The 61,009-nt window shown below is 38.4% G+C and overlaps 21 non-coding genes across 21 annotated transcripts; 4 read left to right on the top strand and 17 right to left on the bottom strand.

The window, feature by feature from the left end:
- Positions 1-17,845: 17,845 nt before the first annotated feature.
- TRNAV-CAC (transfer RNA valine (anticodon CAC)) lies at positions 17,846-17,918 on the bottom strand. The gene has a single exon. It is a non-coding gene; the product is annotated as a tRNA-Val (tRNA).
- Positions 17,919-18,393: 475 nt separating this feature from the next.
- On the bottom strand, positions 18,394-18,466 carry TRNAV-AAC (transfer RNA valine (anticodon AAC)). The gene has a single exon. It is a non-coding gene; the product is annotated as a tRNA-Val (tRNA).
- A 65-nt stretch (positions 18,467-18,531) lies between these two features.
- TRNAV-AAC (transfer RNA valine (anticodon AAC)) lies at positions 18,532-18,604 on the bottom strand. The gene has a single exon. It is a non-coding gene; the product is annotated as a tRNA-Val (tRNA).
- Positions 18,605-18,669: 65 nt separating this feature from the next.
- Positions 18,670-18,742, bottom strand: TRNAV-CAC (transfer RNA valine (anticodon CAC)). Its single transcript has one exon. It is a non-coding gene; the product is annotated as a tRNA-Val (tRNA).
- Positions 18,743-19,745: 1,003 nt separating this feature from the next.
- On the bottom strand, positions 19,746-19,818 carry TRNAV-CAC (transfer RNA valine (anticodon CAC)). Its single transcript has one exon. It is a non-coding gene; the product is annotated as a tRNA-Val (tRNA).
- A 475-nt stretch (positions 19,819-20,293) lies between these two features.
- On the bottom strand, positions 20,294-20,366 carry TRNAV-AAC (transfer RNA valine (anticodon AAC)). The gene has a single exon. It is a non-coding gene; the product is annotated as a tRNA-Val (tRNA).
- A 65-nt stretch (positions 20,367-20,431) lies between these two features.
- Positions 20,432-20,504, bottom strand: TRNAV-AAC (transfer RNA valine (anticodon AAC)). Its single transcript has one exon. It is a non-coding gene; the product is annotated as a tRNA-Val (tRNA).
- A 65-nt stretch (positions 20,505-20,569) lies between these two features.
- TRNAV-CAC (transfer RNA valine (anticodon CAC)) lies at positions 20,570-20,642 on the bottom strand. The gene has a single exon. It is a non-coding gene; the product is annotated as a tRNA-Val (tRNA).
- Positions 20,643-21,783: 1,141 nt separating this feature from the next.
- On the bottom strand, positions 21,784-21,856 carry TRNAV-AAC (transfer RNA valine (anticodon AAC)). Its single transcript has one exon. It is a non-coding gene; the product is annotated as a tRNA-Val (tRNA).
- Positions 21,857-22,193: 337 nt separating this feature from the next.
- TRNAV-AAC (transfer RNA valine (anticodon AAC)) lies at positions 22,194-22,266 on the bottom strand. The gene has a single exon. It is a non-coding gene; the product is annotated as a tRNA-Val (tRNA).
- A 65-nt stretch (positions 22,267-22,331) lies between these two features.
- TRNAV-AAC (transfer RNA valine (anticodon AAC)) lies at positions 22,332-22,404 on the bottom strand. Its single transcript has one exon. It is a non-coding gene; the product is annotated as a tRNA-Val (tRNA).
- Positions 22,405-22,469: 65 nt separating this feature from the next.
- TRNAV-CAC (transfer RNA valine (anticodon CAC)) lies at positions 22,470-22,542 on the bottom strand. The gene has a single exon. It is a non-coding gene; the product is annotated as a tRNA-Val (tRNA).
- Positions 22,543-22,745: 203 nt separating this feature from the next.
- On the bottom strand, positions 22,746-22,818 carry TRNAV-AAC (transfer RNA valine (anticodon AAC)). The gene has a single exon. It is a non-coding gene; the product is annotated as a tRNA-Val (tRNA).
- Positions 22,819-37,565: 14,747 nt separating this feature from the next.
- TRNAV-CAC (transfer RNA valine (anticodon CAC)) lies at positions 37,566-37,638 on the bottom strand. The gene has a single exon. It is a non-coding gene; the product is annotated as a tRNA-Val (tRNA).
- Positions 37,639-37,703: 65 nt separating this feature from the next.
- Positions 37,704-37,776, bottom strand: TRNAV-AAC (transfer RNA valine (anticodon AAC)). Its single transcript has one exon. It is a non-coding gene; the product is annotated as a tRNA-Val (tRNA).
- A 63-nt stretch (positions 37,777-37,839) lies between these two features.
- TRNAV-CAC (transfer RNA valine (anticodon CAC)) lies at positions 37,840-37,912 on the bottom strand. Its single transcript has one exon. It is a non-coding gene; the product is annotated as a tRNA-Val (tRNA).
- A 751-nt stretch (positions 37,913-38,663) lies between these two features.
- TRNAV-CAC (transfer RNA valine (anticodon CAC)) lies at positions 38,664-38,736 on the bottom strand. The gene has a single exon. It is a non-coding gene; the product is annotated as a tRNA-Val (tRNA).
- A 6,369-nt stretch (positions 38,737-45,105) lies between these two features.
- Positions 45,106-45,178, top strand: TRNAV-CAC (transfer RNA valine (anticodon CAC)). The gene has a single exon. It is a non-coding gene; the product is annotated as a tRNA-Val (tRNA).
- Positions 45,179-46,067: 889 nt separating this feature from the next.
- Positions 46,068-46,140, top strand: TRNAV-CAC (transfer RNA valine (anticodon CAC)). Its single transcript has one exon. It is a non-coding gene; the product is annotated as a tRNA-Val (tRNA).
- Positions 46,141-46,203: 63 nt separating this feature from the next.
- On the top strand, positions 46,204-46,276 carry TRNAV-AAC (transfer RNA valine (anticodon AAC)). The gene has a single exon. It is a non-coding gene; the product is annotated as a tRNA-Val (tRNA).
- A 341-nt stretch (positions 46,277-46,617) lies between these two features.
- TRNAV-AAC (transfer RNA valine (anticodon AAC)) lies at positions 46,618-46,690 on the top strand. The gene has a single exon. It is a non-coding gene; the product is annotated as a tRNA-Val (tRNA).
- The last annotated feature ends 14,319 nt before the right edge of the window (positions 46,691-61,009 follow it).

Here is a 61,009-nt window from a genome sequence, read left to right as displayed (position 1 = left end):
TTCAAAGTTTCACTCTTTCTGTTCAAAGTTTCACTCTTTCTGTTTAATGTTTCAGTCTTTATGTTCAAAGTTTCACTCTTTATGTTCAAAGTTCCAGTCTTTATGTTCAAAGTTTCACTCTTCATGTTCAAAGTTTCACTATTTATGTTTTAAGTTTCACCATTTATGTTTAAAGTTTTACTATTTATGTTCAAAGTTTTACTATTTATGTTCAATTTTTCCATGTTTCTGTTCAGACATTTCTGATTTCTGCTGAAACGGTTTTTAATTACTGTTCAAACTTTTGTTATTTCTGCTGATACGTTTTTTATTTCTTTTCAAACTTTTCTTGTTCTTACTGAAACGTTTCAAACTTTTCTTATTTTGTTTCAAGTTTATTTATTCTTTTCCCCCCAAGCTTTTCATGTTGGGGGGAGGGCCGCCACACGCGTTTCCCCCCCCCTCGGCGCGTGTTTTATTAGGCGGCCCCCTTCCCGGTTATTGTCTATTGAACCTACGCCTGTTCATCTGGTTTTGCATTGGAGTTTTTCTGTTCCAAAGTGGTTAAATTTATAAAAATATTAAACACATTACTTACAATCGTACTTTTGTCACTTCATGAACGTTCAACTGCTTTTTAGTTCCTTTGAATGTGATTTGAACCACACTTTAGTAGTTTAACAAAACTTTGATCCCCTTCCTTAGTCGTATTAGTTCGCTTTGAATCGAATGCTTTCATTTCACATCAGTTTCATCTGAATTTTAGTAGATTAACAGCACTTTCGACCTCTTTTTCGTCATTAAACTTCATTATATGTTTTATAATAGGCATATATTAACAATATCGGATATATTTAAGTCGAATAACGAAAGGTTTACTAAACATTTAGCGAAACTTAAACGAATTTTTAGTGTTTTGCCGATACTTTAAAATGAATTATAGACACTTCATGTCACTTTCAACCACTTTTTTAGTTTCCTGTGAAGAAAAATTAATCGCAATTCTGTCATTTGAAAACGTTTTCTGTTACGTAAATACCTATAAACTTATTAGAAACCAAACTGCAATAATATCAAAGCATAAATTAATGTTAATGGGGAGATGGTGTTTCATTGATTTTCTGTTATTTAGTCTAAATTTCGAAATCATCCGTTTTACACTACGTTATCTTTCACCTTGAAAATTCGTTTTCCATATAAACTTTTGCAGTTGGATTAGGAATTTATCTAGAGTTCTAAATCTCACAAAACTAGAGTAATTTAAAATCACGAATTAATGTATTCCGATTAAGGGTAAGACGTTTATATTCTAGGAATTCATACATTACTAGGTAATAAGGTATTCATCACATTTATATCACGTGGGAATTTTGGATATGGAACTTTCAAATTCGATTTCAAAACCATAGAAATTAGTAAAGCGATGTAGAATTTCGGAAAAAGTAATTTTAATCGCCGAAATAATAAAAATTAGAACAGAAACATGAAAAGCTTGGGGGAAAAGAATAAATAAACTTGAAACAAAATAAGAAAAGTTTGAAACGTTTCAGTAAGAACAAGAAAAGTTTGAAAAGAAATAAAAAACGTATCAGCAGAAATAACAAAAGTTTGAACAGTAATTAAAAACCGTTTCAGCAGAAATCAGAAATGTCTGAACAGAAACATGGAAAAATTGAACATAAATAGTAAAACTTTGAACATAAATAGTAAAACTTTAAACATAAATGGTGAAACTTAAAACATAAATAGTGAAACTTTGAACATAAAGAGTGAAACTTTGAACATAAAGACTGGAACTTTGAACATAAAGAGTGAAACTTTGAACATAAAGACTGAAACTTTAAGCAGAAAGAGTGAAACTTTGAACAGAAAGAGTGAAACTTTGAACAGAAGGAGTGAAACTTTGAACAGAAGGAGTGAAACTTTGAACATAAATAGTGGAACTTTAAACATAAATATTGAAACTTAAAACATAAATGGTGAAACGTTTAACATAAATGGTGAACTTAAAACATAAATAGTGAAACATTGAACAGAAATAGTGAAACTTTGAACATAAAGACTGAAACTTTAAACAGAAAGAGTGAAACTTTGAACAGAAAAAAAGAAACTTTGAACATAAAGAGTGAAACTTTGAACATAATGAGTAAAACTTTGAACAGAAATAGTGAAACTTTGAACATAAAGAGTGAAACTTTGAACATATGGAGTGAAACTTTGAACATAAAGAGTGAAACTTTGAACATAAAGAGTGAAACTTTTAACAGAAAGAGTGAAACTTTGAACAGAATGAGTGAAACTTTGAACAGAAAGAGTGAAACTTTGAACAGAAATAGTAAAACTTTGAACAAAAATAGTGAAACTTTGAAAAGAAATAAGAAAATTTTGAACAGTCATTAACAAAAGTTCGAACAGAAATAACAAGGGTTTGAACACTAAAAACAAAAAAAAACAAAGAATTGAACAGAAAAAACAAAGGTTTTTTTTAAATTATTTGAACAGCAATTCGAAATTTTTGAATAGTAAAAGGAAAAGTTAAGAATAATATGAAATATTTAGCACATGACGGGCAAATTTATCAGATGAAGGAATCATTAACTAGATAATTTGAAAATATAGTATATGAAGGAAAAATTAAGCAAAGGAACGAAAAATTTAAAAGTTTTAAAACAGAAATAAGAAAAGTTTGAACAGAAATAACAAAGGTTTGAACAGAAATAACCAAGGTTTGAACAGGAATAACAAAGGTTTGAACAGAAATAAGAAAGGTTTGAACAGAAATAACAAAGGTTTGAACAGGAATAACAAAGGTTTGAACAGGAATAACAAAGGTTTGAGTGAAAATAACAAAGTTTTGAATAAATATAACAGAGGTTTGAATAAAAATAACAAACGTTTGAATATAAATAGCAAACGTTTGAACAGTAATAGGAAAGGTGTGAACAGTAATAGGAAACGTATGAACAGTAATAGAAAAGGTATGAACAGTAATAGGAAAGGTGTGAACAGTAATAGCAAAGTTATGAACAGTATTTGGAATGGTATGAACAGTAATAGGAGAGGTATGAACAGTAATAGGAAAGGTGTGAACAGTAATAGGAAACGTGTGAACAGTAATAGGAAACGTATGAAAAGTAATAGGAAAGGTGTGAACAGTAATAGGAAAGGTATGAACAGTAATAGGAAGGGTGTGAACAGTAATAGGAAAGGTGTAACTGTAATTGGAAAGGTGTGAACAGTAATAGGAAAGGTGTGAACAGTAATTGGAAAGGTATGAACAGTAATTGGAAAGGTATGAACAGTAATAGGAAAGGAATGAACAGTAATAGGAAAGGTGTGAACAGAAATAGTGAAACGCTGAACAGAAATATTGAAACTCTGAACAAAAATAGTGAAACTCTGAACAGAAATAGTGAAACACTGAACAGAAATAGTGAAACACCGAACAGAAATAGTGAAACACCGAACAGAAATAGTGAACCGCCGAACAGAAATAGTGAAACACCGAACAGAAATAGTGAAACACTGAACAGAAATAGTGAAACGCCGAACAGAAATAGTGAAACACCGAACAGAAATAGTAAAACACCGAACAGAAATAGTGAAACATCGAACAGAAATAGTGAAACTCTGAACAGAAATAGTGAAACCCTGAACAGAAATTGAAAAACTCTGAACAGAAATAGTGAAACTCTGAACATAAATAGTGAAACTCTGAACAGAAATAGTGAAAATCCGAACAGAAATAGTGAAACACCGAACAGAAATAGTGAAACGCCGAACAGAAATAGTGAAACGCCGAACAGAAATAGTGAAACACCGAACAGAAATAGTGATACACCGAACAGAAATAGTGAAACACCGAACAGAAATAGTGAAACACCGAACAGAAATAGTGAAACACCGAACAGAAATAGTGAAACACCGAACAGAAATAGTGAAACACCGAACAGAAATAGTGATACACCGAACAGAAATAGTGAAACACCGAACAGAAATAGTGAAACACCGAACAGAAATAGTGAAACACCGAACAGAAATAGTGAAACACCGAACAGAAATAGTGAAACACCGAACAGAAATAGTGAAACACCGAACAGAAATAGTGAAACACCGAACAGAAATAGTGAAACACCGAACAAAAATAGTGAAACACCGAACAGAAATAGTGAAACACCGAACAGAAGTAGTGAAACACTGAACAGAAATAGTGAAACACTGAACAGAAATAGTGAAACACTGAACAGAAATAGTGAAACACCGAACAGAAATAGTGAAACACCGAACAAAAATAGTGAAACACCGAACAGAAATAGTGAAACACCGAACAGAAATAGTGAAACACCGAACAGAAATAGTGAAACACTGAACAGAAATAGTGAAACACTGAACAGAAATAGTGAAACTCTGAACATAAATAGTAAAACTTTGAACATAAATAGTAAAACTTTAAACATAAATGGTGAAACTTAAAACATAAATAGTGAAACTTTCAACATAAAGAGTGAAACTTTGAACATAAAGACTGGAACTTTGACCATAAGGAGTGAAACTTTGAACATAAAGACTGAAACTTTAAACAGAAAGAGTGAAACTTTGAACAGAAAGAGTGAAACTTTGAACAGAAGGAGTGAAACTTTGAACATAAATAGTGGAACTTTAAACATAAATATTGAAACTTAAAACATAAATGGTGAAACGTTTAACATAAATGGTGAACTTAAAACATAAATAGTGAAACATTGAACAGAAATAGTGAAACTTTGAACATAAAGACTGAAACTTTAAACAGAAAGAGTGAAACTTTGAACAGAAAAAAAGAAACTTTGAACATAAAGAGTGAAACTTTGAACATAATGAGTAAAACTTTGAACAGAAATAGTGAAACTTTGAACATAAAGAGTGAAACTTTGAACATATGGAGTGAAACTTTGAACATAAAGAGTGAAACTTTGAACATAAAGAGTGAAACTTTTAACAGAAAGAGTGAAACTTTGAACAGAATGAGTGAAACTTTGAACAGAAAGAGTGAAACTTTGAACAGAAATAGTAAAACTTTGAACAAAAATAGTGAAACTTTGAAAAGAAATAAGAAAATTTTGAACAGTCATTAACAAAAGTTCGAACAGAAATAACAAGGGTTTGAACACTAAAAACAAAAAAAAACAAAGAATTGAACAGAAAAAACAAAGGTTTTTTTTAAATTATTTGAACAGCAATTCGAAATTTTTGAATAGTAAAAGGAAAAGTTAAGAATAATATGAAATATTTAGCACATGACGGGCAAATTTATCAGATGAAGGAATCATTAACTAGATAATTTGAAAATATAGTATATGAAGGAAAAATTAAGCAAAGGAACGAAAAATTTAAAAGTTTTAAAACAGAAATAAGAAAAGTTTGAACAGAAATAACAAAGGTTTGAACAGAAATAACCAAGGTTTGAACAGGAATAACAAAGGTTTGAACAGAAATAAGAAAGGTTTGAACAGAAATAACAAAGGTTTGAACAGGAATAACAAGGGTTTGAACAGGAATAACAAAGGTTTGAGTGAAAATAACAAAGTTTTGAATAAATATAACAGAGGTTTGAATAAAAATAACAAACGTTTGAATATAAATAACAAACGTTTGAACAGTAATAGGAAAGGTGTGAACAGTAATAGGAAACGTATGAACAGTAATAGAAAAGGTATGAACAGTAATAGGAAAGGTGTGAACAGTAATAGCAAAGTTATGAACAGTATTTGGAATGGTATGAACAGTAATAGGAGAGGTATGAACAGTAATAGGAAAGGTGTGAACAGTAATAGGAAACGTGTGAACAGTAATAGGAAACGTATGAAAAGTAATAGGAAAGGTGTGAACAGTAATAGGAAAGGTATGAACAGTAATAGGAAGGGTGTGAACAGTAATAGGAAAGGTGTAACTGTAATTGGAAAGGTGTGAACAGTAATAGGAAAGGTGTGAACAGTAATTGGAAAGGTATGAACAGTAATTGGAAAGGTATGAACAGTAATAGGAAAGGAATGAACAGTAATAGGAAAGGTGTGAACAGAAATAGTGAAACGCTGAACAGAAATATTGAAACTCTGAACAAAAATAGTGAAACTCTGAACAGAAATAGTGAAACACTGAACAGAAATAGTGAAACACCGAACAGAAATAGTGAAACACCGAACAGAAATAGTGAACCGCCGAACAGAAATAGTGAAACACCGAACAGAAATAGTGAAACACTGAACAGAAATAGTGAAACGCCGAACAGAAATAGTGAAACACCGAACAGAAATAGTAAAACACCGAACAGAAATAGTGAAACATCGAACAGAAATAGTGAAACTCTGAACAGAAATAGTGAAACCCTGAACAGAAATTGAAAAACTCTGAACAGAAATAGTGAAACTCTGAACATAAATAGTGAAACTCTGAACAGAAATAGTGAAAATCCGAACAGAAATAGTGAAACACCGAACAGAAATAGTGAAACGCCGAACAGAAATAGTGAAACGCCGAACAGAAATAGTGAAACACCGAACAGAAATAGTGATACACCGAACAGAAATAGTGAAACACCGAACAGAAATAGTGAAACACCGAACAGAAATAGTGAAACACCGAACAGAAATAGTGAAACACCGAACAGAAATAGTGAAACACCGAACAGAAATAGTGATACACCGAACAGAAATAGTGAAACACCGAACAGAAATAGTGAAACACCGAACAGAAATAGTGAAACACCGAACAGAAATAGTGAAACACCGAACAGAAATAGTGAAACACCGAACAGAAATAGTGAAACACCGAACAGAAATAGTGAAACACCGAACAGAAATAGTGAAACACCGAACAAAAATAGTGAAACACCGAACAGAAATAGTGAAACACCGAACAGAAGTAGTGAAACACTGAACAGAAATAGTGAAACACTGAACAGAAATAGTGAAACACTGAACAGAAATAGTGAAACACCGAACAGAAATAGTGAATCACCGAACAAAAATAGTGAAACACCGAACAGAAATAGTGAAACACCGAACAGAAATAGTGAAACACCGAACAGAAATAGTGAAACACTGAACAGAAATAGTGAAACACTGAACAGAAATAGTGAAACTCTGAACATAAATAGTAAAACTTTGAACATAAATAGTAAAACTTTAAACATAAATGGTGAAACTTAAAACATAAATAGTGAAACTTTCAACATAAAGAGTGAAACTTTGAACATAAAGACTGGAACTTTGACCATAAGGAGTGAAACTTTGAACATAAAGACTGAAACTTTAAACAGAAAGAGTGAAACTTTGAACAGAAAGAGTGAAACTTTGAACAGAAGGAGTGAAACTTTGAACATAAATAGTGGAACTTTAAACATAAATATTGAAACTTAAAACATAAATGGTGAAACGTTTAACATAAATGGTGAACTTAAAACATAAATAGTGAAACATTGAACAGAAATAGTGAAACTTTGAACATAAAGACTGAAACTTTAAACAGAAAGAGTGAAACTTTGAACAGAAAAAAAGAAACTTTGAACATAAAGAGTGAAACTTTGAACATAATGAGTAAAACTTTGAACAGAAATAGTGAAACTTTGAACATAAAGAGTGAAACTTTGAACATAAGGAGTGAAACTTTGAACATAAAGAGTGAAACTTTGAACATAAAGAGTGAAACTTTTAACAGAAAGAGTGAAACTTTTAACATAAATAGTGAAACTTTGAACATAAATAGTGAAACTTTGAACAGAAAGAGTGAAACTTTGAACAGAAAGAGTGAAACTTTGAACAGAAAGAGTGAAACTTTGAACAGAAATAGTAAAACTTTGAACAAAAATAGTGAAACTTTGAAAAGAAATAAGAAAATTTTGAACAGTCATTAACAAAAGTTCGAACAGAAATAACAAGGGTTTGAACACTAAAAACAAAAAAAACAAAGAATTGAACAGAAAAAACAAAGGTTTTTTTTTTAAATTATTTGAACAGCAATTCGAAATTTTTGAATAGTAAAAGGAAAAGTTAAGAATAATAAGAAATATTTAGCACATGACGGGCAAATTTATCAGATGAAGGAATCATTAACTAGATAATTTGAAAATATAGTATATGAAGGAAAAATTTAGCAAAGGAACGAAAAATTTAAAAGTTTTAAAACAGAAATAAGAAAAGTTTGAACAGAAATAACAAAGGTTTGAACAGAAATAACAAAGGTTTGAACAGGAATAACAAAGGTTTGAACAGAAATAAGAAAGGTTTGAACAGAAATAACAAAGGTTTGAACAGGAATATCAAAGGTTTGAACAGGAATAACAAAGGTTTGAGTGACAATAACAAAGTTTTGAATAAATATAACAGAGGTTTGAATAAAAATAACAAATGTTTGAATATAAATAACAAACGTTTGAACAGTAATAGGAAAGGTGTGAACAGTAATAGGAAACGTATGAACAGTAATAGGAAAGGTATGAACAGTAATAGGAAAGGTGTGAACAGTAATAGCAAAGGTATGAACAGTATTTGGAATGGTATGAACAGTAATAGGAGAGGTATGAACAGTAATAGGAAAGGTGTGAACAGTAATAGGAAACGTGTGAACAGTAATAGGAAACGTATGAAAAGTAATAGGAAAGGTGTGAACAGTAATAGGAAAGGTATGAACAGTAATAGGAAGGGTGTGAACAGTAATAGGAAAGGTGTAACTGTAATTGGAAAGGTGTGAACAGTAATAGGAAAGGTGTGAACAGTAATTGGAAAGGTATGAACAGTAATTGGAAAGGTATGAACAGTAATAGGAAAGGAATGAACAGTAATAGGAAAGGTGTGAACAGAAATAGTGAAACGCTGAACAGAAATATTGAAACTCTGAACAAAAATAGTGAAACTCTGAACAGAAATAGTGAAACACTGAACAGAAATAGTGAAACACCGAACAGAAATAGTGAAACACCGAACAGAAATAGTGAACCGCCGAACAGAAATAGTGAAACACCGAACAGAAATAGTGAAACACTGAACAGAAATAGTGAAACGCCGAACAGAAATAGTGAAACACCGAACAGAAATAGTAAAACACCGAACAGAAATAGTGAAACACCGAACAGAAATAGTGAAACTCTGAACAGAAATAGTGAAACCCTGAACAGAAATTGAAAAACTCTGAACAGAAATAGTGAAACTCTGAACATAAATAGTGAAACTCTGAACAGAAATAGTGAAAATCCGAACAGAAATAGTGAAACACCGAACAGAAATAGTGAAACGCCGAACAGAAATAGTGAAACGCCGAACAGAAATAGTGAAACACCGAACAGAAATAGTGATACACCGAACAGAAATAGTGAAACACCGAACAGAAATAGTGAAACACCGAACAGAAATAGTGAAACACTGAACAGAAATAGTGAAACACCGAACAGAAATAGTGAAACACCGAACAGAAATAGTGAAACACCGAACAGAAATAGTGAAACACCGAACAAAAATAGTGAAACACCGAACAGAAATAGTGAAACACCGAACAGAAGTAGTGAAACACCGAACAGAAATAGTGAAACACTGAACAGAAATAGTGAAAAACTGAACAGAAATAGTGAAACACCGAACAGAAATAGTGAAACGCCGAACAGAAATAGTGAAACGCCGAACAGAAATAGTGAAACACCGAACAGAAATAGTGATACACCGAACAGAAATAGTGAAACACCGAACAGAAATAGTGAAACACCGAACAGAAATAGTGAAACACCGAACAGAAATAGTGAAACACCGAACAGAAATAGTGAAACACCGAACAGAAATAGTGAAACACCGAACAGAAATAGTGAAACACCGAACAAAAATAGTGAAACACCGAACAGAAATAGTGAAACACCGAACAGAAGTAGTGAAACACTGAACAGAAATAGTGAAACACTGAACAGAAATAGTGAAAAACTGAACAGAAATAGTGAAACACCGAACAGAAATAGTGAAACACCGAACAAAAATAGTGAAACACCGAACAGAAATAGTGAAACACCAAACAGAAGTAGTGAAACACTGAACAGAAATAGTGTAACACTGAACAGAAATAGTGAAACTCTGAACAGAAATATTGAAACTCTGATCAGAAATAGTGAAACTCTGAACAGAAATAGTAAAACTTTGAACAGAAATAGTGAAACTCTGAACGGAAATAGTGAAACTCTGAACAGAAATAGTGAAACTCTGAACAGAAATAGTGAAACTCTGAACAGAAATAGTGAAACTTCGAACAGAAAGAGTGAAACTTTGAACATAAATAGGGAAACTTTGAACAGAAAGAGTGAAACTTTGAACAGAAAGAGTGAAACTTTGAGCGGAAAGGGTGATACTTTGAACGGAAAGAGTGAAACTTTGAGCGGAAAGGGTGATACTTTGAACGGAAAGAGTGAAACTTTGCACGGAAAGAGTGAAACTTTGCACGGAAATAGTGAAACTTTGAACAGAAAGAGTGAAACTTTAAACAGAAAGAGTGAAACTTTGAACGGAAATAGTGTAGCCTTCAGTAGTATTCTCGTCATCTTTTGTATCATTCTCCATCGCTTTAAATAGTATCTTGGTTATCTTTTCAATTATTTTTAACCACTTTTAATCGTAGTTTGGTGGGTTCACACTTTCAATCACACATTTTCCCATTTCGATACACTTTTGACTAAGTGCTTAGGGATAGAATCTAAGGTCTGTATCTTGCTTTATCTTACAAATATTTTTATCCATAGATTTACCTAATAGAATAGAGAGTATTTGATTTAATTTTATTCCGCTTTATTAAGATATCCGATATTTGTTCATTGTATAAACCTGATAAAGATATTTATGATATGGTGCTATTGGAATAAATGTCTTTAATCAATAGAAAGTAGGCTTATTAGTATCTAATCATTGTTTTAAAGACGGCAACACTAGTATCTGGTGTTCATATCAGGATGGGAACAATAAGTGGGAAAGTATGAACAATAAATGGGAAGGTTTGAACACTAATAGGAAAGTTTGCTCTAATCATGTTGACTTTAGAAGTGAATTAAACGCATGGACTAAAGCGTGGGTAGTTCGAAAGACTACCCGCCATATTTCTGAAATTAGTTCACTTCTGCACTTATCAATTTAACCTTTGCTTGCTCACGCTCGGAGGAAATTTACCAATGATTTTGAAATGAGTTTTATTCTTTTATCAATGTTTAGTATGGCTTGAATTTCATTTTGTTTGTGTTTAGGAGATACAATTGCCATCTTTTCTATTTACTGTTAATCCATACTTTTGGAAGATCAAATATTTGTTAATTTCCTCGACATGAATGTGAAAGAATGGATAAATCGAGGCATATGCTTTTATCATTTAAAAATCATTATTGGTTCTTTTATCAGATCGAAAGTTCTCTTTACTGTTGGCAATGTGAGACAAAGTTTTGGACATAGAGTTTATTTCCCTTATCAGTTCAAATAATAATATATTATGATAAGAGAAATTTCATGTTTTTAATAATGAAAATTAATAAAATGAATATTTTATGGGTGTTATAAGATTTAAGATAGGCTAACCAAAAAATTAGAAACACAAAATATTTAACGTAAGCATCTGCCTACAGAACACAGAATTTAAAAATGTTTATTATTAAACGAGTTAAACTTCTTCACGTATTTCCCCAGCCACGCCATGGTATTTCTCCTACAAATTTTCACGACATTCACAAAGTCAACATGGTGTCAGGGGGTGTCGGGTTTTTCCCCGTCGGGGAAAAGTGTGACGTCGTGTTTGATTCACTGGCACCATAGGAGGATTGTCCGAAAAAAAATAATGTGGTGGACGTCATATCTGATTCATTGACGCCATATTTACTGGTGCCATCTGACACGATGCTGGCACTGACTGACGCCATGTCTGATTCATTGACGCCATATTTCCTGGTGCCAGATCATGTGCCAGATCTGGCACACTGACGCCATTTTCCCCAATTCGGTAGGCGCCATAAGAAGAAAAATGCGGTGGACGCCATGTTTGATTCATTGACGCCATATTTACTGGTGCCATCTGGCACTGTCTGACGCCAGTGAGCCAGAAGCAACACTTCTCTACTACTAAAACACGGAAGAAATTTATCATACCTTTAAAGTTAAAACTACAGATCTCGAAAGATTTGTCTTGGAACTTTACGTTAGAAAACAACTAAACGCTTTGTATATCAAAGAAAAACTTAATGACTTACGTAAGGTTTAAAAATAATATTAAAATTTATCATCTCCCTTACGAAGATAGAAGAAATTACTATAGATTAAATCAAATGCAATTTAAAATGAAAATTGAAAAAATATCCTTATTATTAGAACCCATATTTTTAAAGAAAATAAATATCTTTTTACATTATATCATAGTCTTTATAAATTTATTCCTTCAAAAGCATCCTTTGTTATTAGCTTACAAAACTATAACCTACACAATCAATCAAATATTGACAGGTTAAGAAAAAAATTGAGGAGAGTACGTAAAACCCGGTCCAGGCCTTAACAGTGGCCGGCATCTTGTTTCCCATGCATATTTATGGAATTACAGAAGATGTAAAATATTATTTTCACTATGGTCGGTGGCAAAGCAATTGATTCAAAAAAATATTGATAATGATATACAGATGGTGTACAGAACTAGGCATTATTTCCTATAAGTTCCGAATTGAAAAAGGGGGAGGGGTTGCAAGAGCTGAAGAAACTCACTATCGACCAAAAATCAAAGGTAATCCTTATTTAAGAGTGGAACCTTGCGTTGACAAAGCATCCATTTAACGCCAAGGACGCTAAAATATGCGGTACAGAAATCCACCACCGATTCAAATTTCCCGCCAAGACGTGACGTCATCAACTCCCTCTCAATCCCCCAACCCATTCCTATTTCGAATTTGGTCTATGAGAGTTCCACAAAGTGATTTATGGCCTTTTGGGTGGGCACAGCAGAAATTACACTATTTCAGAAAAAGTTTAAATATTTTATTAAAAAACTCTTAAGGCATGACTCAAGTAAAAATATATTAGCACGGTAGAATGTCATTAAGAAAATGCACTATTATAGGTACCATTTTAGACAAAATTTATATATATAATGTAAGAAAACATCATTGAAAAGTTACACGGTAATATATTCTGACATGTATAATAACATTTAAATGAAAGGCTAGTTGTAAAAAATCCTAGAAAGTTACACTATAATATATCCTGACAATTTTGGACAAAATTTATATACAATTTAAGAAAACATCCTAGAAAGTTACACTGTAATATATTCCGACATGGATAATAACTTTTAAATGAACGGCTAGTTGTGAAACCCCCAAAAGGCCATAAATCACTTTGTGGAACTCTCATAGACCAAATTCGAAATAGGAATGGGTTGGGGGGATGGGGGGGGGTAGTTGATGACGGCACGTCGTGATGATCTTGGCGGGAAATTTGAATCGGTGGTGGATTTCTGTACCGCATATTTTAGCGTCCTTGGCGGTAAATGGATGCTTTGTCAACGCAAGGTTCCACTCTTAAATAAGGTTTACCTTTGATTTTTGGTCTATAGTGAGTTTCTTCAGCTCCCCCCATTACTTAATATATGAATTAAAAGAAAACAGTATTAAAAAGGTGACACATTTATTTTTTAAAAATACAAAAGAGATTACAAAGAGTATTTCTTAATAAAAGAATTAAGTTATTCTTAACGGGCGCGTTTCAACATGTTTGTAAGATGACGTCATTCTTCAAACAATCTCGTCCAAACTCTGAAACCAGAGATAAAGGAATTCCAGTATTCCCAAGATCAATGAAATAAATAGTACAATAAGTAGTTTTTTAGGGGGTTGTACTCCAAGATCTGGCGTATTCTTGTCAACCTTTGTGTACTTGACTCCGTAACAACTCACAACAACAATGGGGATGGGGAGAACGTAGCAAACTCCCGCACCTAATGGTAACGGACCCTTCAGCGTGTCAGAGTGAGTTATTTTTTCAATCATTTTATTATGCCCTTAAGATCTTTGTTGATCTCATTCCCCCTCCCAACCCCTTGGGTGGAGTATATACCGTTAAGAAATGTATCCCAAATTCTTAATCGGTGCTAAATTAAAAGTTTTTTTTGGTGAAACATAGGGTAATTTTGATAAATTTAGCTAAAATCTAACGCAACGTTTCTAACAATTTGAAATGTTTTTCAAATGACCTGTTTCGTGTCGGTAGAATGTATGCTAAAAGACTGATTTCGTTTCGGTGGTCTATTCATTTTCCCATGAATTCCCATGGGGTTTTAGGAATTTTAAATTACCGTTTTTGTGTCGGTCAATTGTAACCCAAATGATCAAAAACGTTTCGATTGTTTTTTACTTCTAACACGAAATGCGTTGTGAATGATGCTTCTTTCAATACCGTTTAACGTTTTCCAAAAATTTTTGATTACGAGGTTGATAATTTTGATAAATATAGTACGTATTAGGTTAATGCTTGGGTCTAATGATATGTTGTATCTCTGCTAACGCTACAAAAACATAACTTGTTGAGACTTGTCCGGATAATGCCCTCGGGGCAACCACCTGGAATCAATTAAATGTTTGGTGGTAGGATGGGCCACCAATTAACAAAGCAATAATCACTCTAAATACAAATTCCATTCATAGCAATACAAATGGTACGACCACCACCCCAAAGCCCTTAAGATACGTCTGAACGTGTTTACTTATATATAAAAAAACAGATGGGGATAAAGGTCTACCCTCGCCCTCCTTGTAATGTCATAAAACCTGGTGGGTGGTCCAATTAGAGAAAGGATAAAATAAATTCCATTGATAACAATACAACTGGTTCGACCATGCCCCCAAAAGCCATTACGACACGTCTGAACGTGTTTACCTATAAGTAAAAAACAGATTGGGATAAATGTTTTTGTTATGAACCATGTTCGACTCCCCTCCTCCCCCCTTAATGTCATAAAACACACACCTGGGTGGCCAAAAGGGGATTTTGTAAACTATAGAGTCATTTCACTTCCGAACTCTGGAGAGAAAGGTTGGTGACAAGGCTAGTAAGAAATCACGTGTTTCCTCCGACGCACCTTACGTAATATGTAATTCTTGTTTTGGTAAAAATGTCCCTTAAAATGTGTGCTAAATAGAAAAACATATGAGACAGTCTAGCCATATTCGTGTATACTTTACTCGGAAATGTTAAGATCGGTAAGTTTTTTAGCATAATAAGTAATATTCCGGTATATTTCATTCATATGACCACATCTCTTTCGGTATGGCCGAAAATGATCATGAAAACCTTAAAAAACTAGGGTATGCCCCCATGCCACGTACTGGTCATCTACACTGCCCTCATTGTGCTGGGACTTTAAAAGACGTGCCTGACTGCGGCCAATTAAATTATTTCTGCACATCACGTGACTGTGCGCACTTCAGACGTTGTGTTTTAGTTCAAACTAAAAACCTTATCCGTATGTCGACCCATAAAGAGCGAAGACATCTTCTTGACGAGCGAAACTTTTGTACACTGTGCGGTGAGTTTAAATACCGGATTAAGGACTTGTAACCGTGTTAGAAATGGACAGATGATTCACCAGAGATTTAAATCAGGTACGACAGTGATTTTCAAGATGAAATAGAATTGAGGAAGCATCATAGTTAATACAAATCAACTTTGGCTTCATAAAAAAGGGTATGTTTCACTTTGCATGATAACAATGTTTGTATTTTAGTTGATATTTATGTGTACTTCAGTATTATTCGTATTAAATTCAGTATTAGTTTTTAATAAGCCACTTGTGCATGGTAAAGTTGGTGTTTTTAGGTAGTTCATGTGTATTTTAGCCATAATTCAACTGTAACTTTTGCATGTATTTCATATAAATCCCTTGTAGTTTAGTATTATTATTCGTATGAAATTCAGTATAAGTTTTTTATAAGCCACTTGTGCAGGGTAAAATTGGTGTTATTTTAGGTAGTATTATATAAATGCCAGTATTTTAATCAATATTCATGTGTATTTTAGTAGTAGTAGTCAGCTATAACCTTAGCATGTATTTTAAATAATTCACGTGTAATTTAGTATTGTTTGTATTAAGTTCAGCATTAGTATATAATAAGGCACTTGTGCATGGTAAAATTGGTGTTTTTTAAGGTAGTATTATATAAATGGCAGTATTTTATTCAATATTCATGTGTATTTTGGTAGTAATCAGCTATAACTTTTGCATGTATTTTATATAAATCACGTGTAATTTAGTATTATTCGTATGAAATTCAGTATTAGTTTCTAATAAGCCACTTGTGCATGGTAAAACTGGTGTTTTTTAAGGTAGTATTATATAAATGCCAGTATTTTATTCAATATTCATGTGTATTTTAGTAGTAGTCAGCTATAACTTTTGCATGTAGTTTCCATAAATCACGTGTAATTTAGTATTGTTTGTATTAAGTTCAGTATTAGTTTCTAATAAGCCACTTGTGCAGGGTAAAATTGGTGTTTTTAGGTAGTATTATATAAATGCCAGTATTTTATACAATATTCATGTGTATTTTAGTAGTAATCAGCTATAACTTTTGCATGTAGTTTATATAAATCCCATGTAGTTTAGTATTATTATTCGTATAGAAAATCGGTATTAGTCTCTAATAAGCAACTTGTGCATGGTAAAATTGGTGTTTTTAAGGTAGTATTATATAAGTGCCAGTATTTTAATCAATATTCATGTGTATTCTAGTAGTATTCGTATGAAAAAACGGTAGTAATATTTCTATGAAAAATCAAATTTTCGTGCTCGTTGAATGTTCTTAACCTAATACAAACTCTGAATCTTCCGCCTATACAACTAGAATAACCTAACATAAGCCAGTGTTTCAGGATCTATCATAGAATAACTTAGCATAAGCCTATGGTTCAAGAACTAGTATAGTATAAACCAACCAGGATCTACCATAGAATAACCTAGAATAAGACTATATTTTTCAGCATTTACCAAGAATAAACCTAGCAAAAGTCTATGTTTCAAGCTCTAATATAGTATAAACCTACTAGGATCTACCATAGAATAACCTAGCATAAGCATATCTTTAATAATCTACCATAGAATAAGCCTAGCATAAGCCTATCTTTTTAGGATCTACCATACCATAAGCCTAGCATAAGCCTACCCCTACAGGTATCAGCCACGTGACGTCATCAAAAATTAGTGCTGACGCCATCAAGAAAACCACCACCAGGTTATTCTAACTATAAATAAAAAGCCGACGGGGATAAATTCCATTCGTTACGCTTTATTATTATGTCCAATCACGATGGTCAAAACATGTAAATACCAGGGCTCGAACCTGGGACCTTCCGCGAGTTAAGCGGACGTGATAACCACTACACCATAGATCGTTGGTTATTCTAAGTTTACGAAGAGATCTACCTTATTATTATGTCTAATTACGATAGTCAAAACATGCTCGAACCTGGGACCTTCCGCGTTTTAGGCGGACGTGATAACCACTACACCATAGATCGTTGGTTATTCTAAGTTTACGAAGAGATCTACCTTATTATTATGTCTAATTACGATAGTCAAAACATGCTCGAACCTTGGACCTTCCGCGTTTTAGGCGGACGTGATAACCACTACACCATAAATACTTGTCTATTCCGAGTTTTCGAAGAGATCTACTTTATTATTATGTCTAATCACTATTGTCAAAACATGTACCTAACTGCGCTCGAAACTGGGTCCTTCCGCGTGTTAGGCGGACGTGATAACCACTACACCATAGATACTTGGCTATTCTGAGTTTTCGAAGAGATCTTCCTTACTATTATGTCAAATCACGATGGTGAAAACATGTATATACCAAGGTTCGAACCTGGGTCCTTCCGCGGGTGAAGCGGACGTGATAACCACTACACCATAGATACGTGGTAATGTAAAGTTTTCGAAGAGATCCAGCTTAATATTATGTCTAATCACGATGGTCAAAATATGTATCTACCAGGGCTCGAACCTGGGACCTTCCGCGTGTTAGGCGGACGTGATAATCACTACACCATTAATACTTGTCTATTCCGAGTTTTCGAAGAGATCCACTTTATTATTATGTCTAATCACGATGGTCAAATCATGTATCTAACTGGGCTCGATCCTGGGACCTTCCGCGAGTTACACGTGACAACCACTACACCTTAGATACTTGGTTATTCTCAGATTTCGAAGAGATCTACCTTATCATTATGTCTAATCACGATGGTCGAAACATGTATCCAATAGGGCTCGAACCTTGGACCTTCCGCGAGTTAGGCGGACGTGATAACCACTACAACATAGATTGTTGGTTATCCTAAGTTTTCGAAGAGATCTACCTTATTATTATGTCCAAACACGATGCCCAAAACATGTATCTACCAGGGCTCGAACCTGGGACCTTCCGCGAGTTAGGCGGACGTGATAACCACTACACCATAGACACTTGGCTATTCTCAGTTTTCGAAGAGATCTACCTTACTATTATGTCTAATCACGATGGTAAAAACATGTATCTACCAGGGCTCGAACCTGGGACCTTCCGCGTGTTAGGCGGACGTGATAACCACTACACCATAGATACTTGGCTATCCTGAGTTTTCGAAGAGATCTTCCTTACTATTATGTTAAATAACGATGGTGAAAACATGTATCTACCAGGGTTCGAACCTGGGTCCTTCCGCGGGTGAAGCGAACGTGATAACCACTACACCATAGATACGTGGTAATATAAAGTTTTCGAAGAGATCCAGCTTAATATTATGTCTAATCACGATGGTCAAAATATGTATCTACCAGGGCTCGAACCTAGGACCTTCCGCGTGTTAGGCGGACATGATAACCACTACACCATTAATACTTGTCTATTCCGAGTTTTCGAAGAGATGTACTTTATTATTATGTCTAATCACGATGGTCAAATCATGTATCTAACTGGGTTCAAACCTTTGATCTTCCGCGTGTTGGGCGGACGTGATAACCACTACACCATAGTTACGTTGCCACACAGATTTTTCCAAGAGATCTACCTTATTACTATGTCCAATCACGATGGTCAAAACATGTATCTACTAGGGCTCGATCCTGGGACCTTCCGCGAGTTACACGTGACAACCACTACACCTTAGATACTTGGTTATTCTCAGTTTTCGAAGAGATCTACCTTATCATTATGTCTAATCACGATGGTCGAAACATGTATCCACCAGGTCTCGAACCTGGGACCTTACGCGAGTTAGGCGGACGTGATAACCACTACACCATAGATCGTTGGTTATTCTAAGTTTACGAAGAGATCTACCTTATTATTATGTCTAATTACGATAGTCAAAACATGCTCGAACCTGGGACCTTCCGCGTTTTAGGCGGACGTGATAACCACTACACCATAGATCGTTGGTTATACTAAGTTTACGAAGAGATCTACCTTATTATTATGTCTAATTACGATAGTCAAAACATGCTCGAACCTGGGAACTTCCGCGTTTTAGGCGGACGTGATAACCACTACACCATAAATACTTGCCTATTCCGAGTTTTCGAAGAGATCTACTTTATTATTATGTCTAATCACTATTGTCAAAACATGTACCTAAGTGCGCTCGAAACTGGGTCCTTCCGCGTGTTAGGTGGACGCGATAACCACTACACCATATATACTTGGCTATTCTGAGTTTTCGAAGAGATCTTCCTTACTATTATGTCAAATCACGATGGTGAAAACATGTATATACCAGGGTTCGAACCTGGGTCCTTCCGCGGGTGAAGCGGACGTGATAACCACTACACCATAGATACGTGGTAATGTAAAGTTTTCGAAGAGACCCAGCTTAATATTATGTCTAATCACGATGGTCAAAATATGTGTCTACCAGGGCTCGAACCTGGGACCTTCCGCGTGTTAGGCGGACGTGATAATCACTACACCATTAATACTTGCCTATTCCGAGTTTTCGAAGAGATCCACTTTATTATTATGTCTAATCACGATGGTCAAATCATGTATCTAACTGGGCTCGATCCTGGGACCTTCCGCGAGTTACACGTGACAACCACTACACCTTAGATACTTGGTTATTCTCAGATTTCGAAGAGATCTACCTTATCATTATGTCTAATCACGATGGTCGAAACATGTATCCAATAGGGCTCGAACCTTGGACCTTCCGCGAGTTAGGCGGACGTGATAACCACTACAACATAGATTGTTGGTTATCCTAAGTTTTCGAAGAGATCTACCTTATTATTATGTCCAAACACGATGCCCAAAACATGTATCTACCAGGGCTCGAACCTGGGACCTTCCGCGAGTTAGGCGGACGTGATAACCACTACACCATAGACACTTGGCTATTCTCAGTTTTCGAAGAGATCTACCTTACTATTATGTCTAATCACGATGGTAAAAACATGTATCTACCAGGGCTCGAACCTGGGACCTTCCGCGTGTTAGGCGGACGTGATAACCACTACACCATAGATACTTGGCTATCCTGAGTTTTCGAAGAGATCTTCCTTACTATTATGTTAAATAACGATGGTGAAAACATGTATCTACCAGGGTTCGAACCTGGGTCCTTCCGCGGGTGAAGCGAACGTGATAACCACTACACCATAGATACGTGGTAATATAAAGTTTTCGAAGAGATCCAGCTTAATATTATGTCTAATCACGATGGTCAAAATATGTATCTACCAGGGCTCGAACCTAGGACCTTCCGCGTGTTAGGCGGACATGATAACCACTACACCATTAATACTTGTCTATTCCGAGTTTTCGAAGAGATCTACTTTATTATTATGTCTAATCACGATGGTCAAATCATGTATCTAACTGGGTTCAAACCTTTGATCTTCCGCGTGTTGGGCGGACGTGATAACCACTACACCATAGTTACGTTGCCACACAGATTTTTCCAAGAGATCTACCTTATTACTATGTCCAATCACGATGGTCAAAACATGTATCTACTAGGGCTCGATCCTGGGACCTTCCGCGAGTTACACGTGACAACCACTACACCTTAGATACTTGGTTATTCTCAGTTTTCGAAGAGATCTACCTTATCATTATGTCTAATCACGATGGTCGAAACATGTATCCACCAGGTCTCGAACCTGGGACCTTACGCGAGTTAGGCGGACGTGATAACCACTACACCATAGATCGTTGGTTATTCTAAGTTTACGAAGAGATCTACCTTATTATTATGTCTAATTACGATAGTCAAAACATGCTCGAACCTGGGACCTTCCGCGTTTTAGGCGGACGTGATAACCACTACACCATAGATCGTTGGTTATTCTAAGTTTACGAAGAGATCTACCTTATTATTATGTCTAATTACGATAGTCAAAACATGCTCGAACCTGGGACCTTCCGCGTTTTAGGCGGACGTGATAACCACTACACCATAAATACTTGCCTATTCCGAGTTTTCGAAGAGATCTACTTTATTATTATGTCTAATCACTATTGTCAAAACATGTACCTAAGTGCGCTCGAAACTGGGTCCTTCCACGTGTTAGGCGGACGCGATAACCACTACACCATATATACTTGGCTATTCTGAGTTTTCGAAGAGATCTTCCTTACTATTATGTCAAATCACGATGGTGAAAACATGTATATACCAGGGTTCGAACCTGGGTCCTTCCGCGGGTGAAGCGGACGTGATAACCACTACACCATAGATTGTTGGTTATCCTAAGTTTTCGAAGAGATCTACCTTATTATTATGTCCAACCACGATGCCCAAAACATGTATCTACCAGGGCTCGAACCTGGGACCTTCCGCGAGTTAGGCGGACGTGATAACCACTACACCATAGACACTTGGCTATTCTCAGTTTTCGAAGAGATCTACCTTACTATTATGTCTAATCACGATGGTAAAAACATGTATCTACCAGGGCTCGATCCTGGGACCTTCCGCGAGTTACACGTGACAACCACTACACCTTAGATACTTGGTTATTCTCAGATTTCGAAGAGATCTACCTTATCATTATGTCTAATCACGATGGTCGAAACATGTATCCAATAGGGCTCGAACCTTGGACCTTCCGCGAGTTAGGCGGACGTGATAACCACTACAACATAGATTGTTGGTTATCCTAAGTTTTCGAAGAGATCTACCTTATTATTATGTCCAAACACGATGCCCAAAACATGTATCTACCAGGGCTCGAACCTGGGACCTTCCGCGAGTTAGGCGGACGTGATAACCACTACACCATAGACACTTGGCTATTCTCAGTTTTCGAAGAGATCTACCTTACTATTATGTCTAATCACGATGGTAAAAACATGTATCTACCAGGGCTCGAACCTGGGACCTTCCGCGTGTTAGGCGGACGTGATAACCACTACACCATAGATACTTGGCTATCCTGAGTTTTCGAAGAGATCTTCCTTACTATTATGTTAAATCACGATGGTGAAAACATGTATCTACCAGGGTTCGAACCTGGGTCCTTCCGCGGGTGAAGCGGACGTGATAACCACTACACCATAGATACGTGGTAATATAAAGTTTTCGAAGAGATCCAGCTTAATATTATGTCTAATCACGATGGTCAAAATATGTATCTACCAGGGCTCGAACCTAGGACCTTCCGCGTGTTAGGCGGACATGATAACCACTACACCATTAATACTTGTCTATTCTGAGTTTTCGAAGAGATCTACTTTATTATTATGTCTAATCACGATGGTCAAAACATGTATCTACCAGGGCTCGAACCTGGGACCTTCCGCGTGTTAGGCGGACGTGATAACCACTACACCATAGATACTTGGCTATCCTGAGTTTTCGAAGAGATCTTCCTTACTATTATGTTAAATCACGATGGTGAAAACATGTATCTACCAGGGTTCGAACCTTTGATCTTCCGCGTGTTGGGCCACTGCCTTCTCTAATACTAGGCCTTGCGATAGGAATAAAAGGGGGGTGGCAGTTAGGATTTCACAAATGGCGCTAGATGTCGCTTTTCTGAGGTTTTAAACTGGCGGCAAATTCAAAACTATGGGAAATTGTTAGCAACGACGAAGTGTAATCTGCAAAGTTCGTCTCGAAAAAGAAAGCAAAAAACCGGTCAATAAACCGGATCATGATGCTGAACGGTTTCCGAGTTCAAAAAATACTAGTTTAAATTTGGTGTATGTTTTGACACGTGTCAATGGCGTCTGCATGGAAATTTCAACCCATCACAGCCCTTAAGTTTTTCCCAAAAACTGCCACTGCCAATGAAATACCTTAAGTTTGATTTGGATTGCCCAATGAGCGAGCTTAGGAGAGGTTGGAGGAGATTTCTTTGGCCGCTGAATTTGACACAGACATTATCTCCAATATTTTAATTATCCACTTCTCTAGTTTAGCAGACGATGTGCCCTGGTCAATGGTCGTGGGTCAGGTTATTTAGTCCAGTTTAAAAAATCCTTATTTCCCAGCCTGGTCCACCATAAGCGAAAGACGTGACGTCATGCGAGACTGCACAGTACGAATTTACTTTTGTCATCGCGAAAATTCGCCTCAGAAAAGAGCCATCTAACGGTTACTAAGCGCAAATTCAAAATGTCACATAAAAATGCTTCTGTTGTACATATCATGGCCTAGTATTAGAGAAGGCAGTGGTTGGGCGGACGTGATAACCACTACACCATAGTTACGTTGCCACACAGATTTTTCCAAGAGATCTACCTTATTACTATGTCCAATCACGATGGTCAAAACATGTATCTACCAGGGCTCGATCCTGGGACCTTCCGCGAGTTACACGTGACAACCACTACACCTTAGATACTTGGTTATTCTCAGTTTTCGAAGAGATCTACCTTATCATTATGTCTAATCACGATGGTCGAAACATGTATCCACCAGGGCTCGAACCTGGGACCTTACGCGAGTTAGGCGGACGTGATAACCACTACACCATAGATCGTTGGTTATTCTAAGTTTACGAAGAGATCTACCTTATTATTAGGTCTAATTACAATAGTCAAAACATGCTCGAAACTGGGTCCTTCCGCGTGTTAGGCGGACGTGATAACCACTACACCATAGATACTTGGCTATTCTGAGTTTTCGAAGAGATCTTCCTTACTATTATGACAAATCACGATGGTGAAAACATGTATCTACCAGGGCTAGAACCTAAGTCCTTCCGCGGGTGAAGCGGACGTGTTAGTAGTAGGGAGTATACAAATAGCCACGGATCTAAGATGGCCGCCACCCCAAGATGGCGGCCAGAACATCATCCACCAGACTCAAACCAAACTGTCCAGACAAGTCTGGACTAGCCCGAGCTCCTGCCTGTTAGTTTCATGACATCATCTTCTTAACTCAGACCAAAACTAAAACTATAGTCAACCTTGACGTCATCCCTGGCTTGCTAACATTAGGTGTTACCCTTTAACCACTCCAGCTTTTCTCTCTGTAAGCCTAAAGTTAATAAAAACACAGATTTTAAGACATCAAATATTTACTTTTTATAAGATGTACAGATATGCGTAATAAATAAATACAAAATATATAGTACAAAATAATCAACAACCAGCAAGGATAAACAAACATGTTTTAACGAGTTCATTTTTCACATTGACCCCGTATCGTTATTTGACTCGGAAGTGCAATCGGCGGAGGGCCGTTTGGGTTTATTTTCCAGCTGTTTTCTGCTTCGCCGCTCAATTTCGTAAAGAGTTAACAAAATGTTGACTATTAACCCGTAAACAAAAAAGAAAATGAGGCATAGCATATTGGGCGGGTTACAAAAGCAAATGATATTTAAATGGCTAGTACGTGATATATATGTAATATAATAGCAAGGAAAGCGATATTGTTGATTGGTTCCTACTTGGCTTATTAGGCGGGGTGTAAGTAAAGAGATAAATTTCATTGGATAGGTTAATTAAGGCGGAGCTAAAAAATAAGCCTATATTATAAGTCTGGAAAAAATATACAAATATGCAAATAAAGATTTTAATAACAGATATTATACAATAACATTAAAACAAAATAACAAAAATATATAAAACTAAAATATTTACATAAAAAAACCCACCACCAATAAAAAATTACTAGACGCCGGTCGACCCAAACCCCCCATTGCCGTGTAACGTAGGGGTCAAACTCTAGAGATAACATAAAAACATGTTACAAGTTGAATTCTAAATTAAAAAACTTGAAAATATTTACCGCCGTTTCCACCGGTCTTAGCAATATAACCGGGGTAACTATCAATTGGGCAACTCTATTGCCCCGCCGGATAGTGTAGGCGGTGTCCCCGACGTTGGCGATGACGACTTTTAGGGGTCCCCGATAGTCGGCGTCTATTATTGTTAAGAATTATTATACTTTTACGCATTATAAAATAACTTATAAACATACCTATCGTCCCCTCGGCAACAAACAGCCCTTGGGCCGTTAAGCTGCTACGGCCAACAATGCGGCCGTAGCTGTCCGCCGGCAGCATAACGCCTAACCCAGTCGACACAATTTTGATACCGTGAGGGTCGATTACGGTATCCACTGGACAATATAAGTCCAGTCCGGCCGACTGGGGAGTGGCACGACGGGGAGTAAGCGCTGCCGGATGGATTTTGATAACAGGCAGGCAGGGCAAACGAGGAGCGGTGGAAAAAGACATCTTAAAGTGGTTGGGACTGGTGTTTCAGAAACAGAAGTTAAACAACTGATAACTTTCATTTTGAAACACGGGGCTTATATACAAAATTAGCGAGGTCAAATCTAATAGTGTCTAGCCAATACTTTCAAGATTCTTAAAATTCAATAAATAGCAAAAAGTTAATTAGATAAATAGGCATAAAATTACAAAATCTCTCCGAGGTCTAAGTTTTTTTTCGTATGCAAAAAAGTTGTCTAGGCGTGTTTTAAATAATTCAAACGAGATCATGTTATATAAAAAAACCCTTTAGCGAAGGTTAAAAAGAAGTTACTTTGATAGATGCCTAAGGGGACAAATATTATTCGTATGCAAAAGCTTGTTTAGGCGTGTTTTGAATAATTAAATTTGAATAATTCTCACGAGATCGCTTTATATAAGAAAAACAATTTATTAGTGAAGGTTAAAACTAATTCCTTTGGGAGGGACGGAAATTGTTTTTTAACATGATTTAAATCTAAATAAATGTATATTAATATTAAACTACAGAGGTTATTTTTTATATAGATAGATATATTAATGTCCTCTTTAATCTTTAGTATCAACTCCGCAATAAAAAAAATGTATTTTAGGTTAAATTAAAAAATAGCGTATCAGACATAATTATATTTTTTTTAATAGAATAAGGTTGTGTTATAAAAAACCATGTTGGGGCCTGTATTCTAAAAAAAATGGCCCTGAGATTTTGGGTATAAAAGCTCGAGCATGGGCATTGCGTTTTCACAATCAAACTAGCAGTCATGAGTCAATTTCCTCAAAGCCAATCTTTATTCGACTCGCCACCATCGTCGCCCGGGGCTCGACCAGGAGCAAGTAGCGGCCACCATAAAATACCTCAGTTCCTAAAACCGGAACCTATAGAAGTGCTGATCGATTCCGACGACGAGACGTTCGTCCAAGACGTGCTCCAGAAACACGTCGTCGGCGTTAACGGTAACGAGGGGTCGTACCGGCTGAGGAGCGACGGCCAGTACTTCGAGACAAAAGTCCCCCCGCGAAAAGGGGATTATTTTGTAGACGTGAGTGGCTACAAATTCAAAGATATAAAAGACTCCCAAGCCGACAAGCTTTGGGAGTGCTCCCACAAACCACTGAAGCGAGTCGTTGACGGCAAGGACGAAGGCGTTGAGGAGTTTGACGGCAAGGACGCCGTCAAACTCCTCAACGCCTTCCACCGGTTGGTGGAGGACATAAAGGCCACGCAGCAGCCGCCCAGCAAAGTAAGTATCTTATTAACAATAAATTTACAAACCAAAATTTTGATCCAATTTTTTTATTTCTGATAGAGATTCAAAAAATGAGTTCGAGCAGCGGCAGCAGCGGGAGTGACTCGGAGGGTAGTGAGGGAGAGGAACACGCAAAGGTAAACCGTTTCTACACAATTGAGCGGCAGATTGACAAAACGAGTCGCAAGTGGCACTGTAAACAAATCGATTTGCGTATAGCTTTTAAAAATTTGGATGACATCCCAACGCGAGATTTTTTTCGAATTTTCGAAAAATTCTCGACGAAGTTATACGCAAATTAGTAACCGAGAACCCCGGGTATAATCGGGTTCGATTTGTTTTAAGCTCCCCCGGATTGACGACCCCCGTTAATATTAAGTTTATAAAAATTGACAAATTTACCAGTAAATGAATTATGCGCACCATCTATAGAGTAACGCAATCTAGTCGGGACTTTGTCTTTAATGGGGAAGATTTTCAGTTTGACATTATTTTTTTAAACCTCGATGCGAATATAGGAGTTTATTATAAGTCCATTAAAAACAGAACTTTGGTTAATTTGGATTATTTCGTTAGACACCATAAATGGCGTGATATTGATTAATAAAATGTAATATTAAGACAAATAAAAAATTGTTTTATTGTGAACAATATCTGTGTACATGTTTTTTTAGATGTAAAGATAAATATAATAAAGCAACATAGTCGTTAAGTTTAAGGTTATTAGCGTAAATAGCGTCTAATATCGTCTGTCTAGCCACGCCCTGGCAGCGGAGTGCTAGGTAAAGACTACAATGCAGACCGCACAGTTGAAAAAATGGATGTTGAATTTGCTGTTTATTGTAAACAACTCGTTTCCCGTATCGTTTTAAATTAACTTTATAGTATCGCGGTGAATTTCCGTAAGTGCAAAACATTTCTACGGTATTGTTATTAACAAAGATGTTCTCCGGCCTCTCCAGCAGCTTCGTTATTGAATATGAAGCAAAATTTGGGTCTTTTAGGATGTGCTGGGAGTTTATATATTGGGAAGCATCCTAAATAGTAGGGTCGCGTTCTTTTGTCGCAAGTTAAAAGAGCGAGGGTCGCGTTCTTTTGTCGCAAGTTAAAAGAGCGTTTATTTGCGAAGTGTTCATAATTTAGTCTCGGGTAACGAGACTTTTTGTAATTCGGCACCGTAGAAAACACCCAAAATTTGCTCCCCCTTTAAATCCGCTACGCGATAGACGGGTGGTGACCTGGGTATGACATCAACAACGCGGAATATTTCGTCAGTAAACGTGCCTCCCGAGCTAGTTTTTCTAAATACTCGACTAGCTATAGAGAGACGCACGTGATCCCCAACTTTAAGCCTCGGTGCGTATCGATTAATTCCGTTTGATTTCCCGTACAGTTTATTCCAAATGATTGATTCGTTATCTATATTAACATGAGTAGGTGCAATTACAGTAGTTGAATGAACCCGTTCATTATAGGCTTGAGTAATTAAAGGTAAATATTTAACGTAATTTTTATTCCCCGTGGCTGTAATAACCCGGGCAATTTGTTCCTTAATTGTTCTAATAAAGCGTTCAGCTAGACTGGCCTTATGCTGACTCCGGGCAAAATGTATTTGCACATTGTGACGTTTCAAGAAGGAAGCAAAGTTGCGCGAACTAAATTCGCCCCCGTAGTCGGTGTATATTTTTAAAGGAATCCTCTCTCGAAATATTTTTTTAAAAGCTTCGATAACCTCGCCAGATGTTTTGTTTCTAAGAGGTACTGTCCATCCGTAGCGGCTTAAGACGTCAATGACGCACAAAACATAGCGAATATTTTTATTAAAACGTTTTAATTTTGGTAGATCCAACAAATCAGCTTGAAAAACGTCATCGATAGTCGAGGCGTACACCTGATTGGTTTTGAATCGGAAACGTCGAAATCGGTGTTTCGTGTAGGCGGGTTGTTTCTCGAGAAAGGCGACTAATTTTGCTTTTGGCACGTGCGGTAAGGCCTTTTGTAATCTCGCTAGCGACCCATAAGCGGCCGGATTAGCCACGTCGTAATAAATTTTTCTAATTTTAGCGTCCATGTCTTAACAAGTATAAATAACGACTAAATAGTTTCCCAATAAACAACTTTATTTAATACACACAAAGGTATTTTATAAAAACAATATCAGTTAAACAAATACGATATATCAGTACATTTATCTTAATAGCCATAAATCAAGGCATTCTTTAAATCGGTAAAACTGTTGACAAAATAAGCGTAAATATCCTCTTGATCCTCGATCCAGCCATGGTCGGTCTCAAATTGATGCAAAATTTTCTCACGATCCAGTTGAGGCAGCGCTTCGTGCAAATTATGTTCGACTCGATCACTGAAATTTGTGTCAAATTCCGAGCAGCTTTGAGAGTGGCATATTTGTTTTCGACACTCAACGTTGGCGCAAGTGGAAGTGACGTCAAACAAAGTGGTAGTGAGCTCGTTTAAAATTAATTCGCGCATGCGACAGACAGCTATCCCTTTAGCCTTGAGAGCCTCGTCAATCAACGGCTTTAAATCGATCAATGTCTGCCATCCTGTTTTGTTCAGGCTGAATCCTTCGCTGGTGCTAAAGTTGAGGAAATAACGACTGCCGCTGCCTCGTTCATAGTATCGAAGATCGATTAGACGTTCATCTTTCGAGTTGACGAAGCATTCCAGCTTGATGCGCTCTTTGACGGGCAACCAAATATGATAGCGAGGTATTTTTCCGTCAAAAAAGGACGTGAGTTCATTTTGAAACCGAAACAAAGCGTACCAGGCGTTAGGTTTTAATATAGTTTTTGTACGCGTATCCGATCTCTGAATTAAAATTTTAGGTTCAATCGATTCGATGACGCAAATGTCGAGCTTTGGTGTGACGGTGTGTACTTGGTGCATATTGGCGCGCGACTGATATTGTATTTATAAAGTTTTAGTCTTTTATACGTTGGGGTGATTATAAATAATTTCTCTATTTTTAGATATAATTAATTGGTTGTTCGGAAATTCGGCCATGGCAATGCACGTGACGTTTTCGGTTAGCGGAGAGCTAAATCTTAACGATAATCGCAAGTTACCAGTCTAGGGCATGGAATTTAGACCTAACGAAGCGAGATGTTCTCTACTCAAATCAAAAACAACGACAAAAAAGCCTTTTTTATATAAATCGTAAGAAATTATATTTCCCCGGTCAAGACCTAATATTTCGAGCCCCTCGAATAAAGAATTGTAACATCTAACGTATTGATCGTCGTCAAAATTAGGCATAAACGGGATATCGGGATAATTTTGTGAATTTAAAGAGAATTGCATGAAATCGAGTTTGAAGTGTTGGAGATCCAGGGGGTTAGAAGTTGCTTCCCCTACAAATTTTTTATTAGTAACGAAAGCCACGACAGTTCGCGAGGGTAATTGCCCCGTAAACAAGCTGTCCCTAATAAAATCTTGCGTTCCGGTGGTTATTAAGAAATTTTTCATTACAATAGAGTTTACTTCGTAGCGAGCGTTTATTCCCGAATTTAACATCTGAGCGTGAGCTAGTTGCAGTTCGGGATTAACCTCAATTTCGCGCGTAAACAAGGTGCATTCCGTTAAATCAATCTTATACTTTTTGCCCGCTTCATTGTGAATAATAGCGAAATCCGTGGAGCTTCAATGAAGTCTAATTCGCACCTCGATATTATCTAGTAAGAATTTGGGCGTTTTGAACATATCCAAAAATAATTCGCCAATTACATCGCACGTCTTTGATTTTGCCACGCGTTTAGCGCGACGACCAATACCATTATCTTCATTGTTAATTTTGGCATCTTCTAAAGCCGTCGCCGGATCGATAATGGTATCCAAATAATATAACATAGAAGTTAACCAGGAATTGGCCGCCGTTTGTCCATAATTTAAAAGTATTTTAAAATAGGCCATATATGGGTACATATTATTAGGTTGCTGGACGGCGACGCCATTAAGAAATAATTCTACTTGACAAAATAGCGAGGCAATTATTAAATTTGTTACCGAGACTTTCTTTTCCGCATCTGGAACGGCCGTGCCGTCCTCGTGTAAAACGCGAAATTTTAATCTCAAAAGAGTTTTAGTCAAATCATGATAATTGTTAGAGGGAGGAATGATAAATTCTACATATTTAGCATTAGTTAGTGGAGCAATTGGATAATGAGCAGTCGTTTTAGTCCCAACAATATTATTATTCACCACTGGCTTTTCAAATACTTCAAAATCGGATAGAACACTTTCGTAGGTCGACATGTTTAGTCTAGAAAATCGCGTTTAGTGCGTCGCTTAACACGTTTGCTCCGGCTTGTTTTAGCAGTCCTCTTTCGTTTTCGGCCCGTCCCGCTTTTAGTGTTGACGAACCGGTCCACGCCTTTATGTAGTAGGGAATTTATAGATTGCTTGACATTTCGTTTAATCGATTCTCGAGGTGATATTCCGGGGTTTTGTGCATCGCTAATTACTCTACTCGTTAACCCAACAGCTTCGGATGCTAAAGTACTAATGGCCGGCCTAATAAAGGGTGTAATTTTGCGCAATAAAGAATTGAAGATACCGCCAACACTAAAACGACCCCCCGATTGGAAAACGTTTGCGTGTAAAGCCGGAGGGGACGATCCTCTTTGGAAATACAGAGTATATCTATTGGGTACCATCGCTAAAGTTCTATTGACGTCGACGCCTAAAAAACAGTTTAATATATACTTTACCCACATTAAACGGGATATTTTCCCCGTAATCGGATTTCAATTCAATTTCAATTTCTTGTATATCGCTGGTTGAAATTGGATAAAAGTCGATATTATTAAATATTTCCTGGTTCTCCTCGTCTAGCAGCGAAAAAGCCGGCATTTTTATGAAACGTAGCAGAGGGGCTTGACCACCACCCCCTTCTTGCTGACGGATAATATTGGTATAAACAAACATGGCATCGACGCCTCTCATGATATCCGCGGGATACTCTGACGTCTCGTTATTGATATACCGATCCAACTGATTACTACTAAAACCTAACAATCTCCCGAGACTTCGTCCGGGTGTTGTTTTGGGAAACATGATAGAAACCGTATCGTTTAATTTTGAAACCGTCACGGTTCCGTCTACATTCTGCGTAAATTTTAGACTTTTTCTATGCGTCGGCGACATGGCTTCGCTCATAGCACTTAAAACATCGCTAATATGATAGTATACCCCGGGAGGAATCTCGCACGCGTAATTGTCAACTCGTTTGCCTTGAGACCCGGGTACATACGGTTGGTCAGCAAAGTCGGGATCTTCTGGAAATCTATCAACATCGTATTCGCTAGTCCAAAAATTATTATTAGCTGTCAGTGTCATTGATCTTAATCGGGGATTTACCAAAGCTACTCCCGAATGACTGTTGAAAAAATTCTCCCTCTTCGGGAATGTTAAATAACTTGGCCATTGGTCCAGCTACCGATACGCGAACACCTGGCTCTATTTCGAGACGAACATAGTATCTATTTTCCGCTTCCGTTTTGAGAATGTACATTTTAAAATACTGGCGAGGCATATATTCTTGAACACCCAATAACTGATTTATAATTTTTAAATGTAAAGAGAAGGGAATTACCGCCCCGGTCGAAGTCAAATCGCAGGTATATTCGCCCGCGGGTATTTTGATTTTTGTGAAATCAGTCTTAGTAAATAAATACATTACCGAGTCATGGACGCGATAACTGACGAATGTGTCATTAGTTGTTTTGAAATGCGTAAAATTACGCTCTAAAGGTTTACTAGATAGAAACGTCCCACCAACGTATTCAGCTTCTAAATTTAATATATCCCGCAGATCCGAGCTGAATAGCATTTCAATTTTTGATGGACAATAGACTCTAAAATAATGCTCCGCTCCTTGTTTAATAACGCTAAATTCGGCCTGATGCAATCTTAAAGGATCTTTTGTCGAGGCGGCTTTGAGCGCTTCGGCGATATCGTAATAAATCTTAAAATCGTCTTGCAAGGTTTGTGTCGATCTAAACTCGCCTGACACATTAAAACCGATATAAAGCCTTGGTTCTTCCCAAGGGGTATAGCGCTTTATGGTTCTATTGACTCGATATTCCAGGTACGCATTGTTTTCGTTTATGGTATATTCTTGTACCGTCATGCTTAAGGGACCAGATTGGTTGCGTCCTGTGTAGTATTTATCGGGGTCAACGTTGAGCAATTTGGCTAATTGAGGAGAAAATTTAATTTCCACCCATTCCGGTGTTTTGAAATCATACATGATAGCATCACCCCAATTATCTATTGCGTGATATGTTACTTGAATTTTTTTAAATACTAATTTTTCTAAAGTACGGGCTACGGCTCGATAAAGCCCTTCGGCGTTTTTTTCTGGCGTTTTACTGGCTCTAAAAGTTTGCGGTAAGATCAATATCTTATAGTTATCATAATCTTCGGGGTTAATTGGTTTTGGCTCTTTGGGAATAATTGGTTCAGGCTTTTTCTTCGGCGGATCAACCGGCTGCGGAAACAAGGGTTTTTCATCAACCGGTAATATGGGTAGCTCAAAAGTAGAGGATGTTGTAGAGTCTGGAGATTTTGAGAGGTCAGGCTTGGATGGGTCGGGTTTCGATAGGTCGGACTTCGGTAAGTCAGGTTTTGAGGGGTCTGGAAATATATATATTTCCTCAACCTCCGTTGGCGAGGGGGTCGGCGTCAGTGGTTCGAAGGTAGAGGGTTTCGGAGCCCCTGGTGCTGGAATTTTAGGGGGGTCCGGAGCTGGAATTTTGGGGTGATCTGGAAGTTTCAGGGGATCTGGCTCCGGCTTTGACTTTGGTAGTTCAGCCTTTGGTTTTGGTAGTTCGGACTTTGTTGTCTCCGGCTTTGACTTTGGTAATTCAGCCTTTGGTTTTGGTAGTTCGGACTTCGTTGTATCCGGCTTTGACTTTGGTAATTCAGCCTTTGGTTTTGGTAGTTCGGACTTCGTTGTCTCCGGCTTTGACTTTGGTAATTCAGCCTTTGGTTTTGGTAGTTCGGACTTCGTTGTCTCCGGCTTTGACTTTGGTAATTCAGCCTTTGGTGGCTCTGTAGTCAGAATCTTTGAGGGATCTGAAGTAGACGGGGTTGGCCTAGTTGTTGTTGTTGTAGTAGTAGATGTTGGGTTAGTTGTTGTGGTAGATGTTGGCTTAGTTGTTGTGGTAGATGTTGGCTTAGTTGTTGTGGTAGATGCTGGATTAATCGTTGTAGTAGGGGCTGAATTAGTTGAGCTTGGAGGTATTAGTTTATCCGAACTTGGAGGTACCGGTTTAGTCGAACTTGGAGGGGTTGGGTTAGTGGATGGCGAAGTGGTCGTTTTAGGTGGGTCAATTTTCGGAAATGCTGGATAGTAGGGTTTTGGTTGATTAGGCTCTGGGAAGTTTTGTTTTGGAATAGTTATTTTGGGTGGAGGGGTTATTTTTGGTGGCTGTGGTTGTACAAGTACTTCGGGTTCAGTCGTAGCAATAGGTATCGGAAGAAAAGGCGTAGTTTGCGGTAAAATAGGTATAGATGGCGGTACAGGCCTATATTCCGGTTGAGGTTTTTTTCTTATCGGCGGAACTTCGTGGCTTGTTTTACGTTTAATGGCTGCCTTGGGAATGTACTTGCAATCAAATTTTTTATTAAGACTATCTCCAACATTATCAATTTCGATTTCCACGTAATTGTTAGTGTAATTTAAACTTATATTTTTAGCATGCTTTGATACAGGATATTTGGATATATAGGGAACATCTTCGTAATTATTCTCCTTAAATTCAAATAATGTGGTCAAAGGGGAATCAGCTGGTATTTTGAACCGTATGATTTCCTCTCCTAAAACTTGCAGGTAAACGGGAAAGTTTGTATCTAACTGTTTTCCCAGGGCCCCGTCTTTATATTTATTCACTAATTTAAAAGATAATTTGCCTTTTAAATACGGATGACTGTTTACATCATCATTTAACAGCTCGACAAAATTTTGAGGCAGTTCGTACTCTTTGGTCTTGGTATAACGATTGACAGGTATCTCTATTTTTTGATATTCAACAGGCTCTCGAACAGCCGCATAGTTGTCACGGTTTGGGTCACTTACGACCCGAATTTCAAACTTGTTAAACTCTTCGCTTATATTCACCCAATGATTTGGAAATATGATTTCTGCCAACCCAACTTCATAATCACTAGTCAAGTTCAAAGGTTGATGCAAATAATTTTTAAAACTTGATTGGGTATTGTTTGGGTATATATCTAGACACGAATTAGACGCTAAAGTTAAAAAAAAGTCGTCATTCATGACTAACGCCTGTTTATCAACTAACCCCAACTTCTTGAACTAACCTTATTTTATACATAAAAAGATCGTCCATAGCTCGGTGGACTGGCCGGGATTTGAACTCACCACCTTTTGGGTATCACATTAGTAAACCCTGCCTTTACCCATTGAGCTATGGACGATCTTAAAAAACGCGCCGTTTATCTTCATCAAAACGTTAAAATTCATAAACTTTTAAAGTCGTTACCCTTGAAAAATCTACGTAGCTAGGTAATTGACCTTACCCCGATTCCAATAAAAAAAAAGACAACGCCCTGACTAGTTCGAGCCGGTTTTCAACTTGTTTGATGCAGTTATTAAATAAGACACGCGGCTTTAATAGTACGTTAAAGGGTGTGGTCGGTAAAAAATAACTTTCTTAAAAGCATTGCCTCGAAACCTCTTTTAATATTAAATTTGCCCTTCGTATCTTAGTATATAAGCGCGGTGTTTCGAAAAGAAAGTTATCACTTGTTTAACTAGACGCTCTACCCTAAAACTTTTTAGTATCAGTACGAAGATGTCTTCTCCCGCCGATCGTGGACTTAAGCAGCTTATGCTGTGTGAAGATCGTGGACTTAAGCAGCTTATGCTGTGTGAAGATCGTGGACTTACGCAGCTTATGCTGTGTGAGAAGAGACCAAATTCGATTTTTCCATCCGTCTCTTTTCGGGCATAGCTTGAGAAGAGACCAAATTCGATTCATGGGCTAGATTTACGTAATGCTTTCGGGGATACGTACGCTCTAGCCAACTTAAAAAGTTGCCACAGCCATCAGAATGCACGAGCAAAGCTTGTTGGTTGTGGTTCATGAATCGAATTTCACTGCGATAGTCATTTGCGTCCATACAACGGACTATCGCAATGTAGGAGAAATCCTGGGGCCCCCAACCAGACCTGAACAAGAAGACCAGGCCACACAGTGGCTCGGATGTAACTTCCTTCGGGAGGTAAAGGGTCAACGAAGAATTTTATAGGACATGGCCCGTACAAGCCCACAAGCCCTGCCACTGCATAAGGTTCTGCGTACCCTGCACCAGTTGGAGCATGTTCTCTTCAGTGAGGCCTTGACTTCAATGTCCTTCTCAAACTTAACAGCTGTTCGCTCGATCAACGTTGATACGATTCGGAGCCGAAATGCCCAAGATCTTCTTGAGTCAATGGAGGCATGTACTTCAAAATGTGTTTTTTCTAACGCTCCGCAACTAACCTGTTTCTCGGTTATTAAAATTCATCCGTCAACGTTCATCCCGCGCCTCACCACTCCAGGCCACCAGAGGGCCTGAAAAAAGCTTGTGGCCGACGCCCCGCTAGAGTGAATGCAACGTTGATGTCGTGAAATTGTTAATAAAACGCGGCGCTAATTACGATTTAAAGAGCGGCTTTCAGTTAAGATTTCGACTAAAATATCAACTTTTGAAAATCAAAATGTCACTTTGAACAAGATGCTTTTTACACTAGAGATAAGAACAATTACCTTCAAAATTACGATTTAAAGAGTGGTTTTCATTAGCGGTAAAAGTGGCGGTAAATATTTTTGGTTTTTAATTTAGAATTCAGTATGTAACACGGTTTTATATGTGGGAACAAGCCACAACTCAAAGAAAAGAAGTATTGTCCTTCTTAATGACAAACAATGGCAATATCTTTGTTTATATTTATATTCTTGTTATTCTCTATTTTATTGTATATATTATTTGGTATTTGTTATTAAAAAATCTTTATTTGTATATTTGTCTTTGTTTCTCAGACATGGGCTTATAGCGGGAAATTCAAACAGGGATCTGGCAAAATAACACAAGTCTGGGTTGATCCATTAAAAGGATCATAAAGGAGGCAAAGCATGCTGGAAGGCAGGGTATGTCAGATAAGATAAAATAGGCTAATCTTGGTTTGGAAGTTTGGTAGATGATGGTCTGTCGGCCATCTTGGATCCGTGGCTATTTGTATAGTCCCTACTACTCGTGATAACCACTACACCATAAATACGTTGTCAAACAGATTTTTCCCAGAGATCTAGCTTATTATTATGTCCAATCACGATGGTCAAAACATGCATCTACCAGGGCTCGAACCTGGGACCTTTCGCGAGTTAAGCGGACGTGATAACCACTACACCATAGATCGTTGGTTATTCTAAGTTTACGAAGAGATCTACCTTAATATTAGGTCTAATTACGATAGTCAAAACATGCTCGAAACTGGGTCCTTCCGCGTGATAGGCGGACGTGATAACCACTACACCATAAATACTTGGCTATTCTGAGTTTTCGAAGAGATCTTCCTTACTATTATGACAAATCACGATGGTGAAAACATGTATCTACCAGGGCTCGAACCTAAGTCCTTCCGCGGGTGAAGCGGACGTGATAACCACTACACCATAAACACTTTGTTATTCTGAGTTTTCGAAGAGATGTACCTTATTATTATGTCTAATCACGATGGTGAAAACATGTATCTACCAGGGCTCGAACCTGGGACCTTCCGCGTGTTAGGCGGACGTGACAACCACTACACCATAGATACGTCAATGTAAAGTTTTCGAAGAGATCTACCTTATCATTATGTCTAATCACGATGGTGAAAACATGTATCTACCAAGGTTCGAACCTGGGTCCTTCCGCGGGTGAAGCGGACGTGATAACCACTACACCATAGATACGTTGTAATATAAAGTTTTCGAAGAGATCCAGCTTAATATTATGTCTAATCACGATGGTCAAAATATGTATCTACCAGGGCTCGAACCTGGGACCTTCCGCGTGTTAGGCGGACGTGATAACCACTTCACCATTAATACTTGTCTGTTCCGAGTTTTCGAAGAGATCTACTTTATTATTATGTCTAATCACGATGGTCAAAACATGCATCTAACTTGGTTCAAACCTGGAATCTTCCGCGTGTTGGGCGGACGTGATAACCACTACACCATAGTTACGTTGCCAAACAGATTTTTCCAAGAGATCTACCTCATAACTATGTCCAATCACGATGGTCAAAACATGTATCTACCAGGGCTCGATCCTGGGACCTTCCGCGAGTTACACGTGACAACCACTACACCTTAGATACTTGGTTATTCTCAGTTTTCGAAGAGATCTACCTTATCATTATGTCTAATCACGATGGTCGAAACATGTATCCACCAGGGCTCGAACCTGGGACCTTACGCGAGTTAGGCGGACGTGATAACCACTACACCATAAATACTTTGTTATTCTGAGTTTTCGAAGAGATCTACCTTCCTATTATGTCTAATCACGATGTTGAAAACATGTATCCACCAGGGCTAGAACCTGGGACCTTACGCGAGTTAGGCGGACGTGATAACCACTACACCATAAATACTTCGTTATTCTGAGTTTTCGAAGAGATTTACCTTACTATTATGTCAAATCACGATGATGGAAACATGTATCTACCAGGGCTCGAACCTGGGTCCTTCCGCGGGTGAAGCGGACGTGATAACCACTACACCATAAATACGTTGTCAAGCGGATTTTTCCAAGAGATCTAGCTTATTATTATGTCCTATCACGATGGTCAAAACATGTATCTACCAGGTCTCGAACCTGGAACCTTCCGCGAGTGAAGCGGACGTGATAACCACTACACCATAGATCGTTGGTTATTCTAAGTTTTTGAAGAGATCTACGTTATTATTATATCTAATTACAATGGTCAAAACATGCTTGAGAACGAAAACCGGGAATTGACTACACGCAGTTTTGCAGTCATCTTCCGATTTAGTCCGTAGGCCTTTGACAGTACCTCACCAGGCGAGAATCTTTGACGTTTCATCTACATATTATTATTATTACTAAGTAGAGGGGCTCGCGCCCTAGCACCGATGCCATAGGCATATTGTGCGCCCTCGTATTCAGGAATTGAATAGGCCCGTAGCTACAGCGTAGCGAAGAATTAGCTCCACCGTAATAGAGGAGACCCTTGAGGGCTCCACAGTGTGAATCAAAATGTTCTAGTCTAAGCGAGGCGAAGCAGTAGCACTCGCAAAGTACGTGAGCGGATGTTTCATCCTTCTCCCGGCACGACCTGCAGAGAGGGTCGTCGGCAAAACCCATCAGATGGAGGTGTCTATTAAGCCGGCAGTGTCCGGTCAGAAGACCGGTGGCGCTAGACCTGCAGGGACCATTGACTAACTGTTTTGTCTGTCTCTGGCCCTCCATTTTATGCCAGAGCTGGTTTTGTATGACAGTCAACCTGTCATGCAGACTCTTTCTACATAACTTCATGACAAGCTCTCAGTAACCAGGGTCAAACTTATGTTCCATATTTTATGAACTTACGCTTCCGCAGTATTGGTTAGAAACGGGCTTCATTACTCCAAAATGACTATATTTTTCGTCCTTCAGATTTTAGGAAGATTAGTCAAACTATTACTATGCATATATATTTAACAAATGAGCACTTGTTTACTCCAAGAGAGATATAGAGATCGTTATAAGTATATTAGAGAGAATAGTAGTCTTCGATACCCACGGGAAGCAAATGGGGAACCACAGGGGTAAAAGTTTCTCCTCACCTTCCACCCTCCGAAGGGGGGTGAGGTCCTCTCTCTCCTGGTAGAAGCCACCCCCCTGTCTTGGTGAAGGTTTTTACCCTGAGCACGATTCCCGCCAATGCATGTAAAAGGCGGGGGTCTCTGACTTTCACTCGTCACTTTTACCATCTATTTTTTTTTACCCTGAGCGCGATGCTAATACCGATTCGGTATTGGATACGAGAACTCCAAGAGGGTCGTGTTTCTTTTATAGAGGTTGGAAGTGATGACTTCAATAATCCCCGGTTTTCGCGTAAATTCGAAGAAAAATACGTTCGTGCTTCTTTTCCTCGTCCTGTGCATAATGTATCCCACATAGTATTTACCACACACGGAACTGGTTGGGGACTGTGAAGCCCTCCTATTATAGCTTATTTTCTCTCATAAATGTTTTTATATCCGTTGCCAAGGGACCCAAGCCCAAGGAATCAAAATAATAACATTGTTTATTCCCGTCGAAATAAAGACAGACCCGATGAGAGCCATTTTTTTGTGATTATCTAGATTTGTAACATTGGATACCGGATATCAAAGAATATATTTGGGTAGAACATCCCGCGGGTATACGCCCATGAGTAGTATATAAATAAGAGAACGGGATGGGTATGAATTTGCCATAAAGATAACATGGGGTATGATACTGTATGGGAAAATTAACATTGGGTATGAAAATTCGACGGTCTCGAATTTTTCCGAAGCGGCTTTTTTGTGCACCTTGGACGGCACGGAGAGTACGTAAGTTTCACGGTAAAATGAGAACAGAGCGGGACGGGTATGGACCATAGAAATAACATTGGGTGTATAAGTTTTGCCGCCTCATAGTACGGTAGAGGCTGACAAAGGTAGTACGGAGGGTCCGTACATAAATCGACGAGGGGGATTGGATTCTTACCGTTTCAGAGTACGGGGAAGACCGAATTAATTGTACGAAAATTATTTGCCTAATCATCGGTGCTTTCCCTGGTATATTACGGGAGTCTGGGGTCGAAAGAGAACGAAGAATTCTTAAATTTCCTATCCGAGAGAGAGATAGCTCTAGTTTTGTTACGATGAGAGAACTCGAGGTTTGGAATTTCATAAATTGTTTATGCTTGCGTTTCACCCGTACGAGACATTTGTCTGCGGCGGTGTGTTTTTTTTAAATAAGGAAGGTAAATCGGAGTATAGGAAAGAAGAAAAAGTTTTTTTTTGGCGTGATGCGAAATTAAGCAAAATTTTGACGGTCTTTGAACAAATCGCGTACGGTTAGGTATAAGAGATGGGGAAAGTTGGGTATACGTACAGGGTGATAGAAGAAACATGAGTCATGGATGAGGGATATACCCTATGGAATATTACCATAGGTATATACATGCATATACATATTATATGGATTATAGTATTATTAAGGTACAGTTTTCAAAGAAGGTAACAGTAGAGTATGTCTATATAATGAAGCAAAAGAGGAATATCTTTCGGAGAGAAAGGTACAAAGTTCAACAAAAGTTTCGAGGAAAATTTACTATATAAAGCTGAATTTTTACATTTTAAACATCATTCTGAATTACCTTATGCGAGTCTCTTACACACCTCAGAATTTACATAATAATATGATGTATGTATGGTAGTCTATACCTTTGATATTTTACAGTATTTACAAGATATTTTCGAAACTTATGGGAATCCTCTCAAGACCTTCCCTATTTCTACCACCAAAGGGGTAACGGTTACTCCAGATTGTAACATTTTTATTGGAACTTTGGATGGAAGTGTGGGCATCGCTTTAACAGAAAGTCATTTCAAACAACTTCAGGACAAGAACGATCAAATATCTTCCGTCTTGGAAAGCGACTCCATTGAAAATTCTTCGTTTTTCTTCGAAGGATCGGAAACAAGACGAGTCCAGCTAAGCATTTTCCAAAATCGGAGAGTGGTGGACGTGAGAGAAATCATCCTCGGAACTGGGACGAATTATGGAAAGCAGTACCTAACCAAAAGGGGTTTCACCATATCGCAATACCCTTGGAAGACCTTGATGAACAAATACGACGAAGTCATAGCGTATCACAACGAAGTGAAACGGGTCTTCAAAAATATTAAACGAGACGTACTGGACCATATTACTGAATACGTGGATAGGCAATGCAATGGTTGTAAAATTGATCATCCCTCACAAAACAACACGATTGTCTGATGATTGATTGGAACACCCGTTTAGACGCGTATTTTGTAGACGTGATGGATACTATAAGTTATTCCGAAATTACCCATAAAATTGACACCTTTTTAAATGAGGATATTCGCGATGCGATTATGTCTTTCATTGTATGTAACGCTAAAAACATGTTGAATAAAACTGAAGATTTTTAAATTTAACAATAAATAATTGGTATTAAAGTCTCAATTCTCTATATCGTAGCGCATTTATAATCATGAAGCATTTATAATTATGAAGCATCCATTCACTGTGCTTGTCTCAGATCCCACGCAATGTGGCAAGTCACATTTCATTGCGAAATTAATTAAGCATAATGCGTCCTGCATTTATCCACCTCCCCAAAGAATAGTTTGGTGTTATACTGAGCACCAAGAGAAATTATTTAATTCCGTGTTGGAAAATAATCCTAACGTTGAGTTTCACGAGGGTTTATTAGACCCGAGCAATTTGAATCCCGAGGTTAGAAATTTTATAATCCTCGACGATCTATTATGCGAAATAGCTAATAACAAAGACGTCACTAACTTATTTATTCGAGGTTCCCATCACCGTAACACATCGTTACTCATTTTAATGCAAAATTTGTTTTATCACGGGAAAGAAGTTAGGACCCTCAATTTAAATTCCCAATACCTCGTAATTTTTCGTTCGGCTAGAGACGCCTCCAGTGTCTTAAATATCGATAAAAAAATTTCCCTTCTAACAACAAGTTTGTTGTCGATGCATTTCGTCAAGCCGTGGCGAAACCATACGGTTATTTATTCATCGATCTGAAGCCAAACACTGCAGATGAATATCAACTGCGAACGGGAATAATACCAAGGGAAGAAGCCGCTATTTTTGTACCGAAATAAAATGACTATATCAACATCAAAACGGGTGTGTAAAAACTTGAATTTTTTAAAATTTTTGAGCACCTGTAACGCGAAACAGAGGAAGGCTATCATCAAACTATCGAATCGTGACGCTATATTAGCCTTAGTCGAATGTTGTGTAAATGTACTACGCGGTAACATTCAACTAACAGACGGGCAAAAGATACAATAGAAGAAACACCGTAATGTGTTGCATAAACTTTGTAGCACCGTTACTCTCAATCGTTAGTTCAGTTGCAGGCTCTGCCATAATTCGTGCCATAAATAAATAAATGGCTCGGAAAATGATTTTGGTGTCCGAAGACGCTTAACGTCGAATGAAGAATACTACCACCGAAGACGTCGCTCTCGAATCGGACATACCATCCTTGGATAAAGAAATGAAAACTATTCTCGACAACCCTCGTATTTGCGAATCGGAGAAATTAACTTTATATAATCAAACTTTGCAACGACACATTGCATCTAATAGGAAACCAGTTGAAAACCAACAGACATCGGTTAAAGAAACCTGGTACGAAGAAATTGCAACGTCTATCCCGCCGAGCATGCTTACTGACGCGATATCGTTGTATACTTGGACATTGCGGTATATCTCGTGGAACGAACTTGGAGAAATGGAAATTGGGGGAAGGGTCGTGCCCGGATCTAACGTAGTCGATTTAATTTACGATGCGGTTAGAAAACCCATATCAAATACCGACCCAACGGGTTACAAAAGCTTCTACGAAATATTGCAAAATAACAATGGACCGAAAAAATTTATCAAAAACCCTACTAGAGCGCGTGTATTGAAATCATTATTGTTTAACGTGACACCACCCAAACTTAATCAATGGGTGACAATTTGATTGTAATTACAAATAAAACGTTTACGACGAGTTATGAGCGTTTATTTCCGTTTCAAATCTCAAAATGGATGGTTGTACAGAAGTTGTAGCGGAAGGTATCGTGTCCAGATTATTTGAATCCTTTTCAAAAAATCCAAAAATATTAACCGGCGTCTTAATAATATTATGTTTCGTAATAATCGAAGTTTTCGATTTCTTAATATTGTACTATGCGACACGCACATCCGGAAATAGTACCATTTATGGATAAGCTTGGAGTTCTCGTATCCAATACCGAATCGGTATTAGTATCGCGATCAGGGTAAAAATAAAAGATGGTAAAAGTGACGAGTGAAAGTCAGAGACCCCCGCCTTTTACATGCATTGGCGGGAATCGTGCTCAGGGTAAAAACCTTCACCAAGACAGGGGGGTGGCTTCCACCAGGAGAGAGAGGACCTCACCCCCCTCCGGAGGGTGGAAGGTGAGGAGAAACCTTTACCCCTGTGGTTCCCCCTTTGCTTCCCGTGGGTATCGAAGACTACTTTTCTCTCTAATATACTTATAACGATCTCTATATCTCTCTTGGAGTAAACAAGTGCTCATTTGTTAAATATATATGCATAGTAATAGTTTGACTAATCTTCCTAAAATCTGAAGGACGAAAAATATAGTCATTTTGGAGTAATGAAGCCCGTTTCTAACCAATACTGCGGAAGCGTAAGTTCATAAAATATGGAACATAAGTTTGACCCTGGTTACTGAGAGCTTGTCATGAAGTTATGTAGAAAGAGTCTGCATGACAGGTTGACTGTCATACAAAACCAGCTCTGGCATAAAATGGAGGGCCAGAGACAGACAAAACAGTTAGTCAATGGTCCCTGCAGGTCTAGCGCCACCGGTCTTCTGACCGGACACTGCCGGCTTAATAGACACCTCCATCTGATGGGTTTTGCCGACGACCCTCTCTGCAGCTACGGGCCTATTCAATGCCTGAATACGAGGGCGCACAATATGCCTATGGCATCGGTGCTAGGGCGCGAGCCCCCCTACTTAGTAATAATAATAATATGTAGATGAAACGTCAAAGATTCTCGCCTGGTGAGGTACTGTCAAAGGCCTAGTACGGACTAAATCGGAAGATGACTGCAAAACTGCGTGTAGTCAATTCCCGGTTTTCGTTCTCAAGCATGTTTTGACCATTGTAATTAGACATAATAATAACGTAGATCTCTTCAAAAACTTAGAATAACCAGCGATCTATGGTGTAGTGGTTATCACGTCCGCTTCACTCGCGGAAGGTTCCAGGTTCGAGACCTGGTAGATACATGTTTTGACCATCGTGATTGGACATAATAATAAGCTAGATCTCTTGGAAAAATCTGCTTGACAACGTATTTATGGTGTAGTGGTTATCACGTCCGCTTCACCCGCGGAAGGACCCAGGTTCGAGCCCTGGTAGATACATGTTTCCATCATCGTGATTTGACATAATAGTAAGGTAAATCTCTTCGAAAACTCAGAATAACGAAGTATTTATGGTGTAGTGGTTATCACGTCCGCCTAACTCGCGTAAGGTCCCAGGTTCTAGCCCTGGTGGATACATGTTTTCAACATCGTGATTAGACATAATAGTAAGGTAGATCTCTTCGAAAACTCAGAATAACAAAGTATTTATGGTGTAGTGGTTATCACGTCCGCCTAACTCGCGTAAGGTCCCAGGTTCGAGCCCTGGTGGATACATGATTCGACCATCGTGATTAGACATAATAGTAAGGTAGATCTCTTCGAAAACTCAGAATAACAAAGTATTTATGGTGTAGTGGTTATCACGTCCGCCTAACTCGCGTAAGGTCCCAGGTTCGAGCCCTGGTGGATACATGTTTCGACCATCGTGATTAGACATAATGATAAGGTAGATCTCTTCGAAAACTGAGAATAACCAAGTATCTAAGGTGTAGTGGTTGTCACGTGTAACTCGCGGAAGGTCCCAGGATCGAGCCCTGGTAGATACATGTTTTAACCATCGTGATTGGACATAGTAATAAGGTAGATCTCTTGGAAAAATCTGTGTGGCAACGTAACTATGGTGTAGTGGTTATCACGTCCGCCCAACACGCGGAAGATCCCAGGTTTGAACCAAGTTAGATGCATGTTTTGACCATCGTGATTAGACATAATATTAAAGTAGATCTCTTCGAAAACTCGGAATAGACAAGTATTAATGGTGTAGTGGTTATCACGTCCGCCTAACACGCGGAAGGTCCCAGGTTCGAGCCCTGGTAGATACATATTTTGACCATCGTGATTAGACATAATATTAAGCTGGATCTCTTCGAAAACTTTATATTACCACGTATCTATGGTGTAGTGGTTATCACGTCCGCTTCACCCGCGGAAGGACCCAGGTTCGAACCTTGGTAGATACATGTTTTCACCATCGTGATTAGACATAATGATAAGGTAGATCTCTTCGAAAGCTTTACATTGACGTATCTATGGTGTAGTGGTTATCACGTCCGCCTAACACGCGGAAGGTCCCAGGTTTGAGCCCTGGTAGATACATGTTTTCACCATCGTGATTAGACATAATAATAAGGTACATCTCTTCGAAAACTCAGAATAACAAAGTATTTATGGTGTAGTGGTTATCACGTCCGCCTAACTCGCGGAAGGTCACAGGTTCGAGCCCTGGTAGATATATGTTTTCACCATCGTGATTAGACATAATAGTAAGGTAGATCTCTTCGAAAACTCAGAATGACCAAGTATCTATGGTGTAGTGGTTATCACGTCCGCCCAACACGCTGAAGGTCCCAGGTTCGAGCCCTGGTAGATACATGTTTTGACCATCGTGATTAGACATAATATTAAGCTGGATCTCTTCGAAAACTATACATTACCACGTATCTATGGTGTAGTGGTTATCACGTTCGCCTAACACGCGGAAGGTCCCAGGTTCGAGCCCTGGTAGATACATGTTTTCACCATCGTGATTAGACATAATAATAAGGTACATCTCTTCGAAAACTCAGAATAACAAAGTGTTTATGGTGTAGTGGTTATCACGTCCGCCTAACACGCTGAAGGTCCCAGGTTCGAGCCATGGTAGATACATGTTTTGACCATCGTGATTAGACATAATATTAAGCTGGATCTCTTCGAAAACTATACATTACCACGTATCCAAGGTGTAGTGGTTATCACGTCCGCCTAACTCGCGGAAGGTCCCAGGTTCGAGCCCTGGTAGATACATGTTTTGGGCATCGTGGTTGGACATAATAATAAGGTAGATCTCTTCGAAAACTTAGGATAACCAACAATCTATGTTGTAGTGGTTATCACGTCCGCCTAACTCGCGGAAGGTCCCAGGTTCGAGCCCTATTGGATACATTTTTCGACCATCGTGATTAGACATAATGATAAGGTAGATCTCTTCGAAAACTGAGAATAACCAAGTATCTAAGGTGTAGTGTTTGTGACGTCTAACTCGCGGAAGGTCCCAGGATCGAGCCCTGGTAGATACATGTTTTGACCATCGTGATTGGACATAGTATTAAGTTAGATCTCTTGGAAAAATCTGTGTGGCAATGTAACTATGGTGTAGTGGTTATCACGTCCGCCTAACACGCGGAAGGACCCAGGTTCCAGCCCAGTTAGATACATGTTTTGACCATCGTGATTAGACATAATAATAAAGTAGATTTCTTCGAAAACTCGGAATAGACAAGTATTTATGGTGTATTGGTTATCACGTCCGCCAAACACGCAGAAAGTGATTTAATAAATCACCAAGTTCCCGGCAACCCGCCCAGTCAACACATCATGGCACCGCAACCGCAAAAAATCGCCGCGGGAAGCTTATCAAGCAAATTCGCAATACGGGCAGCTCTTTCTTCAAAGCGTGTTTCGTGATTTTCACGCTTCTCATTTCGACTTTGTTGACAGCGGATTACCAAATGAGCAATTGATTGGTTTAGCGGTGTCAAAATTAAGCGGTGCTATGAAAATGGTCTATGGGGTCAATCGGCAGTTGGAAGTGGACCTGTTATAAATTTCCATTAAACTACGCATCGGTTCCACGAGCAATACAGTTATTTTCATAAAACTTATCGTGTCAGAAGTGGGATTAAACACACGCCCTCAAACGAGGAAAGAATACACAGATTCACATCGTGAACAAATGAAACTAAGCCCCTTGAGTCTGGCGCCTTAGACCGCTCGGCCATCCTAAAGTGGTTTTGTTTAATTTGGACGTTTTAAAATTACATCTCATCCAGTTATTTTCATAAAACTTATCGTGTCAGAAGTGGGATTAAACACACGCCCTCAAACGAGGAAAGAATACACAGATTCACATCGTGAACAAATGAAACTAAGCCCCTTGAGTCTGGCGCCTTAGACCGCTCGGCCATCCTAAAGTGGTTTTGTTTAATTTGGACGTTTTAAAATTACATCTCATCCAGTTATTTACATAAAACTTATCGTGTCAGAAGTGGGATTCAAACACACGCCCTCAAACGAGGAAAGAATACACAGATTCACATCGTGAACAAATGAAACTAAGAAACCTTGTGTCTCTCGCCTTAGACCGCTTGGCCATCCTGACGTGGTTTTGTGTAATTTTGACGTTTTAAAATTACATCTCATCCAGTTATTTTCATAAAACATATCGTGTCAGAAGTGGGATTCGAACCCACGCCCTCATACGAGGACCAGAATACACAGATTCACATCGTGAACGAAGGAAGCTAAGCCCCTTGAGTCTGGTGCCTTAGACCGCTGGGCCATCGTGACGTGGTTTTGTATAATTTGGACGTTTTAAAATTACATCTCATCCAGTTATTTTCATAAAACTTATCGTGTCAGAAGTGGGATTAAACACACGCCCTCACATCGTGAACGAAGGAAGCTAAGCCCTTTGAGTCTGGAGCCTTAGACCGCTCGGCCATCCCGACGTGGTTTTGTGTAATTTGGACGTTTTAAAATTACATCTCATCCAGTTATATTCATAAAACTTATCGTGTCAGAAGTAGGATTCGAACACACGCTCTCAAACGAGGACAAGAATACACAGACTCACATCGTGAACGAAGGAAGCTAAGCCCTTTGAGTCTGGAGCCTTAGACCGCTCGGCCATCCCGACGTGGTTTTGTGTAATTTGGACGTTTTAAAATTACATCTCATCCAGTTATTTTCATAAAACATATCGTGTCAGAAGTGGGATTCGAACCCACGCCCTCATACGAGGACCAGAATACACAGATTCACATCGTGAACGAAGGAAGCTAAGCCCCTTGAGTCTGGTGCCTTAGACCGCTGGGCCATCGTGACGTGGTTTTGTATAATTTGGACGTTTTAAAATTACATCTCATCCAGTTATTTTCATTAAAATTATCGTGTCAGAAGTGGGATTAAACACACGCCCTCAAACGAGGAAAGAATACACAGATTCACATCATGAACAAATGAAACTAAGAAACCTTGTGTCTGTCGCCTTAGACCGCTCGGCCATCCTGACGTGGTTTTGTGTAATTTGGACGTTTTAAAATTACATCTTATCCAGTTATTTTCATAAAACATATCGTGTCAGAAGTGGGATTCGAACCCACGCCCTCATACGAGGACCTGAATACACAGATTTACATCGTGAACGAAGGAAGCTAAGTCCCTTGAGTCTGTCGCCTTAGACCGCTCGGCCATCCTGACGTGGTTCTTTGTAATTTGGACGTTTTAAAATTACATCTCATCCAGTTATTTTCATAAAACTTATCGTGTCAGAAGTGGGATTCGAACACACGCCCTCAAACGAGGACAAGAATACACAGACTCACATCGTGAACGAAGGAAGCTAAGCCCTTTGAGTCTGGAGCCTTAGACCTCTCGGCCATCCCAACGTGGTTTTGTGTGATTTGGACGTTTTAAAATTACATCTAATCCAGTTAATTTCATAAAACATATCGTGTCTGAAGTGGGATTAGAACCCACGCCCTCATACGAGGACCAGAATATACAAATTCACATCGTGAACGAAGGAAGCTAAGCCCCTTGAGTCTGGCGCCTTAGACCGCTCGGCCATCCTGACGTGGTTTTGTGTAATTTGGACGTTTTAAAATTACATCTCATCCAGTTATTTTCATATAACGTATAGTGTCTGAAGTGGAATTCGAACCCACGCCCTCATACGAGGACCAGAATATACAAATTCACATCATGAACGAAGGAAGCTAAGCCCCTTGCGTCTGTCGCCTTAGACCGCTCGGCCATCCTGACGTGGTTCTTTGTAATTTGCACGTTTTGTTGGGAAAGTATTATGTGGATGAATCGGATGGTAAAGTGATATAGAAACTCATTGTAAGTCAATTTCCTGCACCCAACTGTCAAATTGAGGTCCGTATCCACTCCAACGCACCAGCAATTCTACGGTATTATCAGCTTTCTTTCTCTTTTTGTACACTTTTTCAATTTTTAACGCGCAAGTCTCGAGACCTTTTCCCACCTTTTGTACTTCCTCTTTGTAAAAAACTCCCAAAATGGGTTCCGAATTTAACGCCTCCAGTTTATATACCGGTGGCTGCCTCGGTATTTGCTTAATTACTCGAAATAATTCTTCCGAAAAATTTGGGACGTATCTTTTCTCAAAAAGCCCTTTGTTTTTGCTTATTCTGACATTGTCTCCGATTTCAAAATCGTACTTCACAGGAGGACTCCGTATAAATTCTTCCAAATGATTTTGGAATTTTGAGGTGTTACTTCTATAGGTTTACATTTAATTGAACGATGGTAACTGTTATTATAAGAACTAACTAATTTGGGAAGTACATCGACGTACGTATAAGTTTTTTCGAAGTAAAGTATCGATACATCCTTGATTTAAACGATCTGATAAATCGCTCGACAATGCTGGCTTTCACTTCCGAGTTTGCCGCGAAAAACTCAATTCCTCGTGATTTTAACTCAGCTTGAACGGCTTTACACACAAACTCATTCCCATGGTCACTCTTTATTCGTCTTGGTTTCCTTTCACCATCCAGTATCTTTTTCAACGCCTTTACTATAGTATCTCCTTTCCTATCTTTCACCGGTTCAACGAAAGCGTATTTACTAAAAATATCTATACAAGCATGTATATATCGATGCCCTTTTTTTTGTTTGGAAAGTTTCTGGAGGTCAATGAGGTCGGCTTGCCATTGATCGTCTATACCGTACGCTATCGTCTTATTTCGATTATATCGCCACCTGGTATTTTTATGTAGAGTATAGGTATCTTTCTTCTGTAAAAATTCCTTGACGTTTTTTGTCGTTACTTTGAGACCCTTCTCTTTAGCTGAACGATACAATCCGCGAACCCCTTTCTGCTGAGTCTCCGTCGTGTTTTCCGTCGAGTGCGAGTCTAGCTTAAATGTAGCAGGTGATATAATGTAAAACCAGCCCCACTGATGTCAAGTGAATGAAACTTAACTTGTTTGAGCGAGTTGCCTCTGTTTCTATCGAGGTAATGTGGTGAAATATTTTTGACTCTGATAAATGAGATGAACTTAAATTTGCATCATTTAATAATAGAGCTATTTCAATTCGGGGTAAGGAGAGTTTTTGAGGCGGGGTTTCGCCAGTCCCCGCCTAGGTGCCTTATTGTGCGCGAAATTTAGCATAGAGTTTTACAGTGACCGACACGGAGGGAGGGTGACTATGACGATGAAACTGTATACATTGATTATCAGACTGATCTGGATGATGAACCAGATGACGTTCAAAATGTGACATTTTTGTATCTTTATTTGCATTAGATAATAATTTAACATTAGAAGGTTTCATTGAATGAGTTTGAAATAAAATGTGCCAGCATAGAGTTATATTAGTTGAAGGGGGAAACGTCACAGTTGGGCCTGCAAATAAAGGGAGCCAGTTTTCACCCTCCCTCCGTGCGGGCCACTGTAGAACTCTAAGCTAAATTTCGCGCACAATAAGGCACCTAGGCGGGGACTGGTGAAACCCCGCCTCAAAAACTATCCTTACCCCCGAATTGAAATAGCTCTATTATTAAATGATGCCGATTTAAGTTCATCTCATTTATCACAGTCAAAAATATTTCACCACATTACCTCGATAGAAACAGAGGCAACTCGCCCAAACAAGTTAAGTCTAATTTACTTGACATCAGTGGGGCTGGTTTTACAATATATCACCAGCTACATTTAAGCTAGACTCGCACTCGACGGAAAGCACGACGGAGACCCAGCAGAAAGGGGTTCGACCGGAAAATCTTTACGCCGAGCCCGTCGGAATCTCCGCTCGGCCGGGCGCAAGTTGTGTTCTATTTTTCGGTCGTGTTCGGCGTTACGCCGGTGTCTGAACCAATGAAGTTATACCACTGACTACGTCATAAATTTCAAGAGTGCACGCATACGCTAGATAGATTGATAGCCGCAATGTATTTTTTTTGGTCGGAAACATGCCACGAAGAAAGAAAAATGTACCTAATGGAAGTATATAGAGGTAAGGAAGTCTTTATTGAGGTGGTTAGAAAATATACTTTCTTGTAAGATCTAAGCGGCAATGGGACAGAGATACCAATTCAGAGTGCGAATTAAATGTTATGGAAACCACTCTAATCTGTCACGTGACCCAAAAGTATCTACCGCCAAACTCAAAATTCAGTCGTAGTGTGAACAGTCTACAGCCGGACGACGGCGTAAGGTAAAATTTCTACCGTATGCTGCGTGATTTGCGCCGGATTTTTTCGGTCGAGTGGGAATCTAGCTTTATGAGGCACGAAGTTGTCATAGTCTGACGCAAGAATCAGGCCGTCAGATTAAACCTAAGCCGCGTATTTTCCAGTCAGATTTTATATTCTGTTATTTAGCACGACCACATCTATCAAACAACACCGGATTCATACATGTACCTCATGAGGTAACAATTCATACCTCATTCGACCATTTTAACCTCGTCTGATTTATTGATGGCCCCCTTTGATGACGTCAGATTTCATATATTTGGAATCGCCATTTCCAGTTCTATCATTTGCCACCTTCTTTATTCATGTACCTCATGAGGTAAGAAATCATACCTCATTAGGGTCAAACATGACCCCGCGCCCCTCAAATGCCCCAGCTGTGACGCGTAAGACGGCCAAACCTATTAATGAGCATGAAAACTGAACTCATTCCAATGGTCAGACCTTTTGTACATTATGAGGTAAGATCCAGGCTACTGGCTCTTGGTCTATAAGAAAAAGGAACAACTTTTGTACCATGTGTTTGCTTTTAGTAGGTAGCTCTCCCTTCATGGACTGGAAAAATATTATATAGACATAACCATAACCATGGGTTAGGGTAAAGATTCCTTAAAAAGAAAAAATTCTCAGTACTGTACAATAACATTTTATATTCTTTTCTGCGGAATTAATACATAAATCACTTCATTCTAAACGAGTTATGATATAAAATTTTTCAGTCATCCGTGCTTGCAGTGTATGGGCCATCAGAGCCGTCGTGAAACACGCAGTCAGATCCAAATCTTTCCACATTGTAAACGTTACGTGACTCTCCGCACTTGCCCACCAACCTTAATAACCTAACACTAAAGACCATATTCGTTTACATTTATAGACATGTTACAGGTCTGCAAAAGTGATGGAAAAGTAGAAATGCAACTGCTAATTTAGAACTCTAATTTGACCATATTTATTGACATGTTACAGGTCTGCAAAAGTGATAGAAAAGTAGAAATCCAGCTGCTAATTTAAAACTGCAATTTGACCACATTTATAGACAAGTTACAGGTCTGAAAGAGTGATGAAACAGTAGAAATCGAGCTACTAATTTAAAACTGCAATTTGACCACATTGAATTGAATACCTGCAATATATCTATAAATGTGGAAGAGTTACAGTTTTAAATTTTAAGATAGATTTCAACTTTTCCATAAGCTTTGCAGACCTGTAACATGTCTATTAATATGGTCAAATTACAGTTTTAAATTGGCAGCTGGATTTCTACTTTTCCATCACTTTTTCAGACCTGTAACATGTCTATAAATATGGTCAAATTACAGTTTTAAATTGGCAGCTGGATTTCTACTTTTCCATCACATTTGCAGGCCTGTAACATGTCTTTAAATGTGGTCAAGTTGCAGTTTTAAACTAGCAGCTGGTATTTCTACTTTTTCATCACTTTTGCAGACTTGTAACATGTCTATAACTGTGGTCAAATTATAGTTTTAAACTAGGAGCTCTTATTTCTACTTTTGCATCGCGTTTGCAGAATCGCGCCGCATATTTCTGGCAGTACAGACAATTAACAGTTAATAAACAGAAAATGTAGAAACGGCAGACAATTTGCAGCTCTGGAATTGCTGTGAAATTTTCGCGTTTTTCGAGCTGCAGAAAATGTAGCCTTAATGTATACATATTACAGCGTGGTAGAGATAAAAAAGCGCGTATGCAGATGAATTACAGCTTAAAATTTTTGTACGGGCTGCGTACCCCTTCTTTCATATGTTTTGCCTTATTTCTATTTTATTTGAAATTTCAATTTACGTCTGGATTACACATTTCTGGTGTCAGATTAGATGATTTCTTAGGATGTCTACATATTATATGGACCTAGAAAATGCCCAGACCCAATATGATGGTAAATTACTTTTAATATTGACATTAAAAATTAATTTAGCCCAAGAACAACGCCAGATAATTTGACGTCTTGAAGCATTGATTTAGGACTCGATAAGCTATTTTGGCACACGCGCTTATCTCGCTTATAAAAACCGGCTCGATACTCGCTTGACTAAGTAAACTTCTTTCGAAATTTCTCTTTATGGCGTTATAATTGAAAGGCATTAAAACGGACAAAGGAACGTTTTCCGTCACGCAACATAATTGAATAAAAATATTAACTGAATGCTGCTATTTTTCTGACCCTCGGCTTTCACCATAGCGCACTGAAACATATCACGGGTAGATGAAGCTCATTCTCGGTCTGTCATCTATCCATATACAATATTTTTCATTACCGAAAGCATACGAAGCTGAACGAAAAAGTAAAATATTTAAGGTATTTTTTTGGCATATTTGTCAAACATTTCATTGACTCTTTGAATTCTAGGTCGTTAACACGAGTGTTGTGGAATAATTAACCGACAGTCTCATTTTCTGTGATATAACACTACATAATTAACCATTCGCCAAATGTTAACGTTTTATCAAGGGGACAAAATAAACAGAGGTAATTCAAGAATTGATTGCATGTAGGCAGGGCTGAAAGATAAGCTAAAAAAACACTATGTGAAAACAATTGAAATCTATTACTAATGCGTGCTATTGGTGATACGTAACGCCCTTAAAGCGAGAAGCTATTGGAAATTAACTCATGGAAATTCGGTTCAATTGGGGGATATAGCAAGATTATTGCATATCAAGTGTCAATTTTGATTTATTTTTGGTGTTTTGTATTTTCTAAAGTCAAGTGAAATGGATGACCGTATGATTTTTGATCATCTGAAAACACATTCGATGTGAGTATAGACATGCTCTTTTTAGTGAATCAATGAGAACACTTAAAATTTTGGAACCACTCCGAAGCTGATCTCTACTTTTGTGCAAAGTATCAGTGTTATTTCGTTATACACAATTAGGTAGTATATAATGGTTTCGAATCATAGCTGAAGGCAAAAACAGAGCAATTGCGAGAACCTTTTATTGTAAACCCCTTCTTATTGAGGCTAGAGGTTTCTCGTAACCCTCGCTCATCGTCACGTCATCTTAACTCTAACTATAATAATGGAGTAGATGTCAATGTGACTTATTTCCGTCAAAGTAGGGTATATGAAGAATACGACCAGGTCATGGTGGTGTTACAAGATAATAAGTACAGACTGAAGTATGTGTGGAATAGACAGAGACAAAAACTAGACGATGGAAGTGTTAGAAACCATTAATTACAGACTAATGTCTATGTGGAATGAAAGAACGGCAAGGTAGTTGAAGGAATAGTGGCCATTAAAACTGGATTGGACTAATTGGAATGGCAAACGTAGTGAAGTACATTTTTATAAATTTCTGTGAACTGAGATGCGAGTCTAAAGATGGCAAACACGGTTGCTTCGACTTGCAAACTGCAAACGCGGTCCCCTGAGTGTACCAACAGCCACACCACAACACACATACATTTAGCCCGACAGATACAGCCGTATCAAAACCTCTCCGTGATATACTTCACTCGAAGAAGTAAAGATGTATATAAAATAAACACAATTCAAATGTGGTTGTTCCCATAGTGAAGTTTTTCGGTTAAATGTGTCTATAAGGGCTTACCGAGCGAGGTTTCCTTAAGTTGTGAATTTTCTGTTACTGTCTCCCAAAAATATTTTGAGCTAATTTTTATACCCCCTACCCCCCCCCTAATCTATTACATCGCACTCGTATTTCGATTTAAAATTTTACTAATAAGAAGTTGTTCTCATTAGCTAATTAAAAGTGTTTTTGTAGGTTTGACGAATTTAAACATCATCTATTTTACGGTGTAAGAAAAGTTTGATAAGAAATAAACCTAAATCCAAGCATATAAAGTTTTTCCTTTAGGATCGGACTTACGTTACACACCTCGTAGAAGAGCATTTGAACGTTACATCGCTACCCATGCAATACGACTATTTTACAACGTTAATAGCATATCCATATATATCAGATGTTAGTTCTGACATATTTGGGGCATTCACCCTAGAGGTACGATTTTGCGTTGCAGCAACGAAAATATATTTTAAAGGGACTTGATTTTTTTATGCCAAATTGCCAATTTCGTAGTGTGTCATTTTGGTAAAATACATTGTACGCCAATAAGCAACTGTTCTTTCATTATTCTCTTTGGGCTCATAAATGGACAAACTAAATAATGTTTTGTCTTAAACTGATGTCTTTTATAATTTTTAAATTAAAAATGAGCACGATCGTATACAATTTATTAAGCTATTTGGCATTGTCAGCCTATTGCCTATTCTTCCACTTGTTCATAAAACTTGTAGCAAATTGCATTTACTGCTCTAGGGCGCTCTCGTAGCTCTCTGAAAAAATGTTGCATGTTTCATTTGTCGATTTACATCAGCTAGTGCTCGACAAAAGATCAACTTCAAAACCGCTCGAAAAATGACGTGCATTCAATTGCAGAGCAATATGTTAACGATCTAAGGGCTAGGACTAATTATATAAAAACGTCTTGGTTTGGACCAAGGCCGAAAAAACAAACGATATGTGTGAGGTTTATCAATTGACTGAAGTTTCAGATATTGAAATTGTTTTATAGTTATTTTTATCCACTCAATCCTTAATCAATATTTAATTCAATCAACTGATTTTACTGTTAATCGATCTAGTCCCTCTAAATTAATTTAAAAAATTAATATCTACGCTTTTTCAAGAACAATTACATTTTCCGAAAACATTTTATCATGAAATTAATTATTATTGAAAAAGCGTAGATATGTAATTTTTTCAATTAATTTAGAGGGACTAGATCGATTAACAGTAAAATCAGTTGATTGAATTAAATATTGATTAAGGATTGAGTGGATAAAAATAACTAGAAAACAATTTCAATATCTGAAACTTCAGTCAATTGATAAACCTCACACATATCGTTTGTTTTTTCGGCCTTGGTCCAAACCAAGACGTTTTTATATAATATCTATCACTTCAGTCTTAATGTAATTAAATTTTGAATAATTATGTTTGCTTTACCGTCATACATTTGCACTCTAAAATATAATGGTGCATTCAAACACCATATATGCTGTTTTTTTCCAGTGCCAAGAAGACATAATTTAGGGTGTACTTTAACCCCATTTCTATGATCAATTCACGCCATTTACTAATATTATTTGTTAAAATTAAGGGAATATTAGGCATTTAAGCACCATTTACAGTGGCCTTTAACATCTTTTTTTGACAATCTGTTGAACTTCTAATATTACTTAGTTTAATGCTTTTAAAAGTAGGGAAAAAGTACGCTACCTTTGTCACATTATTAAACCAAGTGAAGTGAAATAATTGTTAAATATTTATTATAACCACTACACCACAGACACGTGGTAAATCTAAGTATTCCAAGAGATCTAACTATTATTATGTCCAATCACAATGGTTAAAACATGTATCTACCTGGGCTCGAACCTGGGACTTTCCGTGTGTGAGGCGAACGTGATAACCACTACACCATAGATACGTGATAATACTGAGTTTTCCAAGAGATCTAGCTAATTCAAGCGCCCAATCACGATGGTCAAAACATGAATCTAATAGGGCTTGAACCTGGGACCTTCCGCGTGTGAAGCGAACGTGATAACCACTGCACCATAGATACATGGAAGCACTGAGTTTTCCAAGTGATCTAGCTAATTCTTATGTCCAATCACGATGGTCAATACATTTATCTACCAGGCCTCGAACCTGGGATCTTCCGCGTGTGAAGCGGACGTGATAACCACCACACTACAGATACGTAATAACACTGAGTTTTCCAAGAGATCTAGCTAATTATTATGTCCAATCACGATGGTCAAAGCCGTACTTCTGTAATTAACTATAATTAACATACTTAGACTTAATTTTTTTTGATCAAACTGGCTGATAGCACACCCTGAATACTTAATTGTTAATTTAAGATAATTCCGAAAAGTAACTTCGCTGTAGTTTTTAAGTTAGCGGTGGGGAAAGATCACGAAAAACCCATGTTAATCTCCATAGGAAATTAGCAAAAGCGGGTGAATATTACTTTAACGTTACAAAACGGTATCAAGTCATATCTACAAGGGCCTACCGGCCCTGTAGAATATATAGTTTTCCCTGATAGGGCAAGAGAAAAGTACTCCTTTTTTAGCTTTAACTTCAGTGCACGTTTTCTGGCCCTCTATGAGCCAAAGTTATAAAGTAGTGATTCAATTTTGAACTTCGTTGGTCACAAGATGGTCGTAAGATCATTATTATATAGTGCTATGCGAGTACTCGAGAAGATTCGAGTACATAATCGAGTATCGAGACTAGTACTAGGCTCGAAACTAGATAATAGATTTCCTGAAATTGTTTCGAGTATTAAACCAACAGGCCCGATAAATACTCGAACCTGCATTTAGAAGGCCTATAACTCTGTAAATGAGATATAATGTCACTCTTATTGCTTACCAGGCGAATGTTAGTGTTGTTTTTTAGTTTAGATCATAATGACAGTGTAATATTGTCAGGTATAGATTGGCCACGGAGCCAAGATAAGATCATGAAAGCCCGTGCGAACCGGCCAGCTCTCCTGGTTTATGGGCCACCCATGCCACTCGGGTATAAAAGGTCCCCTCGCACGGGCATTCGAGAGATTCGCTTCGGCGACAGTAGAGGGATAAGACCATTGGTGTCCAGCCCCTACTAGTTCGTCTAAGTTCTCCGCTCTCAGATAGAGGGATAAGACCCTTGTTGTCCAGCCCCTATCCGAGAGAACGTCCCCGCAACCCTGACTTAGGTTCCGGCGACCCCTTGTTCATATTCCGAATAAAGAATATTTAAACGTACCATACAACTGTCGTCTCACTTAAGAATAAGCCTATTCCGACTTATCCGTACTAATACTGACGCGACAAAGTGGTGGAGGCGCGGGGCACGATTTGTCCGTACATCCAATAGATCTACTGCGTATGAGCGACCCAGAGTCTTCCGATACCGAAATCTACGGCTCACCCGAAGAAAGTATTTCTCCCCCTCGATTTCAGTTCGACTATAACGCAGCTGATTTAGCCGATCCCGTCGACGAACCATACGGGCCAAGCTCCGCCAGAACTGCCGAGACGTCGGAAAAAAGATTTTCCCGCCGAAATAAAAATCTCGAACCCGAGTTTTCGAGTCTTCTTCCCGTCACCCGACGAGATATTTCTGCACCGAGAAACCGAACCACTTGCTTCCAAACAAATATGGCCGCTACTCCCGACCAAATCGCCGCTACTCCCGACCAAATCGCCGCTGCAGTAGCCGCTGCGATTCAAGCCGTTAATATAGCGCGAGACGCTCCTCGATTCAACCCAGACTCCCAGAGCGTGTGCGACTGGCTAACGGTTTTTAAGAAAATGATACAGGCCAACCATAGCCGCATATCCAGCCTGCCTACGGTCCTTGAAGGCAAGGCGATCAATTGGTTTTCGTCGAAAATCCGACAAAACGCCGCCGCTCAAGTTACCCCTACTTGGGTAGAATGGGAAGCTGAACTGATATCAGAATTTGGCCGAAATTCAATAGCCACTTTCAATGAATTACTATCCCGCAAGCAACAACCCGGTGAATCACCGGTAACATATTTCCGAAACGTCACGGACTTATGCTCCCGCGTCAACCCCTCAATGCCTGAAGTAGAAAAAGTTCATCATTTATTCAGGGGCCTACTACCGCAGCTACGGGAAAAAATCGTCCTTATGAACCCTAGCACTACAAAAGATTTCCTATCGAACATCCAACACCTTTCTACCACGGAGTCAACCTTCACTTTCTCTGAAAGCCGCATCATGGATGTTTTGGCAACGGCTTTGGCCGGTAACTCCGTCCCAGCTACACCCGCAGCTACTACACCCTGCCTCTATCAAGCCCACGAGGACGAGGAACTCTCCAAACTAAAAAATGAACAACGGAGCTTAAAAGACGAAAATCGTCTCCTCAAAGAGGAAAACAGCGAAATTCGAGAGGATAACCGCCGAATGAGGGAAGAAAATCGCCACCTCCGGTCCGACTTAGTCACATACATCATAGCAATCGATGTTCCCTATGCACTCGTACCAACAATCTAACCTCCTACTGCAGTACCCATCTTCCTTCTCGCCCAGTACATGAATAAAACACTCCTGATTCCTCTAGCAACTCACAACGTGGTTTTAGGGACGGTCCCTCAAATTTTAGAGGACGAAGTCCATCACCCTACCTGAACAATAACAGAGAGCCCTCAAGGAGGGATTCAACACCATCTAGAGGTCGCAGTCCTTCTCCTTACTTCCCCCAGGGACGACCTACCTCCCCCTACCCGACTACGCGACGATCTGATTCTCCACATAGACCGGCCGAGCAAAGATTCAATAACAATCGAGACCAATTTAACAGCAATTCACGAAATTCGAGAAACGACAACCGACGGTGGAGATAGGGGATACCCCACCGTCATGGCCTATAGAGCACCCCCTTCTCTTCCAACGCAAACAAAACCATACCTCACCGTCATCACCTATAGAGCACCCCCCTCCCTTCCAACGCAAAAAAAACCGGACCCCTCCGGCCACACCTTT

This window comes from Phalangium opilio, unplaced genomic scaffold (genome assembly GCF_054372755.1).
Source record: "Phalangium opilio isolate 3A_F unplaced genomic scaffold, DU_Popi_V2 ptg000032l_1, whole genome shotgun sequence".
Classification (NCBI taxonomy): domain Eukaryota; kingdom Metazoa; phylum Arthropoda; class Arachnida; order Opiliones; family Phalangiidae; genus Phalangium; species Phalangium opilio.
This window is presented reverse-complemented; position numbering and strand designations above follow the sequence as displayed.